This window comes from Molothrus aeneus, chromosome 15 (genome assembly GCF_037042795.1).
Source record: "Molothrus aeneus isolate 106 chromosome 15, BPBGC_Maene_1.0, whole genome shotgun sequence".
Lineage (NCBI taxonomy): Eukaryota > Metazoa > Chordata > Aves > Passeriformes > Icteridae > Molothrus > Molothrus aeneus.
In genome coordinates, this window is record NC_089660.1 from 10,918,590 (window position 1) to 10,990,678 (window position 72,089).

Genomic DNA, 72,089 nt, shown 5'->3' on the forward strand with positions numbered 1-72,089 from the left:
GACTCTATCTTACCAGAAGGCTAATTAATTACTTTATCATACTATATTATTCTATATTATATTACATTACATCTAAACTGAACCTGCCAAGCACTCAACTGCCCTCATGACTGTCAGCCCACAGTCCCAACACACACACACACACCTGGATCCAATTGGTCAGTGAATCACAGCACTCGCACCGCAATCCAATCACCAATTCCCTTCAGGTGAACAATCTTCCACAACGCATTCCACTTGTGAACAAGAGGAGCAGCAAATGAGATAAGAATTGTGTTCTCTTACTCTGAGGTTCAGAGAATATGAATCCCAGAATATCCTTGGGAAGTTGTGCCTTGCTTTTCTCTGTGAAGAGAAATGCGGCTACAGAGGCTGGGCAGGGGTTTCTCCCCAGAGGTCGGGCAGGGTTTCCAGAGGTTCTCCCCAGAGGCCTGGCAGGGGTTTGTCCCCAGGAGCTGTCCCCAGAGTTCGGGCAGGGTTTCCAGAGGTTCTCCCCAGGGCCTGGCAGGGTTTCTCCCCAGGGCCTGGCAGGGTTTCTCCCCAGAGGCCTGGCAGGGTTTCTCCCCAGAGGCCTGGCAGGGTTTCTCCCCAGAGGCCTGGCAGGGTTTCTCCCCAGAGGCCTGGCAGGGTTTCTCCCCAGGGTTTCTCCCCAGGGTTTCTCCCCAGGCCGCGTGTGCCGGTGGCGGTGTCGCTCTCTAGGTGGCAGCCCTGGCCCATCCTCCGCCGCAGCAGAGCTATGAAAACGAGCGCTGCCTGGGAGCTATCGCTCAGGCTTCTAATCATCTTTTCTCAGTATTACTCTGAAGAGCTCAGAAGTGTCACAGAAAGGTGAAGGAAGAGTTCAGATGAGCTATTTTCTGAACGAGCTGGAAAAAGGGCTTGTGTGCCTCAGTTCCCCTGCAGTGCTCAAACCCACTGATAAGGCATCCCCTAGGTGTACAGCTGGCAGACTTCAATGTCAGATATTTTTCACCACTTTGAGAAATTTGGTGTTCTGCTTGTTTATCCCAGCTTCTCAAAACTCCCTGTGCCAACACCCTTGAAACTCTTCATCTGGTAAAAAAATATGAGCACTCCTGTTTAGAGTATTTTTGGTATAAACCATGTTTTTATAAAAACCTATAGATCAAAAGGGTTTAATAAAGCACAGCAGATTTTCACCTCTCATACAGAAAGAGTTGAAAGGAAAACAACTCTGTCAGGCCCCACAGTTTCTAAGAGAAGGCTGGCTATGAGGAGGAGTCAGTGCAGGCATGAGGGCTGGGCACTGACACCCGGCCCCTGCAGCATCACCAAAAGATTCATCCTGAGCCCAGGGACCTGTCCCTGGGCAGGAGCCTATTGATAATATCTTGCTGCTTCTCTCCAGCAGCTTCAAAGCTATTTGACACTAAGTCAGAGTATGTCTTCCAGGTAGGCATGTACTAAAAGGAGTGACACTGTTCCAAAAGGTATCTGGTACCAAAATGATCGGTGGTGGGTGAACCTCTCACCCACAGCCTCCCCTGGAGCAAATGATCCAGACAGAAGTGGGAGGAGGTAAAGGAGACTGTCCTTCCCTGATTTCTCCCACCTCCAGAGGTGAGGAGCAGAATGGGCTTCCTTGTGTTACCAACAGATGCCGAAACTCACATAGGAGAAAGTGCAAAGGCATTTTAGTTGACTATTTACATGTTTCACATTTTTTGGTGTGCCAGTTTAGCACATTTAAACTTTCATCTTGGTAACTCATTTTAATCTACTCTACCTCAGCTTATCAGTTGAAAATAGATGCCCAAAGCAACTTGGTCTTGTAACAGCCTGGTTGGGAAATGAGGGGGCCTGGACAGCAACAGACCAAGAGCAGCTTGATACTGAAATGTTGCTCTTTGAAAGAAGGATTCAGGCTTCTCATCAGAGAGCTGAATCAAAGCAGTGCTGGAAAGTACATCCATGACAACCATTTCCCATGTGCTTTTTGCTACAAGAACCTTTCACATAGCAATGTAAATAACTTCTCCAGTTTGTAAAGCAGGTAAATAAACAGTGAATAACATGGCCATGGTTAACGTGGATTTGTTTTTATAGTAGGGACAAACCAAAACAAACTCAGACAAAGAATTTAGAACACCATCCAGTCTCAAATATTCATATTCATATTATTAGTAGTAATGTTGTTATTATAATTATTTCGAAAACTATCCAGGAGGAAACATAACCCTGACTCAACACAAAATTTCCTTTCTCAAGTCTGGAAAAACCCTTCAACCAACTCTGTGCTTCGTCAGACATTTTCTATGAAATTACATATCTAAAAATCAAATATAGACTTAGAATAGAAACTGGCCTATACAGGAAATATTTAGGAGAGACCCTAACAACAGCTGGCCCAGGCTGACAGGGACACTGGCAAAGCTTGGTGCTCTTGGCTGGGAGCTTGGCTCTTCCCTCACCCTTCCCAAAGAGCACTTGCCAAGCACGTTGCTTCTGGCACTGAACAAGGAGTTCCTCCCAGCTCTCTGCTGGAGCCAGGGCTGTTCCTGAGCACAGAACAAGGTGAGGCAGCCCAGCTGTCCTGGGGAAGGTTACAAAACCTCCCACTGCACTGCCAGGCATGGTTGGCACCAATGCTGATGATGAGTGATTTCCCTTTCCCTGGTGGCCAGAAATAACTTCACACTCAGAGCTCTCTTGATGACACTTCTTTGATTGGCTGTAACATTAATTGCTACCTAGCATAGAACAAATTACTCTTTTTTGTGTTTAGAGCTGCATTGCCTTCCTGTTTGGAAGAGAACTGCCTCATGTGTTCACTCTGCTCTGAGCTGACTGTGCTGGGAGAGCTGCAGTTACTCTGAAAGCTGGGGGAGACCTGTGGGACACTGGGGTCCCACCCCAAAGCACCCCTGACATGCCATCACACAATGTGGCACTGTCCTTGCAGCCCCTCTTGTCACTTACTAACCATGTCCCCATGCAAATCACCACATTACCTTTGGGAAGTGTTACATAAGGGCCCAAATACCATTAATGAAGAAGCAAACATTCCCTGTCCCATGAGAAGGAGAAGCTGCAGTTGCCACCTGAGACTGCAGATTTGCACAGCATTATCATACAAATTAATTATTCCAGAGCTCTCACAATGAACAAATAGCCCATTGTTTTCTTTTCAGGTCAAAGAGATGATATTTGCTCTAGAAAAGCAGTCAGATTTGCAAGGCTGCTATACATGTCTGTGCCCCCCCAAGTCATGCTGCAGGAATGTAGATTATTAATTAGGTCCTGTGGGCTCCATCTTTAGCTGATATTAGCTCCAGAGGTGCTGAAATTGTTGAACTGCAAAAATTTACAGCAATATAGATATAGTCTTATCTGAGGGGAAGCAATCCCCTTCACAGCTGCGTTACTACAAGTTTGCTCAGATATTTTCCTTGATAGGACAAAGGAGAATGGCTTCAAATTGACAGGGCAGGGTTAGATTGGATGTTAGGAAGAAATTCTTCCCTGTGAGGGTGGGGAGGCCCTGGCACAGGTTGCCCAGAGAAGCTGTGGCTGCCTCATCCCTGGAAGTGCCCAAGTTCAGGCTGGATTGGGCTCTGACCAGCCTGGGCTAGTGGAAGCTGTCCCCAGCCATGGCAGGAGGTTGGAACAAGATGAGCTTTAACGTCCTTCCAACCCAAACCATTCTATAATTTTATTATTATTATGTTATTCTTTTATTATATTTATGCCCTTACACATCACTTTTTCTTGCATTAAAGCATTGCTATTAAGTCAGAGGCTTTAGGAAATTTACCAGAACTTTAATCATAGAAGTTTCTCAAATCTGATATGCTGATAATTCACTGCTGAAGCTGTCGTTGTTGTCTGATTTGAATGATTTATGAATGAGATAAGATAGCAATCACATCCTGCATTTACTCATCTTCTCTATATAAGCCAGCTTCCTATCTGCCTGGAGAGAAGAGCTTGAATTCAAAGCCCTTTTCAGGTAACAGGGGTCAAGCTCCCAAATTAACACCTTCAAAATGCATCCTCATGTATTCTTGCTTCTATTGAGTTCTGGGGTGTCCAGTTACTTTCTCCCTCAGAAGGAAATGCCTCATCCGTCGAACGAGACGAAATACTCACTGGTTGATGAAATGCTTTGTTTGCTGGAGGGTGAAAATGAACGCATAAAAGTAAATAATTTCCCCGCTTCCCTCACACCAGATTTGCTTTTTGAGATGATTTCCAGTTTGTGACTAACAGATTTCTGTTGTTTCCAGGAGAACTTCTCCACACCGGTCCACATAAAGGTAAGAACCTGTTGCTTCCCTTCTATTATTTTCAGTAAGAGTCTCCAAAGGGTACTTGGAGTGTAACCTCTGGTATAGCAAGTCTGAGGACATTTAAAGCAAGTTGTAATTGTTGCAGATATACATGGTGTCCCAAAATACTGATGCAATGTCCTATTTTTAAAAGATTATGAGAGCCTAGATGAGAGCCATTTTTTAATTGCTCCTAAAGATAATCATGCCGTAACTCAATTTTAATCAGTTCTTCTTGATATTTTTCCAGAGAAATTTCTGCTGGTGATTGCAAAGTCTGGTCTTCAAAGGGCTGGCAATATAAAGAAAATGTTTAAAGTAGCTCTCCCTAAGTGTCCTACTTCCAAAGCAAAGAGAAAATTAATCACTCTCTGACTTAGATGGAATCAAATCAAATTCCCAATGTGGTCACATCCTCCACTGACAGAAACTGGACCCTTTTTATTTCAAGGTTTTCAGCAATGATAGTTAAGAAAACTGTCCCTATAACACTTCTGGCAAGAAGGAAGCAAAGAGGAAATCCTAAAAAGAATGAAAGAAGTTTAGATTTCCAGAGAAAAATGGGGTATTCAATATGATTTATTAACAGTTCTTTTAAGAAAGAAAAGCTTTCTTGTTGCACGAGAACACTATATATTTTCCCCTTTTCTCCTAGGAACGAAGCTGTGCGCATAAAAACACTGAAATATTTATTCATGAACTAAAAAAGCTTCACAAACGGACATGCATGAAAAGAGTGGAGAAAGATATGGAAGAGCTAGAAAAAACCTGCAGTATTTTGAAGGTAAGCTTCTACTATTTGTTTGATTTGTGTTTCAAACTTTTTTCTTGTCGTTATCCATTTATCCAGGCTTTTTAAAACCAGGTGATTTATCATTCTCACATTTTGTCAAAGAAATGATCACTCATTTTTAATTTTGAACCAGCTACAGCCCTAGGGAAGGATATCAAGCTTTCTCTCCCATGCACAAATTCAGTCTTAGGGAGACCATATCAATATGGCTCAGTTAGACCTGCAGTAATGAAGATTATCTATTAGGTGCAGTTAATAATGACCTGTACAGCTTGTCCTTCAGAAAGAACAAGACAATTAATAGCAGAAAAACCATATCAGAAATACTACAGAGAAAGAATTGGATTTTAAATCCAAAAGAGTGAAAGACAGAGAAGTTAGGGGATAGAAAATTGTTTTGTATGGACCAGTGGCTAAATTTCCAACAATTACTGTGTTTAGGTAATCCCCTACAATAGAGAAGCAGGCTTTAGGAAGAAAACCAGATAAGCATCAATTTTCTATCTATTGCAGCTGCAGAATAAGCCATGTTTAAGTGATCCACACTGCTGCAGCTGGGAGTGTGCTGGGACCCAGCCAGTGTCCCTCCCAGTCCCCAGGATTTGGTATTGTGAGAGAAATGTTTTTGACCTTATTGATTGGCAGATGACTCCTCTGCCCTCCCAAATCAACACAGAAAACTCTGCAGTACTGTGAAAGTCACAGAGAAATAGCTAATGACTAGTGATCTCTAAGAATTGTGTGAAATGGTTTTGGGGGTGTGAAGGACAACATCCTCCTCCATCCCAGTCAGCTGAGACAGAATGTGCAGCATCTGTAACTCATGCATCAGTACCTCCTTTTTCCTCTTAGAAATCATTCAACAAGAGCTGCTTAAAGAAGGCAAATACTGATTTCTCAGAATTTAAAGAGAGTCTGGAAGAATTCCTGAGATGGGTCAATGAGAAGCTGGACTGCAGGAATGTTGGGAGAAGTGAGTTCTACATGATTAATACAAACCTGGATGGTAAATGCAGTTGCCATGACCCCTGGAAATCCCACCGAGCCCTGGGCTAGGGAAGAGCTGCCCAGGCACTGAGGGGCTGGCTGGGAAGGGGAGGGGGACATATGGCTGTTATAAAGTAGAGTCTTTACTAATTAAGGCAATAATCTGATGCTAATTAATGTTAAATTTTGATGGCTAATGCAAGGAGGCAAACTAAAACTCTACACAGCAATTAAAACTTTGTATAACAAGCATGGCCAAATGTCATCATTCATTTTGTGCAGTTATCAAATGTGAAGTGTCTTATGTCACTGGAGTTTTATGGTATAAGGATATTCCATAGCCTTATACCATGCGTGAGGGAAAAAAGGAACAGAAAACCAAACACTGACCCACAGACCAGGAAACACAACCCCCAGGAGCGTTGAAGAAACCCAACAGCCACCATTCCACGTACTTTTACCCTGAGCACAAAATTCATGCTTCTAGTGCTTTACAGTGAGCTTTAACATGAGCCTAACTTAATAAACCTTGATGTTCCATGTGCCACTGTGGCTGCAGTGTCTTCTCTCAGTGCACTAAACAGACTTTGCTTTGAATTTTTCACTTTTTTACTATACAGAATTGTACAGGTTATGACTAGATCCAAACTGGCACTGAATATCATGCCTTAAAAAGATACTAGGCATAATATTCCTTGCACAAGATCTCACACAGCTCTGTGTAAGTGAGTATAAACTGGATGCCAATGCTGTTTTTCTGTGATATATCTGTGGGTTTTTTTCTGTTATATATCTGTTATATTCTGTTTTTTCTGCTATATATCTGTATTTTTCAACAAGTCTTATGCAGAGACTTAAATGGGAAGAAGTTTTAAAAAATGCAGACTATCTCAAGGTAGTGCTTAAGGCCAGTTCTAGTCATGGCAATACCAGCACTCCTAGTCTGCACTAACAACACCAAGGTAACAGATAGAAAAGGTCGTGGATGATGGGTTTCCCAAGGGTTGCTGACATCTGTTCCCATGAGATTCAGAGGCACCACAGATTTAAAAGGGTTTTGTCCTCACAGTTAGAAAAGAAGGGGGAACCCAGACTTCTCTAAGTACAGATAGAGCTACAATTTGCCATAAAATTGAGCCAAAAGGCAATTGGCTTGTATAATAACAAATCTAGCCAACATCAGTTAAAAATCCATAGCTCTTCTAAGCACAGAAAAAGCTGGACCCAAATTTGAAACTACTGTGATAAAACATAATGGAGTCATTAATTGGTTTTCTAACTCTGAAACATGACAGATATTTGTTTGCTAGATGAATCTTACCTTGGTGCTTAGACCACTGAACAGGTTTCACCCCTCCCAGTCACAGCCTACCTAAGGTTGGTGAGCTTTGGACAAGGAATGGTCAGGATCCAATTGATTAAAGTCACTAACAACCATGGAAATTCCTTGTTATGGCAGTACAATTTATCACAGATGTTAACCTTGTAATTCATACACACAAGCCAGAAGGTTTGCACCATTTCCCATCATGTCTGGATCACTAACCAATACCCAATCTAGACTGGACCATCAAAACTAATTTTTGCAGCTGATGAAATAGTGGTAAGAGGAAGAGACACGGCATTTATAAAGCATGTGGAGAAAAATATCTGTCCTATTGTCACACTTCAGTCCCAACATAAGGAGTTTCTACCACGCTCAGCAAGCCCTGATCCATCTGGCATCTCCAGGTTACAACAGCAGTGGTGATGGGGTCATACAGGTCTTGCTGTAGCTCTCTGCATCTTTTTGTACCCTAGGCAAGATAAGCACTCTGGAAACCCCCACATCACAGAGAACCTTGAAAACTGAAACAAAATTATAAAGCTCAAAGTCTATGAAAACATCTGATATCCCAACAAGATCTGAAGCAGGGTTCTGTAGGGCCATATTCCAGCAGGGTTCTGTAGGGCCATATTCACACAGCCACATGAAGGATGAGTTTCTGTGGTTGTGTGAGAAAGGATGGGACCTACACAAAGAAACAAATCTGCTGAATTGCTGTTCTAAAATTCCCCACAGCACATACAGTAAATGCAACCAACTCCTAGCCTTCCTCTCAGAGCAGCTGCTGAGTAATACATGAATTTGCTCATATATTCAGCCTCACGTCAACTGCCAGAGGACCTCAAAAAATATTAGAAGATACCCAGTTGAATAGTGGTTTGTTTTAAGCCTAGTGTGTTTCTTTCTCAAAGTCACTGTTTAATGTGATGTATATGTGATCTCACCTTTGCCCTGGGGTTTTCCTCGAGGGCATGCAGCTCCTTTCTCTGCCCAACCATTTCAAAGCAGAGCTCAGTTTAAAAACAGAAAGAAATTGAACAGAACTTCGTTCAGTTTCATGAACCCTAGAGATGACCAAAGTGCTCCTGTCCAGCCCTATGAAAAATAACAAGTCAGCCCACAATATTTCCTGGAGCTGGAAATACTGTGGACTTGTTCAAACACACCCTAAGGGTTTCACAAAACCCCTCAGAATAAGAGATATTGCAGAGATCAGTCAGTGTCTGAAGAGATATTGCAGAGATCAGTCAGTGTCTGATATAAGAGATCAGTCAGTGTCTGAACTGGGATGGTAAACAGAAAAGTCACATTATCATCAGGAAGGTATTTATTCTGCAGGAGTCCATGATTTTTAGGAGCTCTTGCCAGAGAACATCTTTTTATTACTGCCTGTGGTCAGGTTGGCTGAGATACAGTTGGGTTTTCCCACTGAGCCCCTACCTACTCCAGCAGCTCCTCCAACGTTTAACCTTACTGTAATTCAGTTTAACTTTTAAAATCCCAAGCACGGCATTTGGGCTCAGTATTCCACTGACTGGATCAGAAAGTCCTGTAGCACTCCCAGCATGACTCATATTTGGTTTTTTACGTCCATAAAGAGAGAGGGAAAAACCCCTAATCACACACTTACTATGCCCACTCTTAAATTCAGATCACTACTCTTGTATAAATGTTTATTTTTCCATACATCTACTTGCAGCCCTTGCATGAAGGAAATGAAGGAAAGGAAAACAGATTAGAATTAAAATTTGACCTTTCAAACTGGGTAGGCAGCAGCAGCAGCATTTTCCTCACTACCTTTATGAATGCATTTATCTTGCATGTTTCCTGCATACATATGTTGCCCTCTCACATAAAGTCCTCAAGGTCAAAGCCATGCTCAGTTATTCCTCATGTTTTACAACATGAAGTAACAAGTAAAGCTTATAAACAAGCATAAAAAATTGTACACCAGCACCCTGATGTTTTTTCATGTATCAGAGTATGTATAATGATAAACCAACCAACCCGGGGCAAAGCTTTTAAAAATACTCTGATGAAGCCTATACTTAATGCAAATGCTTCTACAGAAAAAAGAAAACACATAATTTAGGATGATTCCTGATATCACCATCAATGTGAAGTTATGAGAGGACTCACACAAGTTTAACTCAGAGGATTTGACCCAAAGGAAACACAGGCAGATAACTTCAGCACGTAAATTCTTCATGTGACTTTATCAGAACACAGAAATAAACCAGGCACTGAGGCTACAGTACCCGTTTACCATAGCTGAAATATTTGAAACTCTTTTTTTTTGTGTCTTAAGATACAAAGAGCTGTTAGCCACATCCTTGAGTCACAAATGCTGCGAGCGGACAAAGAATATAATTTTATTAAAAGAAACCGTAACCTTCAATAACAATAATAGAACTAACCACAGGACAGAATAGAAAATAATTTTAAAAGCTCATATTAAAAATGTCAGTGGAAGAAATGGCAAATATTAAATAATTTGTTTTAACTAACGGCACATCAGCAATCCATAGACTCTAAGCCTGGTTATCATTGACTGTAACCTTATGTAAAAGGTATAAAAGAATTCATTTCCCAAAGATGTAAGACCTACAGAAACCCCATCTGATCTGGTCAGAAACAATCCTGAACCAACCCTAATTCTCTATATACAATTTCCTAAGTTATTTGAATCTTCATCCGGACTTTGAAACTTCCCAAGTGCAATGCACTAAATACTCTCAAAGGCAATGGAAAAAAAAGAAATCTGGATCTAATGTTCTTGGCAGCAGCACAATCTGTGTTCTAATAACTTCCATAAGGACCAGGCTCGCGTGTCTTGAAGCCTATTTTATGTGATACACTTCACATACAAGGAGTCTTAATTTTTATTACTTGCAATTAAATGCTTCTTCTCTGCCCTCACAACAGGATCTAAACTTAGGGTGCAGGACAGAATGCTGGAGGGACCTGAGTGCACTTTTAACCACCTCCCATGAGCAAACAACAGAAAGAATGGGAAAGCCCCCTCCCTGCCTCCCTCTGCTATCTGCAACAGCATCATCCCTGTTCTCTCTTCTGATCTGAGCAGTCCTGCTTGCAGAGAAGCAGGAGGCACATCCCATCCACCTCCCTACTGTGTCAGCATGGATCCACTCTATAAAAACCCAGACACATTAGCCTTGAAAAGTCACAGTTCCCCAGAACCTGCTGGCAAGTGCAAATGTGTTGCAATAAACTTAAATGTTACTCTCTAAAAATTGCATATTTCAAATAAATTGTGGAAAAAATACAACTGCTAGAGCCAGAGGTACAAATCATTTCTCTGGTGGCCAGAAGGCCACTGGATGTATCTTGTAATTTCCGAAGTACACCACAAGAATAAGCTTACCTTATTGCTTCTTTTTTCTTGCCAAGGTGTTACTCAGAACTGTCACCTGTGATCATTGACAGCATGCAATGGAAGAAGTGTAAAAGGGGCTTTAGCTTTAGAAAAGTTATAAAGGAAGGTAGAAAATAAAACAGAAAGATGTGTGATAGACTGAGACCTCCCTCCCTGAGATGGAGGGATGAGATAAGGCTGTGGTTGATGTGGTGGGAGCTGAGCACAGGCAGTGGTCATCGCTGCACCCCCACTTCCTGCCCATCCAGAATTCATTCCCCAAAAGCACATAAACCAAAATTAAAATGAGCTTACTTCATACCTACTTCAGTTTTTGACACGAATGGTGTGCTGCTGGAAGGTTGGGGATGGATAACCCTGGATGAAGTACTCTGCATCCCAGGCACGGGTCCTGCCTCCCCAAACCACACAGCTGAGAGCAGGGGATCTTGCTGCAGTGTCCACCTGGTTCCCATCCTCTGCCAGGCTGTGAGTGCAGGGCAGGCTCAGGCCCACACTGCCAGGTCTGGTTTGCAGACTGGAATCAAATCCAGCAGAAAGTAGAACATGATTTCCCAGAGCTCAGAGGAGCTTCTTGTTCTGTGATCTCACTAGGATTCAAATCAATCATCAGAAACCTCCTTTATCCAGTTGTTACTCACTGAGCCTCTCAGTTCTAGAGAATACATCCCTACCAAGCAGCTCTTCTGCCAGTGTGGCTTTCCAGTTACAGCAGCATCCCCTCAGTTAAGTGAAAAGTACACTAAAATGTAAAGCTGAACACTGATCAGTAGCCCCAGAGCCAGCATTACTTATTTGCAAGGCAGTTTAAGCTCTAGTTGATCCCTTTAACAATGTCCATGGCAGGTAGTTACACGCCTGGAGGTGACGATCAGGTGGAAAGCTTTGCCAACGATTGACACTTGCAGAAGCTGCACAGCTGATCTCCCTTAAATTATCACCTCCACCAGGCCCAGCTTTAACAAGCACCAAGACTGGTTCTGAGCAGTTTGTACAGGTGCTGTTTCACACCTGGTGCAGATCAATGTTGTGCTAGCAAAACAACAGCTCTTGATAGTAAAATTTCATTTTAATTTCCACCCTATTTTAATGAAATATTAGTTCCAGTTTTTATACAGAAACCCTGGCCTGGCTTAGAAACAGAGGTACCAGCCTGCAGCAAACAGCAGGACTGGGAAAGGACAGGACCAAGCTCTTGCAGAAGAGCAGAGCTTCCTCTGTCAGCCCCATGGAAAGCTCCTTTGCACCACACCTCTTTGCCTCTGAATTATTTACTTTTGTCAGAAGGGTTAAAAATTGTTGGTAACAAATCAAGCCAACCACAAGGTCTACACGGCAGGTGAGCAGTGCTCTCAAACAAATTAGACTCCTTAGGCTCCACTCTGCCTTGCTTTGATGTGCTGAATAACAGAGATGACAGGTGTGCTTCCACTGCAAGGTGCCTCAGATCCCACACACACCCTCTCCAGCTCAGGGAAACCCCACTGTGAGTTACAAAAGCTTCTGGAAGTGTAAAATATCCTGCATTTACTCCAAGTAACATGTTAAGGAAACAAAGTCACTTGTTTCTCCAGCCCCTCTCCAAAGGATATTGCATAAACTTACTGTGTAGACTGAGCACAACTATCTGATACTTTGTCTTGTTCTGTGGAAAATAACTTTTTCCACTTTTGGAATCCACAACAATCACTTTGTCCTTTCACCCAGCTGTGGCTCAGGGCCACCACAACAAGCTGGCCACTGCTCCCACTGCCAAGCACTGCACAGGCTTCTCAAAGCACTTAAGGGATAAACATCACAAGTGAGAATTCAGCGTTTTATTAAAGAGGAGGTTTTTTTAATAACACTTGGCATATTTTTAAATTGTTTTTGCTTTCTTGTTTTTTTTTTTGTTTGTTTGTTTGGGGTTTTTTAAAACAAATATGCTTTTAATAAAGTTGGTTTCTAGGAAACAACTCAGTCCTGGAGTGGCCAAGCAGTTGGACCAAATGATTGCTGCAGGTCCCTTCCAGCCGAATGATTCCATTATTTTCTCCCTCCCAAGCTCCAAATGCTCCTTCTCACACGATTCTGGTGGCTCTGGCCAGCAGCTGGCCCAGCTGCACAGGATCAGCCTCCCAATTCCCCACTCAGCTCTCCAGCCACGCTGCAGCTACGTGGCAGCCTGAGCACGAGCTGGTGGCACATCCAGAGGACAAGCAGGGTTCAGAGCCAGCCATGGTCAATCCTGGTCGAGGGGAAATGTTCAACAGTGCTGTCTTTGAAGAATTTCCCAAGTTATTATTTCCCATAGGATTAAACCCAAACTGCAAACTCATTGTAACTTTACAAACAGAATTTGGATAGGTCAAGTGTCCAGCTAAAGGGGGCTATTATGTATCAATAGCTCAGGAAATGTTTCTGATAACACAAGCGTGGCTGGGTAAATCCTTTCTTTGAGAAAGGTATTTCTTGGTCATCACTGTGGTACAGGACACATAAGGGATTTAACCTGAGAAATATTTAGAAGAAAAGCTGAGTTAGCATGGTGCTGGTGGGGCAGCTCTGGGGGGTTCCCAGGACAGAGCCCCTCCTGAACCATGAGGTGCAGCTGCTCAGCCCTGCTGGGCTCACTGGGTGTTATCCAGCCCCCCAATCACCTCGGCTGCACAAGTGGCTCCACACACCCAGGCCTTGACTCTGAGAAGTGCTGAGCTGTGCACCTGTGACTGATGGGGTGGAAGATGCAGCTGCCTTTATCTGTGTATCAAGCCCTGGAGCTGTGCTGGGGCATTTCCTAGAGAACATTTACTGCCTGATGGTGGTTTCTTCATGCAGCAAGATCCCATGTTGTGCTGCCTTTAGGCAAGAATTCTTAGAGACAAAAACCTTCCTGGCCTGTTTTATCTGCTGTCAGCTCTTAAAGTAGTTTTTGGGCTGTTTCAGTAAAAACCAGATAGGTGCCCCAGAACAGCCATGAAAAGTGAGGAAGGGGTTTTTTCACAGGTGGATCACTGTGCACTTGCTCACCCAAGCCTGATTGTGCCTTTTCTGATCTAATGGAGGGAAAGGTATTTTCCATTTGCTGTTCCCTCAATGCCTGCATCTTTCCTCCTGCCTAAGGAGGCACCTGGCACTGGGTGAGACAAACCCCATCTGGCAGCAGCCCACCAGGATAGCAGGAGCAGAGCAGTGCTGGAAGATGAAGTTAAATTAATTAGCTCTGACTCCAGTCCTGGCAGTGCTGCCATGGGGTTCTGGTCAGTCCTCAGCACATGAGACTGACATTCTGATCAGTCCTTGGGCACATCACACACTGCTGCAATGCCACTTGGTGGCAGATGTGGTTCTTCTCACCAAGGCTTCAGTCCATGGCTGCTCCCCTCTACCTTTAAGCACACCCAAAGTTCTACAAATGTTTCCCCTGTACTGCTTCAAAACCAACTCCAGCTTGCCATTTCCTCTTTCCTGTGAGTAAACCCAGGCTAATTGTCTTGAAAATCCAAGCTATCATTTACTCAGAGCAAAACACAGAGATGAAAACCACAGCAGTGCAGCCTGTGCAAAGCTTCTTACTCAAAGCTTTTTTGTCAGTGCTCTTCTTTCATGGGCAGTGCAGTCATAGGCAAGCTGTTGTGGGAAGGAAGATTCAAAACTGGGAGCATATAACAACTCAGATGTTCATCTTACTGAGGTACAAACCTGAGTCATGGAGCAGTCTGAATTCCTAGGCAACATGTCAATGCAGAAATAGTTTCTTTTAAATTAACTATGTGATGTACAAACTCTTTCTTGCTTGAATGTGACATAGTACAACATTTCCACATAGTGACAGTGCCCAAAAATGTCAGACCAAGTCACTGTACCCAGCTGGTTCTCTGTGTATGGAGTGTCCATGGGGGACTCAGTGAGCAGAGCCTCAGCTGGTCAGAGAGCTTGCTAGGAGGTTTCTGTCATTTATTTTGGCAGGGGTAAAACGACATTAATAAGAGCTCAATTACCTGAGACTCTTTGCTAATTTGAAACAGCTCCCCCTTCTAAGTCGAGCTGCAGCAAGCTCTGTGAGAGGCTGAGCTGCAGGAGAAGGTGGGGATCCAATTGTAGCCAGCACATCCAGAACAAGAGCATGTGCTCCTGGCTGCTGGAGGGGCTGGAGAAAGCTGTGCTGGAAACACAGTAAGCCCTTGCCTGGTAAAGGACACTTGTGTTAGAAATAAACTAACTTTTAGAAACAATTTAAATTGGGACAAAGTCGTGGAAGCAAAAGAAAACTGTTTATTTGTACTGACTCAGCTGAGCCAGCTGTGAGCCTCTCTCACCCCAGAACCGAACACACCCTCCAAAAAATGGCAACTTTTTATGCCCTTTGGGGCCGGGGCGGTCCTGTCCCCTCTCCCATCAGCTGGGCACTCAGGAACCCACATTCTCTCCTGACCACTTATTTTTGTGTCCCCTCCCTTCTCATCCCACTTCCTTTTGGTCAGGTCTTCAACCCCACCCCTTTCCCAGCTCACAGCAACACCCAACAAATTAACTACAACAAATCCAAACCACAAATAACAACACATAGAACCAACAACTTTCGTTCTTTTACCTAATAACCTTTTGGCAGCAGCAAAATATTACCTCATCTCTCACACCTGCAAGAGCCAGACTTGGCTGCATTTTAGCAGGGTGACATCCTGCAGGCTGGGGACAGCACAGCCAGCAACTGCCTCCATCCTGCAGGCAAGGGTGAGTGAACACATTTAGCAGTGTTTCTCCCACCAAAATACATATGTGGGGACAAAGTGAGAGCTGAGAGGAGAGCATGACTAAATTAACACTTGTTAGGAAGTGACAGCCTAAGGCCACAGATGGTACTAAGGCTCACAGATTCCCATACCTCACTGAGTCAGAAACATTTCACTTGTCTGTGCCTACTCAAAGTGGAGGAAATCAGTGCACAAACAAGCAAAGCCATACTGTAGCAGGAGGAGGTGAGCTCTCACTGCCAGCCTGCCCGGGGTGCAGCAGCAGCGGCTGCACCCTCCACAGAGGGCTCAGTGATGCCACTGGGGCTGCTGCACACGCGGAGTGCAGGCAGGTAATGCTCACAGCTGACTGCAGCTGCCCCTCTTGTACCAAATCCCACACATCTGCTCCAGGGCCAGAGGAAGGAGCCTCATGGATGCAATTCATCTTCTGTGGAGGATGGGATAAGTGCCAGGATCAGCCAGCTCCTCTTCCAGGCGATGAATCACTTGGAGACTTCGTCCAGGTCTACAAATGGATGTGGTCACAGGACTGCTGAACCTCGGTGGGTGAGTCACTCCACCCCAGCCCAGACAAGCGGAGAAAATTTAGAAAGTTCATTAGGTCTCATCGGGTCTGAATGTTCAATGTGATACATCGATCTTCTATCACCTTTGCAGATATGGACTCTGACAGCAATATCCTCCAAAGCCATAAGGAATGACTGAGTGCCCAATGTCCTGAACAATCAGCAGTCACACAGGGGGATGCTGGTGTTCCCCCAGCTCACTCCTGGATCGTTTCACACCATGCGCAGGGCTCAGGAGGGGCAGCGAGGAAATCACTGCGCGGCCAGGAGCCAGCAGCGCCCCCGCTGGCCGTGCCTGGAACTGCAGCACGGGGACAGCCCCGAGCCCAGGGGAGGCCCCGCTCCGCTCCTGCTCTTGGCTGGGGCTGCTGCTGCTGCCGCCCTTGGTTTGCCTTCTTACACACACACACCCACACCAGCAAAGAGCTGTTATTGCTTTCCCATACCTTTGCCTGAAAGCCCCTTAAATACAAAGTTATAATAATTTGGAGGGAAGAGAGTAAAATTTTCTATTCCAGTGGAGGTTCCTGCCTTCCTTGGCAGACAGCTGTCCTTTAATCAGGACATGAGGTCTGCTTTTTTTGACCCAAATCTTGATGTGAAACATCTGATAAAGTATATTTCTAGCCCAAAACAACACACCACCAAATAGCTTCACTCATACTCGCCTTGGCCAGCAAATAATCAGCTACACAGCTGCTTTTGTTAGCTGGGCTACACAAAGATGCACATCAGAACACACTGTGGCGGGGAGATTGACCTGAGCTACAAGCTGCAGCCACGGGGCTGCCTATCATTGTCATATTTTCTGAAAAATCCCTTCACCAGGATTTCTTCTCCTGGGAAGATGAGAAGCCTCAGAGAAAAAACAATATTATCTCATTTGCTTCTCCCTGTTTTGCTGCTTTGGAATGTGGCTGGAGATTGGTTACCAACAGGTGCATGTTTGATTGGTTTCATGTGAATTGTTTTTACTTAATGACCAATCACCGTCAGCTGTGTCAGACTCTGAGGAGTCAGTCACGAGTTTTTCATTATCATTCTTGTTAAGCATTCTATCTGTATCCTCTCACTTTCTTCAGTATAGTTTTAGTATAGCATAATATAATGTAATATCATATAATATCATATCAGCCTTCTGAGAACATGGAGTCAGATTCACTCACCTCTCACCCGGTCCTGGGGACCCCTGCAAATACCACAGCTCCACACTAGCACATCACATCCCTGCAGCTGCCATGCCCTAGCAGCTGGAAACTCCAAGTGCAGCCAGGTTCCTTTCTCTCCTTGCCCCAGCAAAGAGTGTGCTGGGTCACACTCTGGTTACACGTGCCCTTACACAGCAAGGTGCTGCCAGGAGAGCTCAGGGCACCATGACCCCAGTTCCCTACATGCTGCTGATCCAGCTGAGAGGCCTTAGAGCATGAGAGAAAAACAGATTTCAAGGAAAAATAATTCTTACTCTGTGTGAGTCTTGACCCAGCTGATCCTAACATTAAATGAGTGGTTTGATTTTATCCTTGACTTTCTTTCAAAGCCTCATCAGGAATTTCAGAAGAAGCATCCTGATGTGCATGCTTGAGCTAAGGGCTTCTCTGAAAACTGAAAAATACCTGGGGGACATTTCTCCCAGGCCTTTGCAAACAAAGTCTGTCTTTGAGGAAATCCTTACCAAGCAGAGTAAGTTTTGGGCATGAACTGCCTGGCTTTAGTGACAGGTCACCTGCTGTGCTGAGCCACCCCAGCACCATCTCAGGGTGCAGGAAGAACAGAAAGAGGCTTGGAGGACAGCTAGATCCTAGGCTGCCTTTTACACATGCACCACCCTCATCTCAAACACAACTTAGCATCACTGAAAAAGGATCCTTCCTCTTCCTGAATTAGGCAGCCCACAGCACAGCCAAGGTATAGAACTGTCTTGTGTAAAACAAATGTGGTCCCCCTCTGAGCAGAGTATGTCAACTGCTCTCTGCCAGAGCTTGCACAGCTTCCCATGTCCATCCCAGCCAGACCCTTTCACCACTCCCACCACACATTTGAGCCTGGATACCAGCTTTTCCATCTAAGGTGATTAGATTGATGGTTTTCACATGATGTTCTACTGTAACAGGAAAGACAAGTAATTTCTAATGCAGGAAAAAATGATAAGCAATTCACTGAGTCTGTGCAGCTGAACATGAATATTTTGGGTCATTTCCCAACCCAGCTGAAGGGCTGCACAACTGCTCAGTGACCCAGTTTATATCCACCTAAGCAGCACTCAGGCTAGAATGTGGATTACTGGCATGGGCTAGGGGTGGCTGCTCCTCCCATGACTACAACACCTTCAGAAGATATGAAAATCACCTTTCCATAAGAGCTCATATGGTGTCAGCCTTCACCAGTATCTGTACTGTAGAGCAGGACCTTGCAGACCTCATCTCCAGCTAATTCCACCAGATGTGGCCAGAAAAGGTCCAAAGCACTTCAAAGTGACTGGTAGCCACTGGTCCAGAGTCAGCCTCTGCAGTGTCTGTGCTAAGTACTTAAACCCTGTGAAATAAAGAAGAACACACATGATGTCAAGAGAAAAACCACTACAGACTCAACAAGAGCACTAAGTACTTCCCTTAGCAGTAATAGGCTGTCAGGAACTCCCTGTGCCTATATGCTGGAAGGCTGATTTGCTCCACCATTTGAAACTTCTTTGTTTTAGGTCTAAGAACTATCCCTTAAATTAATTCAGGCTCAAATTTAGGTTAACTGCCATATGCTGTTCATCTTCTGCAATGATAGGAGACAGAATAGGGAGTATAATGTGACAGACTACACAAATATGCTTGGGAAGTTATTGAATCTCAAAAGCCACATATGCTCTTTTCTCTCAAATTATATTTATTATGTATTACTCTTCAGATCAGATTAGCAGTAAGCAAATCCTGCATAAAGCACCAAAAGCAGCTTGGCATTCAAGCAGTTCTGCACCCACACTCATTGCCTCCTACTTTAGGTGGGAGCAAGGTTAAAGACAACCAAGAACAGAATAGGATTTTTCTGAGAGAAAACAAGCAAGTAAAATTATCTTTACAAGTTCAATATGATAACACACAGTTAACAATGGTATTTCCCAGCCAACTACGCTATTTCAGAAATGGGATGTGCAGATTTTGGCCAGAGTCCTGATGTGAACTTTATCTGTCAACATACCACGTCGACAAAGTCTAAGTAGGCTCCTCTTCCTTCCCCTGAAACCCAGAGTGCTCCAACCAGAGACTGTGGCTTTGGCTCACCATCACTTCTTCACATCTGCAAGACTGTCATACATTGAATACTTTGTTATAAAGCAAAACTCCTTATTTCTTAAGTTTATGTTATGCTGAGACATTTTACTAAGAGAAAACTGGAGGTCAACAATGAGATATTCTGAACAGCCAGCCAGCAACCACAAAATTCATGGCAAGCAAAGAAGGGCCCTAGGAGATTAGAGAGCAGCTATTGAGCTCTGCTGTGCTGGGTCTACAAAGCTTTTAGGAAAAAAATGTTGCAGTTTCTATAGCTACCTAAGTATTCACACAAAGCTTAGTCACAAGTCTGGATTCTCATTTCAGTATTACTAACAATTTGAGCTCAGCATGTCTCTATCTGGACAATGCAAAGCCTCCTTTTTTCAATCAGTTGTGCATGTTTAACAGAAAAATTAAAGCTTTAGTGAGTACAGGTGCATGCTGCATCTAAATGGAGCAATAACTCTCAAATTCATCAGCTCTTTACATATAAAATAAACGAGCACATGAAGATGCATTGCTGAGGCACACTGCTTTAATACTGATAGAATAAATTAATGACATTTATTCTATCTAACATGTAAAACTCTCCCACACTACCAGTCTCTCCCAAGAAGACAGCAGGATGTGGTTCCAAAGTCAATTCAGCTGGACAGCCACATACTGGTACAAGAGCCCAGTACTAACACCAAGCACCCACATTTCTGAAACATTTGCTTGTTCCTCCATAACTTTTGCTTTTTTGTCAGCAATTAACTCTAATTTCTTTGTAAATAATTCAGATATGGGAACTCATTCCAGTCCTCCATTTGTTGGCAAGGGGCCAATACTCACATGTTAACAGAGCAAAAGGGCAAAGGAGAATCACAGGGAATGATTATTCCCAGTCTCCCTGAAGGGCATGACAAAACCCTCCTCCAGTCTACAGAAGTAGATTAAGATTTGCTTGCAAGACATGCTACTGATTTCCATATGTGTTGAGACAGAGCACTGTCCAAAATCATGATGTATTTTCTATAGGAAAAGGGCAACAAGGCAACAGGCCTTCAGAGAAAAAGTAAAAGCCCAGTGTTCCTTAAAACCAAATACTGATGCACCAATCAAGGACTCCAAATAGATAATCACTTTATGGAAAGAACATTTATTTTTGTTTTAAAACTTGTGATCCATAGAAATACAATAAAATCAAAATGTACACAAAACTTCTTTTTAAAAAAAACTTTGGTTCAAAGAAATATTTAACATCTGAGGTACAAAAGGCACAAGACCAAGCACCCAAACAAACAGAATTGATCACAGCACTGTTTGCACCACTACCACAGAGGGAGACTCTAGGGAGGAAGGCAGAGAAAATGTGGAAATAACTGCAACCAAAAGACATCAATGTGTACAATGCCATTTACTTTCTTTCACAGGAGTTACATATTTTATTGTTCTTTTGTAGTAAAGTGCCAGGACTCTGGGAGAAAAAGATGGATCATTTCTTAGAAATGAACTGGAACAAACAACAGTAGAAAAGGAGACAGAAACAAAGGTCTGCAGCAGGCTGGAGTTCAGTCAACCTCTGTTCTCCCACAAGGTCTTAAGAATTCATTTCCTCTTTCATGAAACCATTTGTTTGAAACTGTGAAAACAGGGAACTGGAATTAGTTATCACCATGTACCCAGTGTGGATATCATCACAACCTAGATGGATGCTTTAGGTGATCTTTCAGTTTGGGGATCCATGCTTATACTTCTCAACTCACCCAAGGGAAAACACAAAGGAAGATGTAAAAGGCTGGGGAAGAAAGGATCTTCCACAATGCACTATTCTGGAGCCAACACTAACAGAGCAGTGTATTCTGGGGTTGTATCACTGACAGTCAGCATGCTCTGGCAATCCAGGGGCATACCTTGGAGGCTAGGGGATATAGGTATGGGAACAGATGATATGAAGCTTGATAAGCTTTCAGCAGGAAGCAGAAATTCCTGATGTCCAGACACTCCCATTTACCTTACAGGGAGCCCTCATCCCTTTGCAGCTCAAACTATGGGTAGATCTTTGTAGGACTAGACCTGATTCTAGCCAAGTGATAATCCAAGTCATTCTGATGCTGATGCAGTACACAAACCCATTGACAGTCTTACACTTTGTGCTTCCATTGACACAAAAACTCACTAGAAAAGCTATAGCTGTACCATGCAGCTGCTTAATACTTCATGAGATCAACAGCAGGAAAATTCATTATGGCCAAATTACTTCAGTGGTTGAAGGAGTACCCAGGTTATTAAATGCTTTTTTAGGAGGTCAGTGTATCCCCAGCTTTACATACATGAGCCTTCCTTCAGGATTTGTTTCCAAAGAAGTATTACTTACCCCATTTACACCCTACTAGTACCGGACAAGCTGCATGTCTTGTTCTATAATCCCCCTCACCACTTCTGAAGAGATTGTACCAAAACACTGCTGTTCCCTGAAAAGTGAAATCAGATCTGGATTAGTCAGAACTCAGTCAGCATAACCAGGTTAAAGTAAGGGGAGGAAGATGCCCATGGATTCAGCTACAGGCAGCTGGAAGCACTTTAACAGGTCACCATCAACACCACATGAAAAACTCTTAGTCCTGTTCTAGTACAGCCATTTTCAGAGGACAGAGGAATTCTACTGAACACAAGTTTACTTTGTTAAAAACAGCTGTACAGAGAAACTGGTCACTTCACACATTACCAGCAAAGGGAGATGCCCTTTTATCTGCAAGATCACTGCAGCTGCAATGAACTGCACTTGTCACATCAGCTGACTTACACAGACTGTGCTGAGGGAGAGCCAGGAAATGGAGAGAGAAGGAATAAACCCAAACACACAAACAGACTTTACCTTCTTGGGCCATATTGCTGCCCCAAAATCTGGGAAAACGGTAGCTCCTCCAGCTTCTACATCACTCATCTGAGAAAACAAAGTCCACAAACTGTACATTTACAAGGCTTTTTATACAGTCCCACAAACTATAAATGTCCCAAGGCCTGACATTTCCACTTGCACCTCTACAAGCAGCACTGATGAGGAGGGTGCACTTCAACCAGCACAAACTGCAGTAGAAGCAGCACCTGCTGGTGAAGCATTTTATTTCAGCTGAAGGCTTTTGTGCAGATTATGTATATCTGATATGGATTTCCTAGATCATGTATCCTCTACTTCAAATAGCCACTGGAAGTTGTGTACCTGCAATGTTAATAAGCTAATACTCTAGAACAAGAAAGAGGACTTCAGAGTAAGCTGGTTTCAAGAATTTCATTCTACTTTATGATCCAATTAGGAAAACAAGTGTCTGTTAAACCACATATTTCCTCGTAAATTGAAACCATGCCTTTGGAACTCATTTTCATAATTTAGTTTATGCATCTTGGTCAACCACTTCAAAAACTACACAAACTATTAGAAAAACCTCTCTTTCTGCACTGTTTCTGTGCTGTTCACCAACAGTCTTATGCAATTTCAAGTGCTTTAGGCAGCTCAAGTTCCAACAGCTACAGCTATGTGACTCTAAACAAAACCATGGATCTTTATGCTTTGCCCTACTACACTGGAATGAATTTAACCCTATTTTATTCATCAGTAACAATGGATTTGTTGTAAATTCTACACTTGACTCAAACCCCAAAGTTTCTAGAAAAACAGAATGTCTTTCCACTGACATCAGTAAGCTTTGGGTCAGATTCTAATTAAAAGAAAAATTAGTCAGATCCAACTCCCACCAAACTTAAAACTACTTTTAATACACTCCCCAAATCCCCACAATCCCTATTGTAACTTGGACTTCTGTTTATAGCAAATGTTGTTACCACTCTGGTGTCCTCCTGCTTGGTACAATAAAAGGGCATCAGATGCCACAGATGCACAGGTTTTTGCCCCTTCCAGCTAGAAAGCGTGTGCATGCAGCCTTGCAAGTTAATACACATCTTAGCCACAAAACAACTCTTTTTAGTAAGGCTGGTGGTACATGTATGATGTGCTATGAGTTCTGTATTGGACAAACAAGGGCAAAGTGCCTTTGACCATGTACAACTGGCAGAGAAGATGTGTATTGTTCCTTCTAAATCAAAGCTCATCCAAAATTCCAAGAAGCAAACAAAATAAAGATTGACTCAATTTAAAATTTCTTTGCAGCAGAATATTTCACAGTTACCCATCTTACTCTAATTCTTGTTTTGAAGATTATATGCCTCCCCACTATACCAAGTTGAATGGTATAGTGTTTCTGATTCTATTTTGAGCTGCAGTTCACTCTCAAAATATGATGTCAGCCAACCAATTTAAAATTCTGTGATAAAAATATTTAAACTATATCACTAAAATCTTAAACACAGAACATGAAGTGATCCTAAAGATATAGTGGGTACAGGTTGATAGATAAAATAGTGTCAGAAGACTACTGTGAAAACAAGGCCACTTTTCCCAGTGGCAGCTGTTTAGGATTCCAGTGTACATGGTCTGTGGGCTGCATAATGCATGCAACTAATGAATCCTTCAAATCTGCACTGTAACCTAGTTGCACCAAGTTCCTCAGCTCTGCCTGCCTTTGTTTGTTGAAGCAGCACCTGTGCTGAGCAACTGAGCAACTCTGGCTTTGCCACACAGCTGAGGAAGAGGATCACAGACCACAACATCACGTGCTGTCAGACAGTGGTGGAAAAATATGACTGTCTTGCATTAAGTGGCTGCTAGTCAAGTTCTCCAAAAGCATACCACATGAGTACCCCACATATTTCCCTCTCAGAATTAAGCCAAAGTCTCCTTTCCCCCACGGAATCCACTTAGGTAAAAGATTCCATAGCAGAGTGACTGAAAGGAGAAGATGGGTCCTAAATTTAAATTTTCTGCTCTGACATTAAGTACCACCAAAATTCTATCAATTCAGATGGGACAGCACCTGATGCTTGCAGGAATAATGAAATCCCTGCTGCCAGATGCCAGGGAACCTCAACACATAACCAACTGCACAAGCTGTAAAAAGATGCTGCTGAAGTTACACTCAATGCATAAAGGATCATCATACTTACATAGTTTAAAAAAGTGGCCACACGATTTCCAGTCCCTAACCGCTTGAAAGCATCTGGCTCATCTTTCTATAAAATTAAATGAGAATAACTGCAAATTTCCAGCTCACAGCCAGCAGACAGACAGAGGTACTTACATAGTTAAGAAACGTCGCTAGCCTATTTCCTTCCGATTTGAGTGTGCTGTCAAAGGGTCGCTGCAACAGACAACAACTTTAACCCAGGTTCCCAACAGGCTCTCACCAGAGCTACCCACATGCAGCTCTGCAGAGATCCTCAAGCCCAATTTAAAGAGCTGGAACAGGAAGGGGACAAGTGATACAGGGCAATGTTAAAGCCATCACAAGTTGCAGCCAGGGTGCACAGCTGCATGCACAGAGCACTTGGATGTGACAAGGAGAAGTTGCACTGAACAGTTCTGGAGGGAGAATAGAAGCAATGCTTTCAGGGCCTGTGGCACAGATGTTATCCAAGCAAGGTCAACAACAGGCCTTTATTGTTCTGGGCACTGATCCAAAGTCAACAACTGACAAGAATACAAAAAATTAATCTTCAGTGGGCTTTAGATAACAGTCTTGTAAATGTAACAACTCAAAGAAATACTGTCATGAGAAGAGCAAATGCATGTTTTGACAGCAGACAAAACTATAGAGTAGTTTCAGGTGGTTGCCTGTCTAGGACTAAAGACCACATCAAAAAGATCAAATTGTCTTTAGTCTGTAAAAAACATTGAATTTCATTTATTGAAGTTGAGATCACACTGGTGCCAGTGTAGAAGCAGAAAGAACATCTAGAATACCAGTGTCTTTCCTTCAAAAAAATGAAATTAGAAATTTATTTACATTGCTAATAGTCAGGAAGTCATTCCAGTCAGGAGACATCAAGATGCATTTTTACACACAAAAGCAGTAATGCTCAACATTTAAAGAAAACAATAAATCAGTATTGAAAAAGACAAACAGCAGGGAAAACCACAGTGACCATGTCTAAGATGTTGTAGTTCAATCTGCTTGAAGCATGTTTTAATGAACAAGTGGTCTTTCCTGAAATGTGTTCATAAAGACCCCAAGACTTGCATATGCAAATCCAATCCAAAAAAGCCAACACAAGAACACTGAGATACAGAGAATTCCCTGGTTACTGCTATTGCTGTGAAACCCAGGTCCAACAATGAATTTCTGAACTTCGACAGCAAAAATCTAACTTGAACAACCAATAAAATCTCCAAGTTGTAATAGGCAGCTACTGAAGTGCCTCTATTTGAGAACTGCGAGGGAATAAAAAGCTTCAAGGCTGATCAGAAGCTGGGGAGACACAGCAGCACCTCTATTCAACACCAAGTCTGTAATCCATAGAGAGCCTGCAGGACCAGACCCGAACTGTGGCAACCTCTGCAAGTGCCTTGCCTCAGCTGACAAATGCAGCCAAGGTTATGTTCCAAGTGGAGCTCTGCTCCAGCTCCTAATCCAAAAGTAAAGTCCACAGTGGCCAATTTGATGCCTGAGGTCCTTGAGTTCAAAGGATTTGAAGAGAATTTAAGAACACTTGCTCAACTCAGGAAACTAAGCAGACTTGAAGTTAAGAGGAAAATTCTCATAATGGGCCAAAGCTAATGAATACAAACTTCCATAGTGCTAAAACTTGGATTTTATTTTTATTTTTTAAACAGTGCTAAGTTGGGAGGCTTCAATTCTGCACTCAATTATTGGGTTGTATACTCTGGCTGCAGCAATCCCTCCTACCAGGTAAAACCACTGGGACAATCTGAATTATGCCAGATCCCACTGAAATACCACAGAAACCAAGGCATCACATGGATTTTATATTTGAAGTTAACAGTCACCACAGCTCTTCAGTATGCTTAGCACATCCATGAACTTGTTGAGGGTCATTATTAACAATCTGCTCTTCTTTTCTCCCACAGCAAACCAGAGCTGTTCTTTGCCAGGCAGAGCCCTCTAGTGCCTCGTGAAGACCCAGCACTAGCACCTGTGCATGCAACCTGTGCTGGAGCACTGCCCTCAAAACCAACCCAGGGAACTCTTGTCAGACCCCAGTGCTGCAGCCACTCTCAGGGGTCTGCCAGAAGGGCTGTACAACCCATGAGGATTTCCATAATGTTTACTTTTCAGAAGGAAGGTGGAAGGGCATCTCCTCAGTCAGCTCCTGCAAAATGCTTTAAGGCACCCAGCAAAGCAGGGTTTGGACAACATCACTGAACTCAGAAGCCTAATGGAACAGGGCAGACTCATAACCCAGGGCTTGCAGACCTCAGTTTACAAATAAAACAATGCAAAGAGCACATTCAAGTGCTGCATGACTGTTTTAGAGTCTCTGTACTGTGTAAGGAATCAAGGTCCCAAAGGCAAGCAGGGAGATTTGTTCATTATTCTCTTGAACTTTCAGCATCAGAGAAGGCAGTGCAAAGGCTTTTCAGAATTCATAATTCATCCATGCAACAGGGCTACATATTAAATGCTTTAACAGAAAACACCTTCAAAAGTTCTCTCAGACCAAACTGTTCCCTCCTCCCCACCCCCTTAAGAAATAATTGCAAATGTGATCTTACCCTAGAAAAATCAAAGTGTGGCTCGTACTGCCCTCCCATTCCATAGTTGGCAACCTACAGCATGGAAGAAGGAAGCACATAAATATGTACTGAACTGCAAGTGACTGCTGCAGAACAGCACTTGCTCTCAGAAATCCAAAGCAGGCTCTGAGAAACAGCACTTTGTGGCAAGATGATTATCTACAGTACACTGAATTTATTTTTAGATTGCCGGAACTGAGGTACACAGATGAGAAACAACTTGAGTGCTTTTTCCCTTTTGTAGCTTGAGGGTTTGTACTTATCACTACAACAGCTTGTTTAACATTCAGCAGCAATAGTTTCACCACATCTTTTCTTCCTTCCTCTGAAGGAAAGGCAGATCAAAGTGTGCAACTCCCTGTGAGTTCAGCCTAGGGGACAGAACTGGACTCTGTGCCACTCATGTATGATCTGTTACATGCAAATGCCTCTCCAGTTTCACAGAAAATTAACTTAAAAGCACCTCTTCATTTACTTTATAATCACATAATATGCTTTAGTGACTCTGAGGCTGTACTTAATGTGTCTCCCAGACCACTACACAATTACCTGGTTTCTTTGGATAGCCTGTAATCAAGAGTATTTCTATCAAGCTCTGAAACAGGAATTCAAGGAGCATGGAGGAAGAGAAACAGTGAATAGACTAACATACAGCTATTCTGGCAGTGCTGTACTACTGGCACTCTTCTTCCCAACAGCCATCCAAAGAGCAGAATTCATATCAGACTATTGCAAAAAATATTTGAGTCTTAGAAACATTGAACTAGGACAGAAAATAAGCTTTTGCAGACTTAAAAAATAAGCAGCAGGCATTTCCCTCAGAACAAACTGATAAATATCAGATTCCTGCATGAAGTTATCTTATATTGCTTTGGTATCTCCACCCTTCTCTGCCTGGCAAACACAGGGAATACATCTGTCTGCACCAGAGCACCCTAACCAGCAGCTAATTCCCCCAGGATGAAGCCAGTGCACCAACCTGCAAGAGCTCAGCTGTTTTCACTGTTAACCCTGTGATCTGCTGCATTCGCTGGTTCACCTTGGCCACAACAGGATCATCATCCTCCTCCAACCACGAGCTGTGGGAAGGACAGCAACACATTATTTTACAATACCAATCACCTCATCACACTTCCCAAGGCAGAAGGATTCTCCTGCCCTTTCCTTCGTCAGATGGCTAAAAGAGCCATTTTCCATGCATTTGTTGGGGAAGCTCTGGTTACATGCAAAGCAGTTCAGGTTTTCAGACATAGGAGGTAGCAAACAACAGCTGTTAAGCACAAAACCCTTAAAGCTCAGCCCTTCCCTCTGCTTACCTCTTGGATACCCTGTAGCTGGCCACTGTAAGGACACCAGTTTTGGGATCACGTACTGTGGCTCGTGCCAGCTGTGACAAAACAAATCCCAAGGGGGAAGAAACACATCAGCTATACGATAGAAAATTTCTCACATCTTACCAAAAACAACACATGATTTCTCCAACTTCAGTAACTCACTGGATGAAAGAGCTTCAACCTGGAATATGATCTGATTTCATGCTAAAACAACACATGTAGAAACACAGGTACAATCCATCACCTGCATCTGATCCTGGAAAAAGTCTGATAGACTGCACAAGCCATGATATTGATTAAATCCATGATTTGCTTGCTGAACAGGTTTTGAAGGAACTTTTTTTGAACAGCTGGAGTCAATATTAGCAAGAAGGAACAACAACAAAAGTTAACAACATATGAAGTCCAAGTTCCTAGCAAAGAGAAAATCATTGGATAGTCCATGAATTTAATCAGCCTGCTCCTCATATGGACTAAAACCCCAACCTCATTCTCAGATGTAAAATAACAAGTGAAAACTTTTACAGAACGAGTTACAAACTATGGGACAAGCAAATCCCCAGTAGTAGAAAACTCCCAAATATAACTCTCAACATTTCCAGGCTCAAATTTTCCAGCTGAGAGATGCCTGGAACATCTAGCTCTGATGAAGGTAACTCTACAAAAGCACAGCACACCTAGACATTTTAAACAGTGAGTATCATCACCTGTAGGCCATATGACCAGATCTGTAGGGAAAAAAAATGGAACTTGGCAAAACTGACAGTTTGCTGTGGTGTCAGAGTGACAGATGACTGCTTACAATACACCAGCTCACTTTGGTTTTATTCTTGCAGCTGAGAACAAGAACTGGGATACTCTTTTCTTTGACTGTAAACTCAGACCACATTTAAATTTAACTCCTGCTAACCACACACACTCTAAATCATACCTCTTTTCTTCCACTTAATTATAGGTCATAGAAGGCCTTTTTATTTGCCTCTTCTTCAGGGAATGCAGTCATTATTTCCTTCATTTTTCCTCAAGTAAGTCTCCAGCCAGCTTTACACTCCTTGTCAGCTGTCTTGTCCCTATACAAGAGTTCTTGGCACAGCTGTTGCTGTAATTCTGACTCACTGTTATTTTGTTCCAGATTTTGCCTGTATAAATTATAACAGAAGAGCCAGACTGACTGAATGTTGTTCTTCACTGGTACAGTGAAGCATAGCTTTGGGGATATATATTTTGCTCCCCAGACTTTTCATTCTGCTGCCATTTTCAAGCTTGTACATGCTTGCTTGATTTCTGCACCTAGTATATGATATAAATAAATCAGAACTCAAATAAGGCTGACTGCTTTGATATAATTTCCTATCTGCTCTGACAGGAAGGTTTCTTCATTTAAGACACACAATCTATGTCTCAGCTGGTACAAGCAACTGATAAATGTGAGGCTTCCTCTCTCAGGGTGGAGAAATCAGCCTTGTAACAGGCATTTGCTTTCAAAAATCATAACACCCTTCATCGGTCAGAAGCTTCACTGACTGTTTCAGAGTCTGTTTAGTTTAGCAAACTCTGTTATTTTTTCCTTCTGAAATTCTGCACTGCTGAAACCCTGTAGCATGAGCTCAGATATCCATGCCTCCCCACTTCATGCTATATTCTTGCCTGTTCAGACACTCCTGGCTTGCAGGTAACATTAAGAATTTTGGGAATATGGTTCTCATACTGTGATGGACCTGTCTCAATGCTATCCACATCAACAGAGCTAAGAATTTTTTTGACCCTCTCCAGCCAGTTCTGATGGATTGCCTGAAAAGCTGGATCTACTTTTTGGAAGTGGAATAACAGTGACTGCATTTTGCAAAACAAGCATAAAAAGCAACTCAACTGCAGCTACTCCCAATCACATACAGATGTTCTTTCTCTACAGAAAGTATTGGCAAGTGTAAACTGCAGATAATGTTTAAGTGCTTGGACTCAAAAGTAAAATTGTCTTACAAATGCATTTTAAAATAAAGTGGTCACCCCTTTCTGAGCCTAAAATAAAATAGCACTTCACAGTTCTGTCTGAAAGCTTCCATGATTCCTAACTAAAATTTCCAGGCTAAAATTAAGCTGTACTTAAGGACCATCTCACTACAGGACTTGCATTTTCCATTCTTTCAGAAGTACTGCAGAATTTAAAGTTATTCCTAGAGCTGAGGTTTAGAAAAAACAAGTCATAAGGAAATGGTTCCTTTTTAAAAATTGACAATTTTCATCTAATATTTACCTGCTCTTCTAGGGACTGACTGCAGTTCTACACTACACAGATTACATGAAAAATTCCTCTAACATTAGTAATATATGCAAAATTCAGAGACCAAGCATTAAGACTTTCCATAAAACTCTGAATAAAAAATAGCAGTCTTTAGACAGTGCTTTTATTTGATAAAATAGATTAAGTGATATGCTCTATGTGAATACTTCCATTTTATCTGAAGCTCTTGAAGTTTTCTACTATGATGTAATAGGAAAAATTCTCCATTTAAGGAGGTGAGATTCTTCACTGAGACAGGAGTGTTCAGCCAACACTTCCCTAGCTGGCTGGCAGTCATAGAAGACCAGCTTCACAAACATCACAAATTATTAATGATCTGGGGAAGCATCAGTTTCTCAAGCTGTTTCAAACTATTTATGCTTACATTTAGAAATACTTACAGAAGGGTAAGTCTTCACTGGAATTTTAGTACCATATTTCATATGGTAGCCTGAAGAGTACTAAAATGAACCATTCCTCTATAAGCAAAGATCTGTTCAGTTTCACATTTTGCTCAGACCTGACAGAAAAAGTATGGGGGTGTCTACTACTATCACACTGCCATACTACTTTTTGCCAGAAATGTGACAGAAAATTCCACCTCCAGAAAAAACAGGTAATTACTAGCTTTGCATGAGGTAGCTGCTTTTTTTATTGTGTGCAGAGTCACCAGAACTCATATCATGAGTAACAAGAAATATCTATGGTTTAGAACAGAAGCAGTGGATTCCAGCATACACAAACAAAAAACCCACCAACAATCCCAAACCTCTAGGTATTATTCTACACAACTTACATTTTTCTCTTTCCACTTCTCTTGAGATTCAGGGTTTTTAAATTTCATTTAAGTTTGGCTCCAGTTCAAAAGGCAGATTCAAGACATATTGCACACCTACTCCCATCATTTTAAGTCAGCCATTTATCTTTTCAAGTCTAGTCTCTAATTTCTTAAAGCTTTCTAAGCCATTTACTGAGAACTTTGCATAATTAAGTGCAACAATGCATAAGTACCTTTGGGAGCCTGGGCTTTATGGTTCTACATCACCAGGCAGTTTCAAATTCATTCCCTTTAGGCCCACAGCTGCAGTGTATCATCTGTAGTACAAAACCAGATCTTTCAAATCCTTTGCTTAGTCCTTGCTAATAGACACTGAAGCATGGAATTGGCAACTATGGTGAGATAGAAAAAGGGAAACTTACCCTTGGCTTAGCTAGTTGTTTAATCTTCTCAATTTCTTCATCAGACATGACATCATAGTATCTCACAATATGAGGACTGTCCCATTCATCCTCTTCTTTAAAGGGAGCTATCAGCAGATGAGGGTTTCTGTTTCCATCGTGGTACCTACAAAACAGCCTTTTTTGTCTTCGAGGTGTCTGAAACAAAATGCCAAACAAAGCATTGCTTGCTCAAACACTTTTCTTGAACTTCAAACAGGTAAGGCAAGAAGATGAGCTTCATTCCACAGACATTGTAAAAGCCATCAGGTGACCAGAAGATACAAGAGGTAAACAAGAGTGATTCTGCAATTCACTGCAATTAAAAACAAGATATCCTGCTCCAAATACCACTGAGCAGCATCTGAAATACTAATCTTTAGGGGAATTAAACCATAATAGGTTACAGATTAAGAACTACACAAGCAATGAGCAGTAAAAAGAAGTTGGTTTACATAATTAAGACTATACAGATGAAATAAATTGGTTCTTTTCCCTGGACTAAGAATTGAAGTGATATTTGTTGAGAGGTACTGGAAATCACTTGGTCAAAACAGTCACTCCAGAAGAACATGTCTAAGATGCAAAAGGGAAGGAATAATGTGATTCCCTGAGTGTGGTAAAGCATAATCAGCTCTCAGGGGAAAAAGCCCTGTATGGCTGACTTTGAAAAAGCTGAGTAGACAGACTGAGGAGAATCAATTTTCAACAACCCTTAAGAGGTACAGCTAAGAGTTGTTTGTGTGTAACAGCTGAAGACTGAGAAGCCAAGATATAAGATACAAATCTCAGCCTGGACAGAAACAAACTTAAATTTTTCTTAAAAAAAGAGCTTCACAGAAGGAAAAACAACATGTTCCACCAAGCTTGACCACCCTTATGCAAAGGCAGCATAGTCAGGAATTGTTGTCTCTTACCATTTTCACTCCTTCACCTCGGCAAAGGGCCTCATAGATATCACGCTCTGGCAAGTAGTCAAGAGGCCTCTCATAGGCTCCACTTTGCACCACAGCTTCTGTGGTTGTCACAGTCTTGTTTATTAAATTTGCTTTCTCCTTCTCCTCTCTTTCCTTCTCCAGCAGCTTCTCAAAGTACCGCAGATTACTGCCTGCTCTTTCATGAGTGCTGTCTTCATTGGGAGAAAACCAGACAGAAATGGTGATTTTTGCAAACTGTTAGGACAAACAAGTCCCTGTATCAAGACAGCAACAATTCTTATCTCCCTAAAGCATTATCAGGCAAACAAAGGCATTGGCTTCAGTCTGCACTGAAAATCCACACTGGGAAGCTTCTGTCTTTGCAAAGGAGAACTGCACTAAGGATACAAAAGAATCCTTTCTGGAAGAATCCATCATAAAACTTGTATTCCAAGAAAAAGAATACAAGTTTTTGTTCTTCACCCTCCTCCTTTTCTCTCAACTTTTCTGACCAGTTCCACCCAAGATGAGCAGATCACCAGAGCTCATGAGCAGGGACCAAGGTAGCCCACTTGATGTACCCCTCCTTTCCACCATGCTGCTCACCCACACTGCACAAGCACACTTTAGCCAAGTACTGTGGTGGAGTCCAGCCACAGTCTTCAGTTCAAAAGACTTCTCTCAGGTTGGGAAGCTCTGAGCACACCTACAGCACCCATCTGTAGCTCTACCAGGATTATATGGGAGGGAGCCTGGATCACTAGCATCTTTGGACATACTAGTGATTTATTAATGATGTTGGTAAGAATCAATTATCATCATCAATAGACCTTTATCCCAGATAACTAAGAAGGAACAATTCCTTGTTCATCTGTGTTTCAGGATGCTACTACCTACAACAGATTCTTTCCTTTCGGGCCTTCCCAGCTTTACTGTGTTTATCTCATAGAACCAACCCAAAAACTCACTCCAGTCACCACTCATTAGAACACAGGGTAATAGTGGCCAGACAGGGAAGCTGAGCCCAGAGCAGAGGAAGCTGCTCCTTTCAGAAGGGACTGCCAACTGTGTTCCACTGTTTGCTGCTGCTAAGGATTTGCATTCTGCTATCAGTGCTAAACCCCTAGAGCTAGATTAAATGCATATTCATATTCTTGTAAATTTAATTTAAGAATTCTAGTTCTGTAGAAATTAGACTAATAAATATTTTTTCAATAGGAAGACTTCACCCACTCTCAGAATGCTGCCAATATCTAAACTAGCAACGACAGTTCATTAAAAACCCCATCAAATACCCAACACAGGTAATGTTAACTCTAAAGGAAGAGGACAGACCTTTCCACTGCAGGAAGTAGGCAAAGCTGGATAGGAAGCTTATTTGGTTACTCAAGGGAAAACTAAAAACAGTTCAGAAATAAAAAGAGGTTTTAAGAAACTCAGATTGTTCCGAATATTCAGAAATAAATACTGTAAGATGTCAGGCAAAGTATTCCAGCATCCATGAGTACCTGCACTGAGGAATAAAGAGGTACATGTAAATTCAGTAGGACTTTACAGAAGGTGCAGCACTGCCTATATCTGTGGTAGCCTTGATCTCCACTTGAGACAAGCAAGGCTTTAGCCACTGCCAAACATCTCAGTACCCTCCAGCAAAGCACACAGGCAGTGAGCACAGTCAGACACACCAGGGCCTTGGGTAACCACAGCATGGACCATAAGACAGCTTGTTAAAGATACTTCATATACTATATATGAAGTATATAGACTTTTTTCCAGGACCCACATTTATTATAAGTGATCTGTCAGGATATCCTTTCCAGTCAGCTCACCAATGTGGATGGGCCATGACTGTTCTCAGCTCTGCTGCTGGCAGCACTTCCTTGCTAAAGTAACATGGTCTTTGCTCTTACCGAGGGATATCAGGCGCCTGGTGAGCTCCATGGCTCTGTGCAAGTCCCCAAACTGGAAAACAGCATAGCTGAGATAATCTAGGATCTCTACTTTGCTGACTGTTGTATCCTCCCCCTCATCATGCTGTTTTAAGGCCTGCTCCATCCAGAGCACAGTGTGGTAATAGTCCCCATCGTTGTAGGCTGTCTTCCCCATGCCAAAGCAGTCACCAACTGTCAGGGAGGATCTGTATTTTGTTCCTAAAAACAAAAAGATAGCATTCAGCAATCCATACAAGCACCTTTGCCTTAAATACATGGGACACATTGAGAAGTATCTCTAAATACACACATTTATCATCCAAAAGTGTTTCTAAGAAACAATGCTTTGACAATATTTTAAGTTCAGTACTAAAGTGATCACCATCAGAATTAAAGAGTAAACTGCCTTAATTTTATTCTAATTCATTCCTTTGGAAACAAAGAGAAGTTTAACAGAAGTTACAGTGGTAAGCTATTGTGTTTTCTGTTGTAGACAAAGGAAGAGCAGACTAACATTGTAACAGATTTCACCTCACCTACAGATTAACACTGGTAGATGATCAGAGAAGCCTGACTACCTGCACAGCCAGCTTGTTTCTCTTGATATAAATCTGTATTTGTACATAAGCAAGCTGATGTTGGTTTAAACAAACTAGGTGTCCAGTTGAGTTGACTGCACTGATTTCCAGTTGCTCCAGCTCAGAAGACGCACAGGTAGGACTTAAAATTTAGTTAATTATTAATGGCTAGTAACACTTACAACAAATAAAATATTGTGTCAGCTCATTTACCCACACACCAATGAAGCCTATTCAGTTAGTAAACACCATGTTGGTACCCACCATAACCTGTTTCAGTAGGTGTCTCATCAGCAGCAGCAAAAACAAACATTAATCAGGACTCAGCTAATAATCAGACATCCTAGTATCTCTTGAAATTTTCTGAAACATCTGTTGCAAAACTAGGTAATCCTCATTTTATAAAGGACATTTGGAGAGAGTTTGAGGATGTTACCACTTCCTTCCTGTTAAAGCCAAGGAGACCTGGGTGCACTGACCTGGCAAGTTCCCTCGAGACAGGGTTTCAGGATCCAGTTTATAGGTGTCCTGCAGGCGCATCAGAGCCTTCGCCGCTCCAGTCTCATCTTCTTCAGTTGGAAAAAACTGACGCTGGATTGTAAGATTTGCAATAAAGCCTTTGCAGTAAAAGGGCAAGATGTTACTTCCAGAGCTTGAATAAGTATCAGTACAAGATTGACACAGAAGAGGAAACATCTGCTCTGGCTTGAGAATTACATTTCAAATAACCCAGATTTAAAGCCTCTTATTAGGCTCAAAAGTTATAAACACATTGTTTTCTGTCCCTTTTCAAGAAATACAGCTCATGAGTAAAAAAAAAAATAATAAATATCTAAACTCAATTTCCTTGTGCCACAAAATTACTGATGTACAATGTGAATCTAATGATCTTCACTGTCCTCTAATGTCTCTCTGACGTGAAAACTTAACAGCTTTCATCATATCTCCTGCAATACCCATAGAGACAACTGATTTCAGGTTGTAGTACTAGTCAATGATCTCCAACTTAGTATTCCAACCTCTAAAGCCACAAGAGCTTTTCAAGTCTCAGTTCCAGGGACAGACCCCCTGATCTAGGATCCCCTCACTAGCATAGGGCCTTACTCAGTGAGAGAATTAAACCTGACAAGTAAACCAGGTGATACTCAGAAATAAAATTAAATGCACTAAGTAAACATGTCAGGGTTACACAGCAGGTTGGTTGGGCAGAAGAGGAAGCCATCAACTGAAGGAAAACAGCCCAACCATTTCTAATCATACAGAAAGCCAAACTGGAAAAAGAAACCTTTAGAAAAAATTAGTGACAGACTTATTCAATAGACTTGAGTATTTTATTTCCATTTAGGATAACTATTCCAAAAGGCAATAAAAGCCTTGTCTGGAAAAAAACTTTCAAGTACCTAGACTTTAACATATGCAGAGTAGAAAGGGAAACCATGTGGTGTTCTGCCTGAAAAACACAACCACCTCTTGCTCGTTTTCCAGGAGTCCAGTAAAAATAAACCTCCGCTTAAAAAAAGGTATGCAAAGCAAATTCAGGCAGACACTTGAAAAAATGATGCAAACCCAAGGATTAGTACTGGAAGCATTTGATTTAGAAGGATAGGTTTAGAAATAGCAATCATATGTTATCCTGGTTTTGACAAACTACAGCATCTGCCAACTCTAATGCTGGGGCTGATACAGGTATCCCCACCAGTTCAATATGGGACTCATTTTGATTCTTAATCTTATTCTCTGATCAACATGGTCAAAAAACAGTGATCATCAAGAGAAGCAACAGACTGGGAAAGCAAATGAAGCAGTTTATATACAAGAGAACAATAACACTCATCAGTTACCAGCACAGCTTTAAGCACTTCCCATTCTCCCTTTTTCCCCAAATAAAACAGTTTGAGTCTTGACTAAGGTGTGTTCAGTTGCAAGTTTCACTCACTTGGGTAATCAGTACACACAAGTCAAGTCCTTAGCTGCTTTTTAAACAAACTTGGCAATAATATTTAAACCACAGCCAAGTTTGTGGTTTTCTGGAACACAAGGCTGCCTCCTGACAGCAGTCCCCTGTAACTCCTTACCATTTGTTGTGTCCTGAAGAACCAGGTTTTCCAATTCCAGCCAGTCAGTATTCAAACGCTTGACAAGCTTGTATGCATTCACAGGGTGTGCCAAATACCCTTCTGGATCAGAGGCTGATTTGCTGGTCAGTACATCCATCTTTTCAGCCCAGCTGGAATGAGAAGTGTGCACATGATTAAAGAAGGAAGATGTGCATTCATAAATTGTTCTCGGGCATTTATGAATGCACATCTTCCTTCCTAAATCATTCAAATTACACATCTAGATCAAATTATTGCTGTTTTTACTGTCAAAACTGGCTTTCAACCTTTCAAGTTCACAAGGATAAAGTGGAGTTTTTTTTGATTACAATAGTCTCTTTCAGAGGGAAAGTATTTCGCTGTTTAGTATTTTAAACCTAACTTGAGCAGGCATGCATCTCAGTTGTAACAAGCCTTAAAAATACCAGTTTATTCATAGATTGAACAGATATTCTCTTTACCAATACTTGAAAAGGATATTGCTTTGCCTCCAAATGGCAGCTTTTCAAGAAAAGAACATTTTGTGTCTATGTGACCAGAATTCCTACCATTCCACTACTCCATAACTCTATTCTCATCCTACACTCCCAAAGGAAGGTCAGATTGACACATACAGCCTTGAGCTGAGTTTTTTGGAAAGCACAACTCCTCCTAGAGGCACTTGGCTCCTCTGAACCTGGACCTCATGTAGCCTATCCTCCTGTCACACCCTAGTATATATTGCTTTTGGCTAGCAGAATTAACAATCTTCCTACATGACACAAAGTATCAGCTGTCAGCAAGAGCCTTTCAAGTGATCCAAGTAATCAGCCAACATCAGAGATGTGCTGCAGCCAGGCTGGCACCTGAAGGGAACAGGGCAGGAGAACTGTCCCTGAGGGCAAAGCCAACACAGAAGGGAACCCAGAGACTTGGTGAATGCCACTGGCACACTTGGCTCCTGTAAGCAGGGCTGATGGCATGAAACAACAAGCAGCACAGAGCACTGGCAAAGAGAGGCATTCAGCTCTCATGACAAGGCTGACATGACTCATGTGTCCTCTCTGCAGGAGTCCTGTCATGGTACAAGGACAGGGCAAAGTGGGGAGATCCCACCAGAGCACCATTTCTAAAGAAGCAAATTCTAAATGATATCTGAAGCAGGGACCTTTGTAAGTTAATGGGAATAAATTAAACCAAGTTAGTACCTATCCTCTCCCTGTGATTATCTACTGAGGAAATACCAACAAGATATAGCATCATAGAGTGGTGACAAAGGTGGGGTGTGATTGAACACAAATGAGCCATTTTGTCACCCTTCATCACACAAATCTCCCCTACCTTTTAATCTGAGAGAGCTTTTTCTCTTCTGCTCGGATATACTCCTGTAAAGACTGTACCAAGTCCTTCTCCGCATAAATCAGGTCTGTCATTTGACCTAAAAAGAGTAGGAGCAAATATTCGTCAGGTCTAAAAAAGTAACAATTCCCAAGTGCATACAAAACAAACCTTAAATGCTCAAGGGCTATTAAAACCATCACAAACAACAGACAAATTAAGGATGTGCACTTCAATGCCTGTACACCACAAAAGCTATCAGACACACAGGGCTGGCATTCAAATGCTTCAAGGGGCTTTTAAAGTCCCAGCTTCAACAGTTCACGCAGCTTTGCTCTGACTCTGAATTACTTTTAGTACTACAAGTGCAAGCAAGACAATTAAGAAAGGTTTAACACTCATACAGCTATGGAGACAAAGCAACAAAAGATCCAAATTGTTGCCAAAGCATCTGTTCTACATATGGACACAGATTAGGTCACTCTTACAAATTACTAGTGTAACCACTAACATCATTTAAAGTTACAGCTTTACAATATGGGTAACCATGGAAATAGCCTAACATTACACAGAGAGGAATTTCAGACTAATGTTCATAGACTCACACACACACTCTTCTGATTAGCATTAGTGGAAATTGCTAACATATCAGTCCTAATTGCTATGACAAACTTGGCTTTTCAAAGCCCAAACTGAAAGAATATTACTAGATTCATAAATGCAACCACAGCTCCAGCATTCCAAAGTAATTATGAATGAGGCATGATTAAGCAGATAGAAGGCAGCAGGATGTGCTATTTTCAGAGTTAGCAAAGGTTCAGAAATAGGTAAGTGTAAAGAGATGGTGATCCTTTGTGGAAGCTTTGTATAAAATGCTACTTAACTTAGAAAAATCAGAAGCAAATAGTACATATGCAGTTAAATATTGTTGAGGCAGCCACAGGGCACGTGAGGAGCTTGGCAGCAGGACTGGCTGAGCAGTTCCACACAGTGGTGCAGAACAACCCACCAGGAGCTCTGAACTTTGCCATTCAGAACCAGCTCCACCGACTCAAAGAACATTCTGGAGAACAGCCAGTGGCAGTTAATCAGCCTCTAATGCCCTTATGGAGGGCAAGTCCCCAAACTGCTCAACAGGAAAATGTTAGAGCAATTAACAGCAGAAAACTCAGTTTGTGCTCATTTGAAGCTCTACCACAATCATACATGATTGGATCCTATTAGAACACAGGAACTAAATTGTGATAAAAATCAAATTATTTTACAGATTTATTACAATGCAAATTCTTTAGGATTTAGTCAGGCCTAGCAAAACACACAATGTAAGGGAGTTACTGATTTTTCCTTCTGACACCTAACTTCAGCTTTTTGAGAAGACAGGACATTTTGGCTGCTGGGGAAAAATAAAAACTTCACATATTTACCACTTTAACTATTTTCATAACTCAAATTCAAGAGACTAAGCTTTCTAGAATAAGGTGGTGTGCTCTGTTTAAAATGACAACAGATGCACAAATCCTAATAGAACACAGAGCCCATCTTATTTTACTGACAGAGGCCTCAGAGAAACTTGAATCATGTTGGTCAGTGTTCCAAGACAACCAACTGCAAACAAATTGCACTGATGCTGCAGAAGAGCAGCTTTTCCTAATAGAGACAGTGTTGGCCAGGGCCACATGAAGAAAACCATATGCCTCAGATTATAACTTCAGCAGTTCTAGCAATCACAATAACCACATCACAACATCATGCACTGGTTCTTTCCACACCTATGGAGGTGAAGAACTCTGCCTCTGCGTGCCAGATCAGGAAAACACAAGGGAAGAACATCAACTGTAGCCAGGGCTTCATCTTCCAGAGATACCTGTTAAAAATTAAAAGGAAAAGGAGGAATGAAAATAATTAACCTATTTGTGAGAAACAAGCCAAAGCATTAACCTTTATCTTCAGTCATTTTAACCTCCTGAAAATTATTTAGACACTGAATTTTAATTTTTAAAGCTTGAAAAAACTCTTCTTCAACCATAGGAGCTGTTACTTAACAGCATCAAATGCTATCTTGCATAGTCTTTGGGGTTTACATGGAAGACACTGGAAAGCCCATATGAGAAAAGGGAAACTGTATATACATATTGTCCACTGAGACAGTGAGAAAAAGCTCTTTTGCAAGAGCAGTTCAGAACCTTCCATGTCAGACATAACTAGAGCTGGAAAATATGAGACGCACAAATTATATTCCAATAATAATAATAGGACTCTAAATTAAATGGGTTTATAGCATTCTATAAAACTCAGTTATTTAAAAACTGTCTAGAAACACAAATAGTGAGAAAGCCAAATAAAGAAATAGAACATTTTGTAGTGTAGAAGTGGCAGCAATGGTTGGAAAAGTTAGAAGTGAAATTTCCAGTTCTCCTTATTGAAGATGCATTATCTCAGCATACTGGCCTCTGGGCACAGCCCTTATAACTTCTGGATTTCAAAGGCTGTGCCAGTTTAGAAACCCAGCCCCAGAGATGGATGTTGAAAGCAGATTGTTCCACTTCCAAAAGCACAGCCTGAGGGTATGGGAGGAAAGCCAGTCTGAGCAGATGGGTCAAGTGAAGCCAGGGATGCAAGGGGCACACAGAAGAGCCTCCTGGGAGCTCTGATGACCAGAACACCTTCTCCAGGGGCTTTGTGAGGAGCACTGCACTGGGATCATCCACAGCTCACTCCAGAGCTGCCTGCCCACCAAGCAGGAACAGGCACCAGTGCCAGCCTTGTGCAGGAGCACTGCTGCTCAAACTGGAGCTCCTGGCACACCCCTGCACAGTGTCACAAGAGAGGTGACAACTCTCCACCTCAGCTCAGGAAGCAGTTATTACTTTCCTGCTCAATGTAACTGGGCAAACTGGTGGCTCAAAATTACCACGTGCGACCCAGTAACTTCAAATACAGTAAAAATGCAACTATTGGGGGCAAAATGGAATCAACCCGAGAAAGGGGAATGGATGGGAAAAAATGAAAGAAAATTACATGGAGTGTCCTGAAACTTCGAGCAATGCAGCAAATAGGAAGGACTCAAGATAATTCTGCAATAACTCTAACTTGTTCCCTTGGACTCCACACATCTGCCTCCAAAAGATGAAATACCCACAAGACAAAAGATGAAAAATGGATACTTCTTTCTTTCAAGCCCACAGCACAACTGAAACTCTCACCCTCAGCTGGGCTCACCAGTGCCACAGAAAGCAAGACCAAATACATCCTCAGCAACACCACCACCACTAAAAACATTAGGAATAGCTCTGTCCCCTGTTGTGTATTATCACAAGGCAAGATGATTATTTTTAAATTATTCTTTTGATTGCTTTACAAGACTACACAAGGAATCAGAATCATTTACCACAACAGTTTGCAAGCATGAGTAAGCAGGAAACTGTCTCACAGTATCATAAAAAGTTCTCTCCCTTCCCTCTTTTGTTTCTCACCCTCCTGCAAACCACATATTCCCAAAGTGCTTGTTTAAGTTAGTTAAGAACTAGTACATGGGTAATCTGAGAAATGAATAAAGCTGAGTGAATAGTGCCATGCAGAGGTCTGCCAACATTACAAGCCGCAGTAAGCGATGCAGCAGAAAGCACAGCAAGTCAAGTGCACTTGGGAACTACATTAATTTGGATATATTGAGCCTCATCTGTCCATCTGAATAGTCTGCCATCATTTAATGGAGTGGTTTTTTGGATGCATATCATAAAGCCTGGGAGAACAATTACAAGTGAATATTCCAGTTAAAACAACTCTACACTCTCCTGCACCTCCTCACCATGTTCTCTCATGGCTGAGGAAATCTGCCAAGAAGCACTACAGCTACCAGCTTGTCTTTATAGCAGGTCTGCAACAGCTTTACCATCCGACTCAGTTTTACTTGAGTCAATAAACAGAGACCACAGTAAAAAGAGAAAGCAGCTCTTGCTCAAACAAGCAGGACACCTGGCTGCAGGGTTGGCAGATTGTTTGTACATTCTTTTGACAGCTGTTACTGGGAAAACCAGCACAAATAATGAATTACAGGAGGCTGAATAACCACAGTCTTGGCTGGCAGGAGCGTGTGTGCACAGCAACACGTACGTGTGCCCACCCCACTGAGCTGAAAGGAGGGCAAGAGGGGCAGAAGGGGCATGGGCAGCTCATGCCTCAATAAAGGAGAACAATGTTTGTAAAGCAATGTGTTTTATTCAAACAGAAATGCCAAACACAAGCCTTTGTAGAACAAATACTGCCTACATTTCTGGCTTTTCTTTTGTGAGTTTTGGGTTTTCTTACTTCTTTACAGTATAAGACATCAGTGAATCATTACTCCTATGGAAAGAGTGCTGTCAGGCCCAGAGCACACTGGCAGAAGGAAAAAAGTCCTAGACAAAATACACAAGGATGGAATTTTTTCTCCACAGGTTAGACTGAATTCTTTATTAAATAAGCTTTCTGAAAACCTCATAATCAACAAGATATAAAAATAGAGACCTGACCTATTAAAGGGGAATTGCTTGCATATCTACCATGGTTCCCAGTTTCTCTTCCACTCTGAATTCCATATCCAGTCACAGGGAACACAGGCCAAAAGGGAGCACTTTTTTCAGGTCAGAAGAGGAAACAAATACCTATTACATCCAGTGCCTTTAGGACTCAACTTCTGATCACACTGATATGCTATGGTCTCCCTTATTCACCATAGTACAAGAGAACTCCACTTGCCTGACAGCCTAACTAAAAACAGGGACAAAAAAAGCAAGTCCTTCATCTAGCTCCAAATTTGCACAGACTTCTCATGCAGGAAAATTAAATTGAGCGGAACCAACATAAAACCAGTCTGTACAACATAAAGAATACAAGTCATACCCTTTATTGAGGTAAATTAGACCAGAATGTTACTTGTACTCATATGTTAACACTTTTTGATCACATGAACTCCAGAAAAAAAAAAACCCAAAACCGTGTCCTTCCACTCCTCAGTTAAAGGTGGCAGCACTCCCTCTGCTTATGGGGCTTCTTTAGGGGAGGAGGGGAACTGGGGTGCAATCTAACTGCTCCAAACTGCTACCAGCAAAGTCACCTCTTCCAAAGACTGGGTGGGGGAAATTTTTTTCAGAGCACACAGGAACGGTTTCTTCTAAGTCATTAAGGCAGACTATTGCTCTCTGCTTACAGACCCAGAATCTGCTGCAGAGGAATAAAGCTTGTGAGACAAAGTATCATAACCAGATACTGTCAACATCTGATTAAGATACCATTTTTCTGAGCTACTGGAATACAACATGCAAGCTGATGACACAAGGAAGGGTTACAGCCCATCTCCTCTTCTGTGCTTGTCTGTGCTGTTAAAGACACCTGGGAAATCACTCAGAGCAGCTCCTTCCATTTAAGTACCATGGTGAAATCCAACAAGCAAATCACTAATTCAAGATCACCTCAGGCCACTGATGAGGTTTTGGCACATGTCACCATCATATTTTCTGGAAAAATCCCCTTGCACGGGATTTTTCTCCTGGGAAGCTGAGAAGCCTCAGAGAAAAAGGAAAACAATACCATCTCATTTGCTTCTCCTGTGTTTTGCTGCTTTGGAATGTGGTTTGGACATTGTTTACCAACAGGTGCATGTTTCATGTGAATTGTTTTTACTTAATGACCAATCACCATCCAGCTGTGTCAGGGCTCTGAAGAGAGGCCCAAGTTTTCATTACTATCTTTGTAGCCTTCTGGCTGCATCCTCTCTCTATTCTTTAGTATAGTTTTCATATAGTATTCTTTAATATAATATCATAAAATAATAAATTATCCTTCTAAGAGCATGGAGTGTGATTCATAATTCCACCCTTCATGGGGGACCCCAGAAAACACCACAGGTGCACACAAAGTTGAGGCTCTGAAGTTCTGTCCATCCTCTAACAGCAGTTTGAGGTTGGACTGTTGGATGAGACACAACTGTCTGGGGCTCCTCCAAAGGCCACTGTTTTCCACCCTATCATCTTGCTTTCAGACACACTGAACTGGGGCTGCAGATGGCTTCATCCCTTTCCCCTCCACAAACAATGGAGCTGCAAAAGGAGGCATTAAGCTGCTGTCAGTACTGATGGCTGTAAATAAGGTTCATGATATCTAAGTGGAAAATGGTACAAACCAAAAACCTGCAAGGCTGCTTACTTATTAAGAGCCAAAAGATAGGCTTAATTATAAACAGATTTTCAAGATGATGCCAAGGAGGAGCCTCTCTCAATACCAACCAAGAAAGGCAGCCACAAAACCATTCACTTGTAGCAGTATTTCAAGTCTTGCAGATTTGCCCAGCACATGATAGCAGCTATAAAACATTTTAAAAGTTATTAAATAATAAGGAAAGAAAGCCTATACCATTGGCTGAAGACTTCGAACCAAGTAATTCAAAGCTGAAATTCATTATCCACATGAACTCAGATGCACCAGTGTTCAACCCAGCCCCTTCCTCCAGAACACACTTGTTTTACTGCTTGAAGCAGCTTATGCCAACATCACTGCCTTTCTTTACAAATCATTTTAATATGCATCTAAAACCAATTAGAATTACCTGGCAAAACCAGCAATGTGATTGCCTTGTGCTTCTCAAGGCAAGCCAAAAGAAAATGAGGAAAAGCTGTTTATTTACAAGCATTAACAAGGACACAGCACAATCATGCAAAACTGCTGGCATTTCTTTTAACATAAAATAAATTATAACCACCTTAGAAGCCATAATCACCCTGATTAGTTCCCAGTATTTTTTTCAAGCCATAACAAAACATTTCTTCCACACTCCAGTAGAGAACAAAACTGATGCAAAGTCTAAGGCACAGCAAATCCACTTCAATCTTACTCTGCAAGCTCTGCCTTTATAAAGCAGCCTGGAGTCAAACCCCACAGTATTGGTGAAGACAAAAAGACTCTGGGCTTTTTCCACTACAGCTTGTTTTTTTAGCATTAATATCTAGACTGCATTTTACTGTGCAAAGGCCATAACTTTGGTATATCACCATACTTAACATAACTTGAAATAACTTAACATTTGCCATATAAAGCATTAAAAGTATCTTCCTGTTCAGAAATAAGAGGAGTTATTTTCATATTAAAAGGTCTGCTGTCAGTGAACTGTTTCTTTCAGTTCAATTTAATTAAAATCAGGCATTATCTCAGAGGTTGATCCTATTCTAACATCCCCCTAGAACATGCCTGCTTCCACACTCCATGTTCCCACATCTCTGACATATAGAAAACCATGCACAAAAATCAGAACTAGTCATAGGAAAAATATCTATGTTTACAGCTTGCTTCTTTGGAAGTTTGCCAATGCACACAGCATGGAAATTATAAACAGATTGGATTCCTGACTTAAACCTCCAGTGAAAAATTTCTTATGCTTACTGGTAAACCCTGCTCCCTCTGCTGTTACTCTCTTTGAAGTGTATAATTCCTGCACTGCCTCCCAAAGTATGATTAGTCACATTAAAAAATTGAATCCCAAGAAATTATGGCATTAGCAAGAGGCCACATTCTTGTCTGTTAGTGTCCCAGCACTGCCAATTTACCATTGCAGAATAACGTTCTGCTTGTGAAATGTGAATGGCAGTCACTGATTGCTATATATATTCACAACATACCTGTGGGATTACTTCCAAGTCCTTAATGCCAGAAAGATGAAATATTACCCTGGTAAAGATGGCCACAGCAGCCTTCCAGCTCCACTCCAGCCTCAAAGAGCACCTATGAAACTAAAGAGCAAGAGGTTTCATTACAAAAATGTCTTCTGGGGAACACTACTTTAATACTGAGGAAAAGGGACGATTATTGGCTGGAAACACCAAACATCACAAAGTCAGACAGTCCCAAAAATAGCCTTTATTTACATATCCTCTCTCCTCCTGGCTTCCAGGTTACAAGGACATTCTTTGCTTCCTGAAATTACATTACTCCTGTCTAGTCAAAGGCATATTTTGCCATCTTACGACATGCCAAGCTGCTGTGCCCCAGCTGAGCTGTGGTAACACTTAAGTAATGCCTTCAGTTTTCCCCAGCTGCTCTCCCGTGCCTTTGCACAGCCTTTTCCACCGAGGCTTCAGTCGCTGCATCGCACAGGTCACACACAGCTGCCTGTGCTCTCCTGGCTTGTCCCCAGCTCAGCTGCACAACTATGTAGGGACACGCTTTTTTTTTTTTGTAAACAAAGCTCAGAGTACAACAAAATGAGACGTGAGCAGAACAAGTGCGGTTTGAACACCTCTACGAAGCTTAAGCCATGGCTTGCTCTGTGTGAGCCTGTGGCAGGCAGGGAACACGCACAGCCAGCTAACGCAGCTGGCAAAGTCAGCTGGCGGTGATTTAACCGGGAATGCCAGTCCTATCAAACCCAAACAGCGCCGAGAAGGGCAACAAGCTCTTCCACTGTTTTTGCGATGACAGCTCTAACACGCTTACAGAGACGCGTGATGTTTTGCGGTACCGCCGTCCCCCCGAGCCCGGCCCGCGGGGACCGCCGGCCCCAGCAGCGGAGCGAGGATCCCGGAGAGGATTGAACCGCCTCTCGCCAGGGCTGAACCGCCTGCGAAGCGCTCGGACCGCGCTCAGGGCTCCGGCAGCGGGACCCCCGCCAGTCCCGGGGAGCTGCGGCAGCGGGCACAGCGTGCGGCGGGCTCCGGCCGTACCCGTGCCCTCAGCGCGGGCTCCGGCCGTACCCGTGCCCTCAGCGCGGGCTCCGGCCGTACCCGTGCCCTCAGCGCGGGCTCCGGCCGTACCCGTGCCCTCAGCGCGGGCTCCGGCCGTACCCGTGCCCTCAGCGCGGGCTCCGGCCGTACCCGTGCCCTCAGCGCGGGCTCCGGCCGTACCCGTGCCCTCAGCGCGGGCTCCGGCCGTACCCGTGCCCTCAGCGCGGGCTCCGGCCGTACCCGTGCCCTCAGCGCGGGCTCCGGCCGTACCCGTGCCCTCAGCGCGGGCTCCGGCCGTACCCGTGCCCTCAGCGCGGGCTCCGGCCGTACCCGTGCCCTCAGCGCGGGCTCCGGCCGTACCCGTGCCCTCAGCGCGGGCTCCGGCCGTACCCGTGCCCTCAGCGCGGGCTCCGGCCGTACCCGTGCCCTCAGCGCGGGCTCCGGCCGTACCCGTGCCCTCAGCGCGGGCTCCGGCCGTACCCGTGCCCTCAGCGCGGGCTCCGGCCGTACCCGTGCCCTCAGCGCGGGCTCCGGCCGTACCCGTGCCCTCAGCGCGGGCTCCGGCCGTACCCGTGCCCTCAGCGCGGGCTCCGGCCGTACCCGTGCCCTCAGCGCGGGCTCCGGCCGTACCCGTGCCCTCAGCGCGGGCTCCGGCCGTACCCGTGCCCTCAGCGCGGGCTCCGGCCGTACCCGTGCCCTCAGCGCGGGCTCCGGCCGTACCCGTGCCCTCAGCGCGGGCTCCGGCCGTACCCGTGCCCTCAGCGCGGGCTCCGGCCGTACCCGTGCCCTCAGCGCGGGCTCCGGCCGTACCCGTGCCCTCAGCGCGGGCTCCGGCCGTACCCGTGCCCTCAGCGCGGGCTCCGGCCGTACCCGTGCCCTCAGCGCGGGCTCCGGCCGTACCTGTGCCCTCAGCGCGGGCTCCGGCCGTACCTGTGCCCTCAGCCCTGCCCCGCTCGCCTCAGCGCGGGCTCCGGCCGTACCGGTGCCCTCAGCAGGGGCTCCAGCCGTACCTGTGTCCCCAGCCCTGCCCCGCTCGCCTCAGCGCGGGCTCCGGCCGTACCGGTGCCCTCAGCCCCGCTTGCTCGCCCCGGCCCCACTCGCCGTCCAGCCGCCGCTCCCGCCGCCCGTTCTAGAAGCGCCCCGGCCCCGCTCACCGTGCGGCCGCCGCTCCCGCCGCCCGTTCTAGAAGCGCCCCAGCCCCGCTCACCGTGCGGCCGCCGCTCCCGCCGCCCGTTCTAGAAGCGCCCCGGCCCTTCCAGCCCCACCTCCCGCCGGCCCCGCCCCTCTCGGACCGCCCCCGATGCCCGAAGCCCCGCCCCCCGCCGTAATGCCGCGAGTAGCAGCGCCCCGGTCCCGCCGTCCGGGCTGTGCCGGGCTCTCGCAGCGGCTGTTCCGCGGCGCAGAGCGGATCCAGAGGGAACCCAAACACCCCCGTAGCCCCTGCTCCGTCCCTGGAGCAGCCCGTCTGGCTCTGGACGGGCTCCCTGCAGGCCGGCGACAGCTCTGGCGCTGCTCTCAGTACCTCCGAGCCAGCGCGCAGCAGCTCCGGGTGAGCCCCAGGCAGGCGCCGGGCTGGGGGCAGAAGGAAAATGTTTTCCTTCATTTCCATCAGTCTCAGTGCCGGAACGTGGCACGGCCGAATGAGCAGATGATGGGTTCACCTGGCCTGGGCTCCGCCGAGGGAAGGAGCAGCCGGAGCCCCACTGGGTCTCCCGGGACCACGGCACCGCTTCGGGCGAGGATGGACCCGACACAGGCACGGGTAGAGCTGAAACAAAGAGAAAATCATTCCCCAGCCCACCAGAACGTCTAATTTACTGTGTTTCCTCTTTAGAAACCAGTATTCACACTAATTCTGAGTGACCATCATCATTGCCAATCATCCTAACAGTCACCTCTACCAAAAATAACATCTTTCCAATATTTAATAGAACCAGGAACCCAATTAGACCAAGCAAAACACTATGAACAAGCTACCGCTTGCTTTCCAAATTCACTCCATCACAAGTCCATTTTCTAAAGAGAGATCTAGTGTACTACAACTGCAAACACAAGGTTTTGGTAGATGACTCACCAAAGCACAATCCATAAGAAAAATAGAAAATAGGGAAATAAATATCTAACATAAGGAGGCAATTTCACTGAGGCTTTCAACAACTGCTAATATCATAAACCATAATAAAAGGGTCCAGCTGTCCTGACACCAGAGCATACTAACACAGTTCCATATGTTCCACATACATACACTTTGTACATTAACATTTATTGGGTGAATTCAGAAATGATTGCATCATTATCCATGAGAGAAGCAAGCTGTGAGTCTGTGATGGCATTAAAGATATTAGTACATTTTAGAGACTGTAAAAACACCATTAGTCTTCAGACCCAATGACATGAGTCAGAGACAGATATCTTACTCAGTTCTGATGCTTCTTTTTTAACCTATTTTTACTACAGACTTCTTGCTCTTTTTTTAGGGAGATACAGATCTTTTTTTCCTCTTTTAGTAGGAAGAATTTAAAATGTGTTTTTGTAGAGGTGTTGGGTTTGTGTGGCAACATTTTGGTAGTGGGGGGCTGCAGGTGTGGCATCTATGAGAAGCTGCTGGAAGCTTCCCCCCATGCCTGATGGAGCCAATTGTCCATTGCTGTTGGACTATGCTGAGCCCACTGGCAACAGCAGCTGTATTAATGTACTTTAAAAGGGAAAAAAGCCCTGCACAACTGCAGACAGAGAGAGGAGTGAGAATATGTGAGAAGAACAACTGAACCTGGAGAGCTATGACATGGAGATCTGCTTTAAAACCAGGAGAATCAAGCATCCTTTGGGTGTCTGAAGCCCTTACATTCCTTTCAAGTAAAAATCTCTTTGTAGAGAGCTTGTCTGCAGAAAGTGCACACAAGTATTTTTGGATGCCCCCTTGTCTCTCATATTACAAGGGCTTGGTCAAGACCTAGGCAGAGGAAATATTTAAATTAAGTGAAGAGCACTTATGTCATGCCATATAGGATTTCCCATAAAACAATGCAGTGAGTCAGAACAGAGGAGGCAGGAATACGCCTGGAAAACAACTCTTTCTGACCTCAGCAGAGCTCAGGTTTCTCCCTGAAACTGAAGCTAAAACTTACATGTGTAAAAAGGCCTTGTAGAGGAACGAATTCTAAAATTAGCTGTGTCTGTTGCGCTTCCTCTTTTGTTTCATGAATGAAAAAATAATCACACCAGATCCTAGAAAAGCAAGGATGGAAGCCAAAAGTCAAGGCATGCCAACATCCAGTGTCTGCTGTTCAAAGATCCAGCCAGAAGTCTGAGCAATGTCTTTACATCAGCTGTAGATAAAAGAATGTGCCATGCTGTAGAGGTGCTGTCTGCTGAAGAATCACCTGATTTTTAGTCTTCCTGGGTACAGGTGGATTTCACAAGCTGAGGACTTGGTGTACCAAAGGAAATACAAACTGTATTGCTGATGATGGGCAAAAGCCAGGGGGCTTCTGAGGCAAGGGAAGGGTACATGGACTGGGACAAGCCTCCTGTTCCAGATGTACCTGAGGGCTTGACACTGTCAGATACCTGACAGCAAAATCACAGAGCATTTCCAAACACCAAAATTCCTGAGTATTTGTCAGGAAGCCATCCTGAATCAAACCCTTGGAGCATTAGAGAAACATCCCCATCACAAGAAGGTGGGAACACTGGAAAAAGGCAATGTGGCCAGACACACACACACCTCACCATGATCAGACTGAGTACATCTTCCTCTTGGAACAGCACACTGTGTACAGCAGCTACAAAAAGCTACATCAGCTTACACAGCCCACTGCTCTACATGCCCCACTGCTCCCCACTGGGCATCTGCTGTCCTGATTGCAGGTAACTTTGTCCAGCAGCCAGCCCAGGCCAGCTCAGGTGTCTCTGCATGGGGCTGCCTGCACAGGCTAAACAAACCCAGTGTGTGAAACACAGAGGTATCAATTATACCATGCTTTGTCTTCTGACAAAACTCAGAGACCCTGGCTGCAAACAAACTCCTGCTCTGCAGGTTTCCTGAGCAGTCTGACTCGTGCCAGGGTTCTCCTGGAATGGGCAGAAGGCTTTCTGCTGACAGACTGTTTTGGGAAGTCAGCCCTGTGAGGCCCTGAGCCACCCCAGTGCTGGTACAGCTGAGCTGAGCAGACAGGGAAGCTGCAGGCAGTCATGAATAACTCAGTGTTATTCAAGGCTGCACCCCTTGGGGACACTGAAGTACAACAGAGAGAAGTGAAAGGATGGGATTTATGCCTTAAATTCTGCTGCAGATAATCTAGACAAGAGGTGAGATAAACACACAGTGTTCAGATGGAAAGGTCTGGCACACAGAGCAGGACCTCCAGCTGTCCTTGTGCCAGGCTTGGCACACTAAAGCTGGATTCACCAGGATCCTCCCAGGGAGGGACCTGACAGCTCCTGCTCCCATTCAACATAATTATGGTCTGGCAGGGCTCTGAGCCGTGCCCAGCTGCACATTCACAAGGCCATTTAAACTTCTGCAAACACAGAAAAAACTGGTAATTGCCTGACTGGCTTATTTAAAACTGTACAAGGGCACCTATACAGAATTTGAGGGGTCTGACTGCAGGGATGGGAAAAGACACGTATTCTCCCCTTTTTATTTAAAATTGCATTGCTCATGTTTTAATTAGATTTTCCAAATTATCCAGGGATGCCCGAAAGAATCAGGGGATGTAATGATGCAGACTGCAGTCCCTGCTAAGCATTTAAGGGGCTTGCAGGACATGAGGCAGCTTTTATAAAAGATGTTCTGATATTGTCCCTTGAAATCTGTCAGGGAGCATTTAGGGTAGACAGCTCTGAGGACTATGACCTCCATCATTTGCATGAAAAGGAGGCAGTGTCCAGGCTGAAATATTTTTTAACCATATTCACATTTCATGGTTTTTAATCAAAACTTGGCCCCTGCCTCAGCAAATGAATAAACTCTTTTGTAAACTTGGCTAGCAGGAATGATGAATCACCCTGTGTTCTCTGTTTGAACTAAGAAGGAAATGCCCTAAATGGCTGGAGCCTGAGGAAGATGCTGATTTGTGCAGAAAGACACATTCCCATCTCCCTGTGTCACCACAGCTGGGGTGTAAGTGAAGTGGAATGCACCTGGGTGGCTGCAAGCAGGCACCTCTGAGCCCAACCTTTGTGCTCTCCACAGAGCAGTGACTTTCACTAAAACAAATGAAGATTTTGACGTAACACAGACAGATGACCCTGCCTGAAGCTCAGAAAGCAAACTGCAAGGGATTTAAGCTTGTGACACATTTAACACAAGGGCTTGTGGAGGAGAAGCACATTTCCTGCATAATAAATTCTGAGAGGGAATGTGGAAGAGGACTGGGTCATCCCACACTGCACTGGGCAGGCCTCTCTGTGCATGCCCTGGATTTCAACACAGATTCTGTACAAGGCTATGCAGCCAGTGGAAAGGCTCTGTAAGTCATTCCTTCACAGACTGCTGCATAAATCAAATCCAGAAATAGGAAAGGCCAGCCAGTCACATTATTCTTTTTAGGTTTAGAGAAAGATGTCATTAAGAAATATGGGTAAAAGACATTACAAACCCATGGAAAAAACCCACAAAAATCTCTTTATTTTATTTAGGCTACTAATTAGTGAATGAAAAAGCAGACCTTAAAAAAAAATCATATTGAATCAGTCTGAAGTCAGACCAGGATGAAGTATTTCTCTCTGGAGAGATGGTAATTTGCAGTCACTGCACTTTAGGTGGCAATCATCTGCTGGGCATAGCTCCTGCTATGTGTGTGGGTTTTCCACATGGAACTGAGGTATATTTATCCAAAAAAGATTCCTCACATGGAGAAAGGGTCACTGCATCTGGGTTTTTGTACTAAAGAGAGCAGCCTGGGCAAATGCTGCCTGCAAGCTCCATGGTTTCACTGCTGACTGGCTCCAGCACTCTCAGCTCCGTGTCCTCACTCATTCAGCATCAGCCTGTGCTGGCTTTTCACATCCCATCTTTGCATACAACATAATCTACAGACACCTTGGAAGGGAAACCCAGCTGATGAAAAATGCTTGTGCAGAGGGCTCATTAGCTTTGTGCTGAGATTCTGAAATCTCAGATCTTAGAATTGAGATCCTAGGAAGGATGACAGTATCCATCCTAAATTTGATCAGAGGTGTAAATTCCACTCTGACAGACTCATGACCTCCAGTCCTGCCAGTAGCCAGCCAAGCAAAGCAAACATGTCTTTCTTCCAAATGCAGAATATTTTGTCTTTTAGCTTCTCATAATTCTCACATAACATCCCTTCATTAGTGTTTATCATTCATGGTTTATGCACAGCCACGCAGACCAGAGGGGGACAGGGTCAGTCTTCTTTCCAGAGGTGCCTCCTCTCCTACCTGATCTGGGGCTGCTCCTGCAAAGTGTCTTTTCTGAATTCCCATTTTAGTGCTCAGTCAGGGCAACCCTGGCACCATGAGTCCTGATCCTTCCTCTGAGCAGCAACATCTGCACAGCAAAATGCAGTGGTGGAATTGTTAACTTCTGGAGTTCCTGAAATCCTTTCTGGCACATAACTTCATTTTAAAAATATTTGTCTGACTTGAACAGTAGATCTTTATTCCTTCCCAGGCAGAAGAAGAGGCACAGTGTGTGCACTGTATACTCAGCATAAGTAAACAGTGAATACCTGAGCATGAGCATTCATGTAGAGGTATTAAATAAGGCAGTGAACTCCTTTCACTACAGCTGTTGGAAGGGAAAATACATCTTCTGCATATAGCCATGCTACAACTCCATAGGTAAAGTCACACCATTCATTTGCTGGTGTTATTCAAGAGCAAATGTTTTTTCTTGCTCTGCCTGTGATAGGATACACAAGTTCATTTTTTGCATGATCTGGGGAAGTTCAGAGGCAGAGGTTTCTCCCACAATGACTGGTTCTGCAGTAAATAGTGTGTGGGGAAGCATCTTCAGCTCCACATTTTCTAAGCACATTTAAATAACTCAAAGAGCTTAAATCAGTATGGGCTGTGTTCTTCCTGTACATTAGAAAATCATCAAGCAGAAGAGAAAAAAAAAGTAGAAAGGCAATGGATTTAAACTGCCATTGCAAGAAATGAAATTGCATATCTGTGAAGAGTATAGACATTTAACAATTTCTGACATTTGAACAGATTCCAGTGTTCTTTATAGGCATTTTCATAACTCCTGATATAATTGCAATGATGTAATTGTGTGGTTTTATGTTCTAATCTGCTCTTTCTTATGTATGTCTTCACCTCTGTTGAGCAATTACTGAACTGAGCTATTCTGGTTAATGAAGATTTAAAGCTCCATGGTTAAAACAGAAAAATAAAATGTTTGGAAAATATGTAATGCAACAAAGAGGCTAATAACAATATTTGCTTTAACATAAAAATGTCCCTTGACTTTTTTACTTGCTGTAGAGCTGGATGGAAATTCAGAAAAAAATTAAATTGTATTTTCTCATTTTTAATTCAAGAAACTCATTAAAAGATCATAAAATAAATATTCATTTTCACTCTGCTCAATCTGGCTTGTGCTGAATTGCATGGGTGTGACAGAGAAAATTTATCACAAGGTAAATAAATTTGGCCCGACAGAAAAATCCTCAGCTTATACAGATTGTAAACTCCTAATAATTTCTGGAGAGAGACCCTAATTAGCAAAGTTTCAGGTCCCAAGAGATGAAGCTATTTTTAATTAATTAAAAATAATTTTAAAATAATTTTAAAAATCCAACCCTGACATTGTGCCCTAACTTGCTGTCCCTATAATGATTTTGGGAAGTCAAAAATGAAATGACTCACCCTGGGCAGAGCTAGTATTTGTGCTCAGTCTTCCTGAAGGGTGTAGCCTGTGGCACGGCTCTGCTGCCGTGGTTTTACACCCTGCTGCACACATTTACATTTACACCCTGCTGCACACATTTACACATTTACATATTTACATTCACACCCTGCTGCCCATGGGCTACCAAGGGCAGCCGGGAACGCGGCCACGGCTGCCCAGCTCCCAGCAGGGTCTCATGCCTGGAACTGCCCTTTCAGGATGATTTTGCTGCCAGAAATTCATTCTTGGGCTACTGGAATTATAGAATCCCTTGGAACTATAGAATATCCTGACCTGGAAGGGACCCACAAGGATGATGGAGTCCAGCTTCTGACCCTCCACAGGACAACCCCAAAAATCCCATGCTGTACCTGAGTGTTGTGCACTCTTGTTAAAGAGTTGTGTCCTGTTAAACCCAGAGCCATGTGGCTGTGCGAGGTGACTTTTGGTGCCTCGGTGTGGCACTGTTTCTTTCCCGGAGCAGTTTGCAGCAGCCTCGGTGAGGCCCTGGCCCCAGCTCCCCGGCACGCAGGGAGCCATGCTCACCTCGTGCTGCTCCAGCTCGGTGGCACCCTGGGTTCTGTCCTCACCAAGCGCTTCAGCTGCCATCCCTTCCTGAAGGAAGGCTAGAGCTGCTCTGCCCCAGGCCCTGGCTGCTGCCCAGAGCGCTCACCCACCCTTCCCACGGGACAGAACGCCGCTCTAGGCTTTGTGCATCATCTGTGTGAGCCCGGCTGCTTGCGCCTCGCCATCCCCCCGAGCCCAGCCCAGCCGGGCACCGGTGACCGACAGCCGGACCCTGTGCCCGGGCCGGACACCGGCTCTGCCTCCGGCTCGGCCCGGCCGGGCTGCGATTCCCGGAGCGGCCGGGAGGGAGCACGCGGAGCCCGGCCCCAGGATCGGCCGGGAGGGAGCACGCGGAGCCCGGCTCCAGCATCGGCCGGGTCCAGGATCGGCCGGTCCAGGATCGGCCGGTCCAGGATCAGCCGGGTTCACCACGATCAGCCGGGTCCAGGATCGGCCGGGTCCAGGATCAGCCGGGTTCACCACGATCAGCCGGGTCCAGGATCGGCCGGGTCCAGGATCAGCCGGGTTCACCACGATCAGCCGGGTCCAGGATCGGCCGGGTCCAGGATCGGCCGGGTCCAGGATCAGCCGGGTTCACCACGATCAGCCGGGTCCAGGATCGGCTTCACCTCTGGAGCAGGCTGAGGGGCTGTGTGCCTTCTCTAACCCTGCATTCCCGTGCATCCACTTCCAGCCTAAAGCCTCCAGGGCTGAGACTCAACATCGAAATCATAAACACTCTGTGGAAACCCAGAGCACTGGGAATATTTCTCTGTCTGCTCTGGGGTGCCCTTACCCCCAGAGCAGCACTGACTCTGACCCTCATTCATGGAGAAAGTTTCTTAGACTTCAAGATAGATTAGAATCCACAAAAGTGTGAAATAGATTATAGAGAGTAGTGTAGGTGCATCACTTGGTGAGAAATTGAGGTTTTGGGATTTTTAGTATGTTGTGGATGGCAGCAAGATGGAGGGCACAGGGTGTCCTCCTGGGTTTCTTCCTCATGCTTCTTCTTCCTTCTTCTTCATGGGTTTGGGTGGCATTCTGTAATTGGGCAGAAAAGTCCACATTGGGGGCTCTTTGGGATCAGTTATTGGGTTAAAAGGGAAAATAATCCAGGTGTCAGTTCTTAACTGGATAGTTTAGTCTTAAAAGACCTTGTAACAAGAGATTGTTGGCCATTTTGTGCCTTCTAAAAGAAAGCTGCCAAACTCACAGTAGTGAGACTGTTTTGCTGATAAGAAATAATAAACACTTGAGTCCAAACACGAAATACTGCCTCAAGTGCCTCTGCTCCAGACCCAGAAAAACACATAACTGGTATCCCCACAACACTCCTCTTGCTGTAGGCACTCAGAAAAAGTCCATTCCCCCCTGTGGGTAGCTGTACTAACTCCACATGGCTGTGGTAAAATGGTTATTACCCTCAAAGTGAAGAGTCTTGGCTAGCCAAGGAAGCAGCATGGGATTATACTGAAGTACTTGTTACCTCACATCAAACTGAAATAAAAACTCACATTCTGCTAACATATTGTGGCTACACATGTAAGCAATATATTTCACTATTCATTACACAAATCTAACACGATACCAGCATCTGCCACATATAATTGAGTAGTAACAAAGTAACTAGCAAAAACCCCAGAAATTAAATTCAACAGATCCAACAGTGCTGTTATAACCCAACTGGAAAACAATGGATATTTCTGAATTTAGGATGTGTGCCATGACTACTTTAAAGTAAAAGAATGGAATTGTGTTCTGCAAAACCCAAGGATCTTGTCTTTATCCCTAAAAGCATTAAATATACACAAATACAGACCAGTGACTGACTCAGCAGCTTGACAGTGAAACATAGAATTAGCGAGATTAATAATAGGCTTTCAGCCATCCAGATAGGTAATGCCATTGTTACTCTCCTTATCTTGACAGAATCATTTTGATTCAGTTGAAAGGGAAATCTGCTGGCCATGAAGGGAGGGTGGTTTGTGACAGCCCCTGTGAATCACTGGGACAAGCAGAATGAGGTCCAGATGGCATCACTTGCTGTCATAGCTCCTGCTAAATGTAGCCTTTGTTTCTACTTTGACAGGCCAGCAGTGAAACAATGAGCAGGAAAGAATGAGTTCCCCTTTGGCATAGCTCCCTAGGCACCCACAGAAACTCTGTAGCCTGAGGGAACCTCTTTCTAAATTAATTTACTTAAATTGCACATCACTTTCTGGGTGGGAATTCAGGTGAGCAGGATGTGAGCGTTAGCTGCTCTGTGTCTGACCTCACACCAGTGAGCCAAGAGTTGCATCACAGACTCTGTTGGGTGAAAAGACAATTGAGACACAGCAAGACTGTTTATTTTCATAGTTTTAGAGACACTTTCTCAAGAAAGGCAAAGTGAGTAGAGACCAAAGTTCATCCTATAACTGCCTGGACATTTCCCTGCATCCCAATGCCTCTTTTGCCTGTGAGCTGACCAGAACCCTCTCCCTCCTCCTCCTCCTCCTGGCCTTGATTTTGGATTGGCTGTGGAAGGAAGGTGTGAAGGAAGCAGAGAGCAATCATGCAGAGGGAGAAGGAATGGGGTCTCCTGCACACCCTCTGTGTTCATCCTGGAGCATCACTGAGCTGGGGGATCCACTGCCCCCTGCTCTGGGTCAGACCTTCCCTTCTCTCCTGGAGGGTGGTCACCATCAGCCACTTGCTCAGCATGAGCAGAGCCCAAAACACACACTCTGTATGTAACTCCCACCCCTTGGGAGAGAGCAGAGCATCCAGGGCTGAAATCCTTCCTGAGACACAAAGTACAAAAGAAATTTAACGCAGCTCTTGACAGCTAACTCAGGTACCCAGTGCAATGGGCAATGAACAGGTTAAAAATACAGCAGGAATTTAGCTGGTGCTGAGCAGACACTCCTATCAGCTGGGCAGTGTGTTTAATACAACCTCCCTGCGCCATTTTTCAAAAGCATTCTCCAAAGTGCTGTGGAAAGGGGCCAGCAGCTGTGACGCTGCCTGGTGCTGGCAGGCCGTGCCGGGAGGCCCTGACAGGCCCATCCATAACATCCCTGAGCTCTCCCTGGGGCACAGCCCCGCTGATAAGGCTGACTCAGGGGCCCAGGCCTCGCTCAGCGCCTGTCACAGCCTCGGGCTCCAGGCCGAGGGACTCATGGTGTAATCACCCCACCCTGCCTTGGAAACCTCTCCTGTATGCTGACACAAGCTCTGTGCTCCTCCTCCTCCACAGCTACGGTGTTTGGCCCTGTGTTTTGGGGATACATCACAGATGTGCATGCTGTAAGCCAGCAGAAGACCAAACTCCCAGCAGCTTTGAAGAAACCTTTGATGAACCTTTTGAGGGTTCATCATGGGCCTTGTTGGGACCCACTGCTTGCTGGGTGTTTTCTGTGCCTTGACAGAGCTGGGATGGCAGCTGAACTGGAGCATCAAGGCCTTGCACTGACCTGCCTCTCATTTGTGCAGGTGGAAATGCCCCAATGAAGAAATTATGGGAACTGGCTCCTTGCCATGGCCTGGCTGCAAAGTTGTGGAACTTAATTTGTTCTAAACACATCAAACCAGCTTTACATTAGCAGAGGGTGGTTCCCAGTGGTGGAAAAGGACTTTGGAGACAGAGAGTGTTGGGTCTGGAGTTGGGTATGACAACACTGAGCTCCATTCTGTCAGCATTGATGGGAATCAGCTCTGGCTATTTAAAGTATCTCCATGAGTACCAGGGAGCTCAGCAGAGGCCTGCTGTCTGCAGGACATGTGTGGAGCAGTTTGACCTTCCTACTCCTTCATAGCTTGGCTTTTTATAGCTCCAGATGTGCTCATTAACCACAGAATTATTCACCTCCTCTTTGAATCCTACTCATTCCTAAATAAAAGCAACCCAGTCATCAGACTGAAAGATAAAAAGCCATCACAGCTGACATCTGGGTGCAGACTGCAGATGCTCATGCATTAGTGCATTAACACAAGATATTTATCTGGGCTGAAAGCAAATAGTATCTTTCATCTCTCAACAAAGTATTTTAATCACAGAAGGTCACAGAGAGAGAGAAGAAGGGGAATACATCATCCCATTTATTAATGCAAGAGCATGAAAAATTATGTGCAATAGAAGATTATATTATGAGACAGTCATAAGAGGGACAATTTATAGTTAAAGGTCAAAAGAAACAGAAAACTAACCCACAGAGCAGTTCTTGGCCTTCTTTGTCTCATTCTTTTTCCATGTCATTGTTTAAAGACAGAATTCTGGGCATCCTTCACAAAGGGCAGCTCCTGTTCCCACAGCAACAAAATTCAACAACATGATCGGTATTTTCCATCTTAACATGCAATTTTCCCTGTGCCCAGGACAGAGGGCTCTGTCTGTAATTGACAAGGGGATCCAAGCATATGGGTAGGCAAGAATACTCTAAGTGTTGGATCAAACAGAGCTACAAATTAAAGGATCAGCTTTACAGAGATCCAGGATATGGTGGTAACATCCTAACACCATGCTGGGCATGAGGCTTCTTCTCACATTGGTACCTAAGCCCAGGCTGCTCAGGCAGCTGAGAACTGCCTTACATTAGGACAGAGCATTGAAAACAATGGATTAAAAGCTGTAAACCAGATGGAAGTGATGGTGGTCAGTTCTGCCCTTGCAGTTCTGTTTCCAATCCATTCATTTATAGCATGAAAAGTGATGAATACCTGTCTTGGGATAGTTCTCTAGTCCAAGATGCTCCTTCCTCCACTAAGCTGGGAATGTGTTATGACATGACACATCCCCAGCACAGAACTGTGACCAAGAGGATTAAGCTGTCCTCAGAGTGGTTATAATAAAACTGATTTACACAGAGAGAGCTGTAAATGCCACTTTTGCTCCCTAAAGAACAGATTAAAAAATCCCCAAAAGCACAGAGAGGAAAAGCCCGATTTCAAGCACTAGTTACAAACCACAGAAAGTGAGAGATCATGCCCGGTGTTTCAAAAACTGGAATTGTCAATGAAAAACTGTCAAAGTCCATTTGCTTTGTGTCTCTGCCCTAAAAAGGACCAGCTCGCATGACACACATCCTCACCAGCTGGGGCCTCTCCCACAGCAGGCACAGAACAAGGGTTCCTTCAGTCCTCTCACATCCAGCTCTGCTTCTGTTCCAGCACCATGCTGTGTGTCCTGGCAGGACCTGTGCAAATAGGATTTGCTTGCTCCCCACTCATCCTGTGCCCCTAAAGAGTTAGTCCAGAAAGCCCACCCCAATGCAGCCATGGATGCACAGCACTAACCCATCAGTCAGTCCAGCAACTGGCCAAAATTCAGCTGCTGGTCTAACATCTCTATTGTTCTGAAGGGATTTTTTCCTGGGGGTTTCATACTAAATGAGTCACTTTTCCTTTTAACCTCCCAACTCCAACTGCATGGATGTATATCTGTCATCCCAGCCACAGCTGGGGTAATGCAGAGGTCAAAGGGAGAAATAGCAGAGAGGCTTTATGAACTTTCTCCCCCACAAAAAAATCCCATTTGTAGCCAGGAAATAAAAATCACACAAAATCCATCCAATTGCTTGCTTGCATCATTGCTACTATAAAAAATATTAAAAATGTATATAAAATACCCTTTGTCTTTCTTTTCCTTTTTTTTTTCACCTTCTTTCTTAAAGTCTGTGGAATAGGATTCCCTATTTTCCATGTTCTCCTGACATGGTGCCAAGCAGCAGAGAGCAGCTGAGGCCATATTTTGTCAAACAACCCAAAAGCCAACATACTTGGCAATGAATACGGACAAGATGCTTCTGATACAATGAGCGGGTTTCATTCCAGACCAGTCTGTTTTCATTGCTCTTAGAGTTTTCATGGCAATGGGCTGGCAGGGTGATTATTTTTATTCACAACCAAGTTAGCAATTCGGTTCTTGCTAACACTATTATTACACTAAATTATCAGGAGAGCTTGAAGTCCCTGCTCACATCTGCTGTCCACTTTCTGCTCTCAGAGAGCAGAAATAAGGTCCCAGTGCTCCTAAGATATTGTCTGGAGGTGGAGTCAAGTGCATTTTTGCCTCTCTAAGTGTTCCTGACTTTATTAAGGAGCAGTTTGGAAAACAAAGCAGGGAGCTGGGACCCAAGGAGAGCTGCTGGGAATTACCAGGGTGCAGAGCTGAGGCAGGGAAAGCCTTGCTCTGCTCCTGCAGAGGATGAAGATGAGAACATAGGTGTAGGTCCTTTCAACATAAAGACATGGATCTGTTAGAGGAGGTCCACAGGAGGTCACAAAGATGCTCCAAGGGCTGGAGTCCCTCTACTCTCAGGACAGGCTGGGAGAGCAGGGGTTGTTCGACCTGGAGAAAAGCAGGCTCCAGGGAGACCTTAGAGCCCCTTTCAGTGCCTAAAGGGATTCAGGAGAGCTGGAGAGGGGCTTTGGACAAAGGCCTGGAGTGACAGAACAAGGGGGAGCAGCTTCAAACTGATGGAGGTTGACTTTCGATTGGATATTAGGAAGAAATTCCTTCTTGTGAGGGTGTTGAAGCACTGGCACAGGTCACCCAGGAAAGCTGTGGCTGTCCCATCCCTGTGGAAGTGGGGAGGCCAGGTTGAACTGGGCTTGGAGCAACCTGGAGTAGTGGAAGGTGTCCCTGCCCATGGCAGGGGGCTTGGATTGAGATGATCTCTAAGGTCTCTTCCAACTCAAATCATTCCTTGGCTTTCTCAGGAGGAAGCCACGTGTCCCACAGGGAGAGGGAGGAGGAGGCAGGGCAAAGGGCTGTGACCTGCCTCAGCCCCTGCACAACCATCCTGCACTGGGCACAACACAGAGCAGCCTGACTGTGTGGAGTCTTTGCACAAGGGGATGTTTGCAGCAGAGCCAGAAAACTCCCTTTGACAAGGATGCTGACTCTAGAGAGGAGTGGTGACAAGTGAGGACGTGTTCCCTGCTCTTTATGGCAAGCAGCTGGGGCCCCCTGCACCTCTGCCCTCCTCAATCTGTCCTGTCCCCACTGGGCTCCTTTTAGGAGCCTGCTTGTTTCCCATGCAGATGGACACCCTCCTTGATTGGGGCTCCTGCCTGGGCCTGTCCCCTCTGTCATGTCTGGGTTCCTGGGTGAAATGGAATCCAGACTCCTGTGATGTCTGTGCCAGTAAAAATCCACATGTCAGAACCACCTCTGATTCCTCAGAGAAATAATTAGCAGCGAGTCACTGCGTGGGGCCAGCAGTGAGCTGAGACAAATTGGCAAAGCTTCATTAACTGAGGGACTCTCCAGACTAAAGCAAGCAAAGAGGCTGAGTGAGCTGCTCACAGGAGCTGTGGGAGTGACTAACTCCACGGGCACTTTCCAGCCACAGGGAAGGGCAGAGAAGGAGCTGCTCCCTGCACTGCTCCTCAGGGTTCAGCAGCCAAGGTCAGCACTGCTGGCTCCAGCCTCTCAGTGTTGTTCTTCCAAGCCAGGACTCACAGCTGCCACCACCGTGAAGGTGGTGACAGGAATTTGGGGGTTCTGGCTAAAATGCCTCCATGCATTTCACGCTGGGGCACAGCAATTCAAACAGCTGGAAGGGGAGGAGAGGGCAGCAGCTGAAAATAAACAGTGTTTAGCCAGGGTGAGCACAGCCCAGTACAACCAAGTGATGTAAACACAAAGCCTATCTTCAGCATTTAATTGGCAGGATTCCTAATAAACAGCTCTGATGGCAACCTGAACTTGTCCTCTGCTGTAAAAACAGCCTCTGATACCCAAAATGCTGCAGTCTGAGACTTATAACGTCCTTTTTGGCTCCTGTCACACACAAAAAGGCAAAAATTTTGCTGGTTAGATTCAATGAATTAATAAATAAAGAGCAAATCTTACAATCCTCTAAGTCTATTTCAAAAGTAAAAAAAAAATACATCCAAGTGGAAGATGCATTCATTTAAATGAAACATTTACATTAATTTATTAGAAACTCAGATTCTTTAGGACATTGCTGTTGTCATGAATTTAATTCCAGCTGCAGATTTAGTAGTCAAACACAAATTAATCAAGATTGGTTGGATTCAACTCAAGATACACACAATACACTGAGAATTATGTAAGACGTTTCTTAACAGGATCAGATTATTTTTTCTGGTCAGGTTGTTATTAATAGTAGCACTATACCAACAGTGTAGACCAGCCTACATACATTTGTGAGCACCTGGTCCTAGAGCAAAAAAGCAATAAGCCTCAAGCTAAAGAATAATAAAAAACCCCTAATATTTTTTCCTTGGCAATCACAGCAAGTGGAATATATGATTCTTTCCACATAAAAAAAAAAAAAAAAAGAAAAAAAAGAAGGTTTCCTCAGGGTTATCCTGAAGTGAACTCCATTTAGGGCCCCAGCACAGTCTCAGCAAGTTAAAAGCCATCTTTCCACTAACTTCGGTGGGAACCAAGGATTTGTGAATAAAATGTTGGCACATTTTTAACAACACAGGAATTCTGTACTGGGTCCTTTAGGGAGTAATCCCTTCATTTAATGCAGCAAAATATAGGATTGTGTGTTGGCTCTTGTCTGTGAAGAGAAGCAGGTGCTCCTAACGTGACTTCCAGACACTGGAGGAAATGGAGACCCTGCACAGCCTGTAAGTTCTTCAAGCAGGCTCTGTGGGGAAAACAGCCACAACAGCATGCTTAATTCTCTGTGTGCTTTGGAAATACCCAGCTGGAAGATCAGGGAGCACTGAGAGGAGCTGCCAACCTCTCCAAGCACATTCCCTCTGGGCTGAATCCTGCTGCTCCTCCCAAAGGCTCTGCTAGTGACAGATGCAGGGAGCAGGAAGGATGGGTTTCTATGAATTCACAGGACTGCAATTGGAGAGACATGGACCATGCTTTTGTCCCCAAAGGCCTCTGTCAGGTCACTTCATTTCTACATGTCTCAGCTTTGCAACCTGGAAAACAGTTCTTCCTTCTCTCCACCTCACAAGTTTTCCAGTCTCCATCTGTTGGCCCTGGAGTCACCAGGGAGGGGGACATACCAGTTCCGGCCTGGGGCCAGGTTTGTCATCTGTTCTGGCTTAAATTACTTCCAGCAGGGCAGGAAGAAAAGCCAGGACTGCAGCTGGCTCAGAGGGACACACCAGGGACAACAGAGCTGTCCCAGTGACAAAACACTCCACCATCAGCCCCACAGGAGCCCCACAGCTCCCCCCATCATTCACAATCATTGAATGATAGAATGGTTTGAGATAGAAGAGACATTAAAGATCATGTAGTTCTAATTCTCTGCCATGGGCATGTTGGTCTAAACACCACCCAGCTGGCCTTGAACATTTCCAGCAATGGAGAAGCCACAGCTTCTCTGGGCAACCTGTGCCAGTGCTTCACCACTATCACAGGGAAGAATTTCTTCTTAATGTCAAATCTAAAATTCTCCTCTTTTCATTTTAAACAACTTCCTCTTGTCCTATCACTATCTGCCTCTGTAAAATGTCATTCTCCCTCTTTTTAATGGACATCCTTTAACTACTGTAAGGCTGCAATGAGTTTCCCTAGAGCCTCTTCTTCTCCAAGCTGAACAACCCTGACTCTCAGCCATAGAAAGAGCAACTATTGCCACAAAAAATCTTACACTAAAAGCTCCATTCCAGAATATCCTACTCACACCCACCATATGATTTTATTCACCATATGATTTATTATTTATTATGATCACGGTTTATGGTATAGTTGCATTTTGCTTCTGGATGAGACAAAGCACTATTCTCAACAAGCACATTCATTTATTTGCACTCACCCAGAAATGTTACAGACATTTACACATCCAGCTGTACTGTGGGATAGAGCATGGGGCATATATGGCTGAAAAAGGCCCATGGAAATTAGAAGTAAACATGTGCTGTGGCATTGTCTAATGTGACACATTCCTGACAGAACTGGGGCTTGGTGCCTGTATGGGACACACCATTACACCATGCCAGGCAGTGTGTGCTGTGCCTGCACAGCACGGGGTGGACACTGCATGAACACACCAGCATCACCCAGCTACTAATGCCCTTCAGCGAGATAAGCCAGGGCTGGGGGTCCAGGGAGACAGGAATGTGGAGTGGGGCTGGCCTCTGTGATAATATCTGCTCAGTGGTGGTCTTATGGGGGAATTTATTTCCAGTCAATGCAAAACAAATGGGGTGGTTTTATGTGTCACGTAATGCTGGGTTACAAAAAGCAAAACAAGGGCAGGAACTTCATTATGCTGAGAAACATCCCTGTTTCATTAGAAACCAAATACACTTTGTCTTCAGTGACTATAAAGCAAATGCCTGGGAAATATTGCAAGCAATCCATTACTGCTCCTGGCTGCTCCAGAAGCCACACTGACGGGAATGCTCACGTGGCTTGGACTGGAGCCAGTACAAAGTCTTTAGGGGCCCCTCAGAGCATTCAGCAAAGTAAACCCCATTTAGGCCCAGCCTCACTCAGAAACTTCATTCTCAGGCACATCCAATGGGACAGAAAGGTTTTTTCTACACCCCAAAATTACTTGGGGGCATCTTTGCAGGATGTATCACCTGGAACTCATGTCTGTCTGTGGACACCTACCTAAAATGTCCTGTGGCTTTTAGTGAGTGGGTCAGCAGAGAAGGGACTGTGTGTCCAACAAGGAAAACCCAAGTTTTATACAAAGCATCATAGAAGTGTCCCCATGCATGACAGGGCACAGCAGCCATTTGTTAAAAGTCCCAAGGTTGATGGTGGCTCACAGGACATCAGGAACTGACCCTCTATGTTTTATACATCAATAGAAAACCTTTTTTTTAATTTTTAAAAGAGTGCTTAACATCTATAATTAGAAGCTGCAAGCTTTTCATGCTGGGGAGATTTAAAAAACCATTGGGCTGACTATTCTAGGCACTCAACTTCACACTTTCATTCTCCTGTGGTGATGGTTGCCAGCAGCCAAAGGTTGAGGCACCTGCATTTCCTACTGACACACACCCAGGAATGCAAAGGAAGTGCCTGGGAAGGGCGATGGAAGAGAATGAGATTTCTTTATAAACTAACACGCCTCAAATGAATGCCCAAAGGAAATTACTTTAATTTCTTGCATAGAATGCTTTAGGTGAATGTGATTTGGTTGCCTATGAGAGGAAAAAACATAGGACAGAAAAAACCTTCCTAACAACACTTTATAGTGGAGTTACACAGTGCTGGGAGAAGGGGAGATTTCTAGCTACAAAGAATCAGAGTCATGGAATGGTTTGGGTGGGAAGGAACATTAATGCTCATCTCAATCCAACACCCTGCCATAAGCAGGGGCATCTTCCACTAAACCAGGTTGCTCCAAGCCCCATCCAACACTAGAACATGAAAATACATGGGGCAAATTGTTAGCTAGCACAAATCAGCAGAGATGAATACACTGGACACAACTACACAGGCTGACACCAGCCAGGGATCCAGCCTTGCCAATCAGCCGCCCATGAGGAGGATTACAGAAAAAAGGCCTCTGAAAACATGAACAATAAATTTGCCACCTGGGTATAATTTGTGGAATTTGGTATTTGTTTAGGTCATCACATATTTCCTCTCAAATGAAGCAGCCATAAAGTAGCTTCATATTTTGTCTAACATCAAACAACTCCATAAATAGAGATACATTAGCAGGAGTTCTGTTCAAACCAGAATTAGGCTTTGTGGTTTGTTTGGGTTCTGTGTCCTGCCTTCTCCTCCACTTGGAGAGGAGTGGAGGAGTGATTGATTCAGCAGCCAAAAGTCTTTTCTTGACATAAGCCGAGGTTCAGACATAATGGGGTGTTCAATTTTATCTCTTTTTGTCTTTTTACAGTGGGCAACCAAATCTGATGAGCTAACAGGAACCTTACATCATTACAGAGGAGAAAACTTTCCATGGGGCTAGGCTAAAAATACCACATTTGGTTGTCCAAAAGGAAAGACAAAGTGTGCTTCCCTCAGCATGTTGTAACTGTTGAGTTGGACACCAGCTGTAAGGGCCTCTTACTCATTAATTCTGTCTTCATAGTTACAAAAATACAAAAAGGACCTAAAAAGCTGCACCACTCATTCAGTGAAGAATATTTTCCTGACAGCACTGTCCAAATTTTTTTTGCCAAGTCCAGCGAAGGGACTTCCCCTATTTCCATTGTCAAATCCCTCACAGGAGCAGAAACTCTTGGGGATTTTCTCCTGTGGTATCTATTGTTGTCAGCTGGACTCATCCCTGCCCGACACCACAGACCAGGGGGGCAGTGGGAGTGGTGGGATGGAGGCTCTGTGCTGCCTGGGGACAAGCTGCCAGCAAAGCATTTCCAAGTGACTCATCAGCAGTTGAGCTCAGTGGCTGCAGATGCAAACAAAGCTCTCTGCTGTTAGCTCAGCTATGTGCTTGCTCCATCCCAGCTTCAGTTTACAAACCACCAAGATGCTCGAGCTTTCTGTAGCATTTCAAGAGCACTATTCATCTCTCCCTCAAGGAATCATGGAATGTTTTGGGTTGGAAGGCACCTTTAAAGCTTATCTAGTCCAACCCCCTGCCGTGTGCAGGGACACTTTCTACCAGACCACTTTACTCCAAGCCCCATCCCACCTGGCCTGGAACACTTTCAGGGATCAGGCATCCACAGCTTCCTTGGGCAACCTGTGTCAGGGCCTCAGCACCCTCCTGGGGAAGAATTCCTGCCTAATATCTAATCTAAACTGACCTTGTTTTGGGATGATATGTGTGGCTGCAGTATGGCTGGCCTGTGGCTTCCTGGGGAGCCAGGAGGGTGAGGGGCTGGAGCCACGCTGGGCTGCCTCCAGCACTAACTCAGCAATTTCACTTCCTCTGCAAAGTGTGCTCTGAAGGATATTCCTTCTGTCCTCAATTATTTTTTCAGTCTCCTTTAGAAGAACAATAGTACACCTATTTGAAAAATTTTACCAAAGCACAACTTGGAATAATACCTGGGGACCCATAAACTAAAAATCTTTCTTGAACACATGTTTAAACTATTCATGCTTCTCCTGAGACATTCTGAACAGGCACAACTGACTCCACATCCCTGAAAACAGAAAAGTAAATGTCCACCTGTGCCAAGTATTTGTATTCTCTCTCCCTAGGCAGTGACACTGATGGTTTTAAAAGAAGTGCTGAAATTAAGATACTGAAGGAAGCAGTGAAAGGTTTTGGGGTGAACTAAACAAAACAATGGATCTTGGGCCAGGTGAGATTTTCCTGGGAACAGGCAAGCTGGGGCCATGGCACAGGGCTGCACAGCAGAGCACCCTCTGGCTAAGCTCAGCAGAACCATCCACAGATTGATGTTGGGGTTGCTGAGAATATATAAAGAGTTTTAGAGCACTGTGAAGATTTAAAGCCAACTTAAAAAAAACCAACCAACCAAACAAAAAAAAAAAACCCCAACCCATATTAAATCTTTAAATTAGAGTCATGGAAGAATTTTAAAAGCTGAGTGATTCACCTTTCTTGCTAATTTTACGAGCATCAGAATTGCTAGGTTCTGTTTGATCTTGTGACACCTCACCTTGCATGCCTAAACACTCATAAAATATCCTATTCTTTGGCAACCAAGTGTTATTTCTGTGGTATCTTTAACAGATGAAATACCTTTGGTGGAACATCATTAGCTCTTTGTGCTAACTGGTTGTATATCCAGTTGGACCTCAGGACAATTGATAGGACAGAAGAGGACCCTCAGTCCCTAGTGGATTTTTCAGACACATCCATCATTTGCTTAAACCACAGTAGAGTGAACTAGGAGACTTGGTACAATTTCTAGCATGACTGTTTGTCTTGGAACTCGTTATTTAACCATTTGATGCCACAGTCTCATTTATTTGTTAAACATAATTTATTGTATGTGTGAGGTCAAATTTGGAGCTAATGTTTGCAGAAGGCTCTTAAATGCCTTGGTTAGAGAAGCAGATGGGTACTATTTTCTTAATAATAAATTAAAGTACAGACCTATATTCATTACCACAGTGTAATATTGTGCTTGAAGCAGACAAACAGTTCAATGTTAATAACATTTGCTTTTCATGCTCCTTGGATTTTAAGTGATTTTTATTATTTTGTCAGACATAAGGCATTTTATTCCATAGTCAGGTCATACACTATAGTAGAGGAATTGTATTTGAATATCTGTATAGAGGTTTTGCCCCAGAGGTCCTGGTTGTCCTTGATGGGCTGCAGCTGTGACCAATGAAGGTAACTGGGATAAAAGGGGGCAGGATAGCCAGTCAGGGAGAGCCTTAGAGGGGCCCTGACCTGAGACAGGACAGCATGCAGAAGAAGGAGTTGGTGAAGACTGGCAGCCATAAGAACACAACAAGGAGGTATGGACTTTAGAAGTCTGAGAATATTGTTATGGGACTCTAGAGAAATAATAGAACAACAACAATACCCTTTCCTAAGAAAAGCAGAAAAAGGCTGAAGAACATACAGGGCAGCATGTGTTAAAAAAGAAACAGTGAGACCTGACCCTTTTTTAGGTGGAATCCCTGGTGATCCCAATGGCCACTGGACACTTGGGATAATGGCCAAAGTGCTCATTGAATCAACCTTCCCCCCGTCACTGGTGGGATCTTTTCTACTGACATCGCTGAATCTTGGATCAAAGTTTGCAGTGCTGCTAGATGAGGTTTTGTGCAGTATCACCAAACAGCCTTGCAGGTTCTTAAATGTCATCCAGGCTCTTTAAGCTCCAAGGGCAAATCCTCCTCCAAATCATGTGACACAGCTCTCTCAGCCTAAGCTGCCCAGATGGAGCCCAAGGCAGAGCTTAGGCCTGGCTGAGGCAGCTTCTGAGGAACCCATTTTGTTCCCTCCACTTCCTTGCACTCAAGTGAATGTCAGACCTATTTCTCTGAGTAATGACAAATCCTTCAAAGTACTTTAAAGATTTATTTCAGGCTCAGCTTTTCCACAACCCAGTAACTGGATACTTGGAATGAGGGGGAAAAGAAAATTAATTTAGCATTTATGCAGCATCAGTTTCTTCAAGGAACATGCACCAAAAGATATCCTGGGGCAACATTCTGGAGAGAGCAGAGGAGCATCTTCAGCAGCAGGATCCTGCAGCTGATTAGCCACAAAACTAATGTGCTGAGAACCTAATAATAGCAGAGGAAGGACTTGCTTGAACTTCTCTGAACAGAGATGTTGATGCATGCTGTCCTCTGCCTGCAGCCACCAGCCTCCCAGTCTCAGCCTAGACTGGGTCCTTTTAACCATCATTTCAGTCCCCACTATGAATGCCCTGTGACAAAACCTGCCAAATCTGATCTTGCTTGACTGAACCCAATTCATGCAACCAGCTGAGCAGGTACAGGAGGGGTGCTGAGGAACCTGAGCAGTCCCTTCATTGCCCACACAGCTCCAGCTGCAAAGGGAAAGCATCTACACCCTGAAACAGCAAACATGGGGGAAATCCAGACAGCTCAGACCTGGGGAAACAGGTATGGAGCTGTGGGCGGGTGGCTGGAGGGCCTGACAGATGAAAGGAGCAGTGATAGATGGTGTTGTAGCAACAGTCACTGCAAAGGCAGAAAAGGAAACAAAAGAAACAGGATATGACTGTTTAAGGAGGCTGATATGTTACATTCCTGCAAGCATTTATGAATTCCTACTTATGTGCTAGAACACTAGAACATAAATATTGGCAATTACTTTTAATTTATTTTTGCCTATTCAATAGTGTTCAGGGTTTGGAATTTGTGCTGTTATATTTGTGAAATCTGGGTGCACAAGTGCAAACTTCAGGAATATTAAGAAAGAACTAAGACAAGACATAGTAATTCAGAAGACCAACTTTGAATTGTTATAGAAATATTTAAAATTCTATTGGCATGCTATTTGCCTGCTTTTGGTCTCAGCTGGTGCCCAGTAGATTATCTCCCAGAAATGGCAGGATTTGGGCACCAAAGCATCTTAATTCTGGCCTGCAAGCCCTAGTAGTGAGATGAAGGCTTAGTCTATTTGTTTTTTTACAGCAACCAAAAAAATGAGTAAGCTAAAGCCTATGACATCAGGAAGGACTTTCTTCATTTTGTATTATTCAGTTTCTTCATTTCTTGCTCATGGATGATGAATGCTTAATCTTCTGTCCAGTGTGAGCACCTCATAGCATTTCACCTCAAAGTTCAAGCACAGTATTTTTCAAAAGATTCTTGGAAATCCTCCTCTGATGGACCAATGAATTCAGGAAATTGGGAGAGTTCAAACTGCTAAACATACCTCTCTCCTCCAGGATAAATACCCCCAGTTATGCACTGCATTTTCCATGTCCTTCTAGGGGATGTTCCCTTCCCTAGGATGTGACACAAATGTGCATTAG

At 44.1% G+C, this 72,089-nt stretch overlaps 1 protein-coding gene across 3 annotated transcripts; it reads right to left on the minus strand.

Moving 5' to 3' along the window:
* Positions 1-20,479: 20,479 nt before the first annotated feature.
* On the minus strand, positions 20,480-48,596 carry P4HA2 (prolyl 4-hydroxylase subunit alpha 2). Of its 3 annotated transcripts, XM_066559903.1 has the most exons (17): positions 48,505-48,596; positions 46,310-46,420; positions 40,430-40,524; positions 38,664-38,760; positions 37,323-37,474; positions 35,727-35,864; positions 34,649-34,888; positions 32,739-32,950; positions 31,804-31,980; positions 28,305-28,375; positions 27,968-28,067; positions 26,968-27,021; positions 24,536-24,595; positions 24,402-24,467; positions 22,219-22,287; positions 21,718-21,814; positions 20,480-20,982 (listed from the first exon to the last, which is right to left on the minus strand). In XM_066559903.1, the coding sequence occupies exons 3-17, from the start codon at positions 40,509-40,511 to the stop codon at positions 20,912-20,914; spliced, it is 1,686 nt and encodes a 561-aa protein (XP_066416000.1). In that variant the 5' UTR covers positions 40,512-40,524; positions 46,310-46,420; positions 48,505-48,596; the 3' UTR covers positions 20,480-20,911. The 3 variants fall into 3 exon arrangements, with proteins under 3 accessions (XP_066416000.1, XP_066415998.1, XP_066415999.1); XM_066559901.1 differs by lacking the exon at positions 24,536-24,595; XM_066559902.1 differs by lacking the exon at positions 24,402-24,467.
* Between the last annotated feature and the right edge of the window lie 23,493 nt (positions 48,597-72,089).

Coding starts and splice junctions, on each gene's coding strand:
- P4HA2 (XM_066559903.1), bottom strand. CDS start 40,511: ATGAAGCCCTGGCTACAGTTGATGTTCTTCCCTTGTGTTTTCCTGATC. Junction 37,475..38,663: donor AAGCTCTCTCAGATTAAAAG/GTAGGGGAGATT, acceptor TTCTCATTCCAG/CTGGGCTGAAAAGATGGATG. Junction 28,068..28,304: donor AGCTACAGGGTATCCAAGAG/GTAAGCAGAGGG, acceptor TCCTTCCCACAG/CTCGTGGTTGGAGGAGGATG.